The 71876-nt window shown below is 43.8% G+C and overlaps 1 protein-coding gene and 1 non-coding gene across 2 annotated transcripts; both read left to right on the top strand.

Annotated features, from left to right (window-relative positions):
• The first annotated feature begins 23506 nt into the window (after positions 1-23506).
• LOC129531883 (small nucleolar RNA U3) lies at positions 23507-23719 on the top strand. The gene has a single exon (XR_008677319.2). It is a non-coding gene; the product is annotated as a small nucleolar RNA U3 (small nucleolar RNA).
• Positions 23720-32113: 8394 nt separating this feature from the next.
• Positions 32114-62410, top strand: LOC129531435 (inactive serine/threonine-protein kinase TEX14-like). Its single transcript, XM_055377377.2, is given in 10 exon segments — positions 32114-32456; positions 33512-33648; positions 37703-37784; positions 39027-39157; positions 42195-42346; positions 44733-44923; positions 45367-45517; positions 48618-49408; positions 54622-54724; positions 62119-62410. Coding segments are annotated over 10 exon segments (2061 nt in total). The 5' UTR covers positions 32114-32159; the 3' UTR covers positions 62145-62410.
• The last annotated feature ends 9466 nt before the right edge of the window (positions 62411-71876 follow it).

Raw genomic sequence — 71876 nt, 5'->3', positions numbered from 1 at the left:
TCTGAAAAATAAGATACATATTTTAAAAGCAACTTTATTAAAACTCAGGGCTATTAAAGTATATATACAAATACAACACTAAAAAATAAAGTTACGTTTCCAAGCCGGGCTCAGTGGCTCATGCCTGTAATCCCAGCACTTTTTGAGGCCGAGGCGGGCGGATCACGAGTTCAGGAGATTGAGACCATCCTGGCTAACACGGTGAAACCCCACCTCTACTAAAAATACAAAAAATTAGCCGGGCTTGTAGCCTGCGCCTGCAGTCCCAGCTACTCTGGAGGCTGAGGCAGGAGAATGGCGTGAACCCGGGGGTCAGAGCTTGCAGTGAGCTGAGACCATGCCACTGCATTCCAGCCTGGGCAACAGAGCGAGACTCGGTCTCAAAAAAAAAAAAGCTTCTGCAAAGCAGAGGAAGCAATCAGTAGAATGAAAAAACAGGCCGGGCGCGGTGGCTCATGCCTGTACACCCAGCACTTTGGGAGGCTGAGGCGCGCGGATCATGAGGCCAGGAGATCAAGACCATCCTGGCTAACATGGTGAAACCCCATCTCTACTAAAAATACAAAAAAGTGTCCGGGCATGGTGGCAGGCGCCTGTAGTCCCAGCTACTCGGGAGGCCGAGTCAGGAAAATGGCATGAACCCAGGAGGCAGAGCTTGCAGTGAGCGAAGATCGTGCCACTGCACTCCAACCTGGGTGACAGACCGAGACTCTGCCTAAAAAAAATTAAATTAAATTAAAATTTAATAAAAATGAAACAACCCAGATAATGGAAGCAAGTATTTGCAAACCATGCATCAGGCAAGGGGTTCATACACAAAATATATAAAGAACTCAAAGTACTGAAAAGCAAACATACAAATGATCTTATTAAAAAAATCTACCCCAAACATTTGTCCCCCACCATTATTCCCCTACCTTCTTTTCCCCACGGCCTTTGGCCCCCTCCCTCTCACCACCCTTTTTCTTTCACCATCTGCCCCCCAACTTCTTCATCATTTTTTGCCCACCCTCATTTCACAAAGCTGCCTCTACTCTCCTGCTCAACACCCTTTTCCCCATGCATCTTCCCAAACCTTTTCCCCAGTTTCTTCCCACCGTCTTTTCCCCTTATCCCTGGCCAGCCTCTTTTTCCCCGTCCCGCTCTCATCACCCTCTTTTGCTCCTTTACTTAAGAAAAAACATTTTCTCCCATCTTTTCCCAAAACCTTCTCTCCACTCCTGCTGCTCAGTACCCTCTTTCCCCGTTTCATCCAACCAAAAACTTTCTTCATCGTCTTTCCCCCCGTTCCTCCTTGCCATTCTCTTTCCCTTCTCCATCTACCCAAAAACATTTCCCCCGTCTTTTCACAAGCCTTCTCCCCGTGCCTATTCACCTCTTTCCCCCTCCATCTACACACCCAAACTTTCCCCACCGCCTTTTCAAGTGCTCTTTTTTTACCTTTACCACTAGTGCTCTTTTTTCCCCTATCCTGCTTGCCACCCTCTTTTTTCCCCTCCATCTACCCCAAACTATTTTTCTGTTGTTTTCCCAGCCCCCATCCCTGCTACCTCTCGCCACCCTCTTCCGTCCTCCTGATCACCCTCTTTCCCCCCTCCAACTATTGAAACACTTTTCATCCACCATCTTTTCTTTCTTCACCGTCTTTCTTTTCTGCCACTGTCTTTTCACAAAACCTTGTCTTCCTCCTGCTGGCTACCCTCTTTTTCCTTCTCCCACTTGCTACCCTCTTTTGCTCAACCCAAAAACTTTTCTCCCCCACTGCATTTTCTCCCCACTGTCTTTTCACAAAACCTTCTCTCCCTACTGCTCCCCCCGTTTTCCCCCATCACCTCCCTCTCTTTCCTCTTCCCACTTGCCACCCTCTTTTCCCCATCCATGTACCCTTAAACTTTTTACCCACCGTCTTTCTGCAAAACTTTACTTCCCTCCCACTCCCCACCATGTTATTACACCTTCATCTACCCAAAAACTTTTTTCCCCACCATCTTTTCACCACCATCTTTTTCAACTCCTTCTCTGGCTAAGCTATCCTTTTTTCCCTTCGGCCCTAACTACCCTCTTTACTCCCCTCTACCTATCCCAAAAGTGTTTTCCTTCTCCTACCGCTTCAGCCGCGCTGCTATCTCTCCATCACTGCCAACAACCGCAGTGAGGCGAGCCGCGCTCCCACGGCTACAGCCTCCAGCATATGGCCACCGAATCCTGATTCCTAGTCCTCTCCGTTGGGCAGCCAGCAACTCGACACGAAGATACGGAAACCTGAAAAAACGTGATGGCGCTTCAGCATCATTTATATACTGCGGTAATGCCCACGGAGGTTCCTGGACTGCATGCCTTGATTGGATGAGAAAAAAACCTCCAGGCTTACTCTGATTGGACTTTATGATCATGTTCTGATTGGATGAGAGCAAGTCTTAACACAACCAATCACAGCATGAAAATAAAGTCCAATCAGAGTAGGCCTAGAGGTTTTTTTCTCGTCCAATCAGAACATGTAGTCCAGGAACTACATTTGCATAACCTCATATATAAAGCATGGTGAGGTGGCGTCAGGTCATTTCAGGCTCTTCTGTGTTGAGCGGAGGAGCAGGTCTGTGCCCAGCTTAGAGGACTGGAAGAGGCCGCAACCTTCCGCCTGCTGGAGGGTGGAGGATGGATGGAGCTTGGAGCCTGGAGCCTGGTTCACTACCTCGGTGCGGTTGGTGGTGGCGATAGAGCAGCAGGAGAGCGGTCGGCAGCAGGAGCTTCTCCTGCCAGGCTGGAGGACTAGAAGGAAGAGGCACTGCCACATGCTGGAGACTGGAACCTGTGCCACCATGGCTCGCCTCGCTGTGGTTGGTGGTGACGTCAGAGACTGCAGCTCAGCCACAGTGGTAGAAAAGTGATGGGGTAGGTGAGTTTTCCGGGCCTGCCTTGTGTGCCTCTGGGGGCAAGGGTTGGGTGTCCTGCTGGAGACTACCATGCCTGTGGCAGTGGGTCTGGTTGGGGACACTCTCCAGGGTTGCATTGCTGGTGGTGGGGCAGGTTGCCTGGCTATCTGGGGCTATACTGCCTGTGGTGGCAGGGCTGGTGGGGGGAGGCAGATTGTGTACACTGGCTTGTATTGCTGGTGGCTGGGGAAGGATTAGGGGTGCTATTTTCTGCTGCGCTGCCCACAGCAGGGAGTGGGTTGGGTGGAGTTATCCGGGGCTACAATGCTGGCGGGGGGGTGTGGTTTAGGGGCGTTGTTGGGTGCTACACTGTCTGTGACTGGAGGGGTGCACCATTAGGAGCTGAACTGCCTGTGGCTGGGTCAGATTTTGGACACTATTGGATGGTATGCTCCCTGAGGTGTGGGGGGAGTGCTTTTGTGGGGGGGTATTGGGGTTACATTGCCTGAAACTGTAGGGTGTGTTGGATGTGTTATCCGGGGGCTACACTGCTAGTGGCAGGGGGCAGATTAGGGGTGCCATGGGGGCTACACTGCCAGTGGCATTGGCGAACTGATGAGGTGGCAGCGGCAGTGACAGCAGTGGCCTCCTTCTTCTCGTAGCTTCCAAGTAAGGTATCGTTATCCTCTTCTCGGACTCCAGATTCTAGAAGGCGATTTTCTCCCGCTCGAGCTGGATTGCATGGTAGGGCCTCCACACCCACTGTGGTTTCCCAGCCTGCCCTCATGCTTTGTGTTGTGAAGACCACCTGGGACTACCGGGCAGGGAGTAGTAGGCACCATGGCGGAAGTGGGAGACAGGGCACTGTGGGTGGAGGTGTCAGGAATGGGGACCAGCCCTTTGGTGGGGAGGGCTGGCTGGGTCTGAGTTTCTCCTACGCAGGCTCCCAGAGGAGGGCAGCCTTGGTGGGCCCAGCAATTCCTGGCCAGCTGGACTTGGCCGGGGGCCGGTTTCGGTGAAGGCACTCACTCCCACCCCAGGCCCCAGTTCCTGGCCAGCTTTTGCCAGAAGGAGAGGTTGGACTTTGGAAGGTGGGTGTGAGTGCCTTCAATGAAACTGATCCCTGACACCCAGTCACCAGCATAATGAGGTGAGGCTCTAATGGTTCCAATCCCTGAGTCCCGTTTTGGGCTTTTCTGGCTTTGCTTGCCCAGCTGCTCCAAGCCACTCTGAAGGAGGAGAAGGAGTCGCCGCCTGTGGTACGGTCGAGCAGATGACGTGGCTCTGCAGTTTGCCTCATGCAGTTAGTGGTGGAGATGGAGACCACAGCTCGAATGGAGCAGTAGGAGGGCACCCACGGGGGCCTGCTGGTAGCAGCCTGGTAGGGTGGGCTGGTATGATGAGGGGGACTGGTTGTATTGGCATTGGCGCTAGTGGTGGTAGCAGTAGGAAGTCTGGGGGCCGGGAAGGGGAGTAGGAGCACTGCAGGGCCCATCCCGTTCTGGGGTGGGGAGGAACCTGTGGGTGCTGTAACGAAGGTCTCGGTGGCAGTGGTGGTGGTACACCTAGGGCAAAGAGGAGTCCTCCCCCTTCTCCTGCAATCTCTGGAGTGTGCCCTCCTCCTGCTGGTGCCTGAGCTAGGCATGAGTGGCAGCATTATCTCATTCTTAACAAAATTTAGTGACTATTTGTGTATCCTTTTGCTTGTTTTTTGTTGTGATACTCTTGGAGTTACGCAAATTTTATGAATCGAGGAGGGGATAAAAAGTATTATATGATAGACCTTCTGATTCCCACACCTGTTCTTCTTCCTTTCTTCCATTGTGTATTTTCTGCTCATTTTCTTCTTCCTCTTCATTTTCTTTTGCTACTGCTTCTATTTCATGTTTGTATTCTTGTTTCTCCTCCTGTTTTTGTATTCTTATGCCAAGCAATGGCCTTAACCAGCCAAAACTGAGTTAAAAATAAAATACTTGTCACTGTTGTGTTTTTTAAATAACTGATCCCTTACTATGTTTTAGAGATGAGGAAAAAAAATCAGTTGTATAATTAGTTACTTGAATAGCTATGCTTTCATAATTGTGTTAACCCATTTATGCCTAGTGTTCCATGCTAAGCATGTGGAAATTACTTACATCCTACTGTTAAATGTCATCGAAAAGGTCTGATTTTTCACTTATGCAAAAATTCAAAAAATTGCAACCTCTGGCATAAATGGACTAATGTGTTATTCAAGGAATCAAAAAATGAAGCATCATATAAAATATTGGTAACAAACAGCCATTTCATCTCTCTCACATTTTTTTCTGGAGCTATGCAAGAGTCACAGGGGTAATAAGTTCTAATTTATGAGATGATTGAGTGAACTATATTCCCTTCATTTTTTTTTCTGCCACCATTTTCAAGAGTATTGTCATCTGCATGAGCAAAGGGTTCATCACCACATCTTTGCAAGAGGAAAAAGAAGGGGGGAGAATCATGTGTATAATGTTGTAAGGCAAACATTCACAACCAAAAACAAGGTTTTATTAACTATCACCTTTAAAGACCTGCAGTGTTTAGCCTTCTTTGATTCCTAGTATTATTACCTTTGGTATGAACTCTTTTATTAAACTGATCACTCTAGAAGTTTATGCATTTTGTATCATTTTTTAAGCCAACAGAAATGTGTAATGCCTATAATTCTGACACTTCAGTTATTTTTAAGGCTATGAGCATGTAAGATACTGTTGGTATATGCAAGAATATGTATAAATACCACTAGGTAGCTTATTTTGAAGAGTTAGTATCTAAGTTTTTGTCCAGAGTAGATTGGTTGCAGTTTCTTAGGTGTGTTTCTTAATATATTGCCTCAAAGTTTTAAAGCATGTAGAAATTTGAATACAGTTTAACTTCATATAGTCCTTTGTTGATAGATTTAATATTTCTAAAGACTAAAGACATCACAGCTCCCTTTAAGGTTCAGTAATATTAATAAAATTTTAGAAATATAGGGTTAGAATCCAACAAATTCAGAGGAAAATTGTTAAATTATATAGCTGTAGAGCAGGAATGAAACCCAGGTTCTAAGCTCTAAGGGGGCCATGAGGTACCATACAGGTTCTTCAGTGACTGGGCATAGATTCAGCAAAATTATAGGATGGTTAAGAGAGTGAGCTGTGGAGCCCAGCTCTATGTAACATGAATTTTTAAACTGCATGGTGCCTCAGTTTATCCATCTTTACAGTGGGGACTGCAGTAAGTTTTTCTTTTTCTGCTCAGTTGTCTGTCATGTTGCGACTGTTCCCTAGTCTGTCTTGTTGCCACTCAGTGCCCACATGACAGGACCTAAGGTAATTTCTGACAGCCTGGGACTCCTTAAAGAAAAACAGAAGGTGCTACAAAACCTATTTTAGGAGAAACCTCTGTTGTCCTCATGGAACCCCAAGAACTTCAGGCAGATGGGTCTCTCTCAAAATCTAAAGCTCTCCTCTGTTTTGCTTTGTGTTATCTGACCTTTTAGGTTTGGGTGGGCATCAGAAATCAGTCACGGAGAGAGATCTAAAGAAAGTTGTGGATATGAAGATGTATTTATGGTAAGAAAAGTTGTGAAGGAAAGAAATGTTATATGAGAGAGGATCTTGTATGGCAAATTTTTGTCCTAAAGTAGAATGACTAATTATGAAAGAGGGAAGTACAGGAAAAGTCAGAAAGTTCATGTCATAGATAGTCTGTGGAAGTTGTGTTAGGGTTCATAAAATGAGAAAGAAAAACTTAGAACTGCTAGATCTTTTCCTGTCTAGAAGTGTTGTGTATATGATGGATATATAAAGGAGCCCTAATTACTTGGCTTAGAAGAAAAGGAAGTCTCTTAAATATTTTGTCAGAAAAATAGAATCTCTAATGCCTTTTATTTAACATGACTTCAGTAATCTTTGGGAAATAAAGACAGTGTTAAAATCATTTTTTAGTAGAGACAGCATTTCTCCGTATTGGTCAGGCTAGTCTCGAACTCCTGACCTCAGGTGATCCTCCCGCCTCGGCCTCCCAGAGTGCTGGGATTACAGGCATGAGCCACTGCACCCGGCCTACAAATAGGTTAAATCATTTTATAAATTAGCTGTTGTTTGTTTTGCCTACTTTCAGACTTCTGGATTTTTTTTTAAGTATGAAGGATTTCAATTGTTATATTAATATAAATGCTTAGATAAATAGCACAAACATGAAATTTTTTTTGACAGAGTCTCGCTCTGTTGCCCAGGCTGGAGTGCAGTGGCAGAATCTCAGCTCACTGCAACCTCCACTTCCCAGGTTCAAGCAATTCTCGTGCTCAGCCTCCCAAGTAGCTGGGATTACAGGCATATGCCACCATGCCTGGCTAATTTTTGTATTTTTAGAGACGGAGTTTCGTCATGTTGTCCAGGCTGATCTCGAACTCCTGGCCTCAAGTGATCTGCCCGCCTTGGTCTCCCAAAGTGTTGGGATTACAGGTGTGAGCCGTCGCACTTGGCCGACTGTATTCTTTATGAATTTTTTACATCAAAAAGCTCATTTGTAATATTTTCTGTATGTATTCATGCTATAAAATTGATTTTGTTTTATTTTAACGTTGTAAAAATAGAGATGGGGTCTGATTGTTTTGCCCAGCCTGGTCTTGAATTCTGGGCTCAAGTAATCCTCCCACCATGGCCTCCCAAAATGCTGGGATTACAGGCATGAGCCACCATGCCCAGCCTATAAAATTTATTGTAAAGGAAAAGGCATATTTTTATTAAGCTGATAATCTTTACATAAATACTGAAGCATGGCATATTTCTTTATTCTACTTGGGCTATTTTGTGTTGCATTAAGAAGAATTTTTTATTTGTTTTTTCTTCTTACTATGCTTGTTTCTGGAATACTCCTTTCCTCCCTTATCTTCCAAAGTCTACTACATCTAAATTTATCCTATTTTTTAAGGGTTTGATCACATATTACGTCATCCAGGAAGTGTCTCTCCTATTCCCTCTTCTCCAAAATGTATATTTTTTTTTCTGGAAACTCTTGATCCTTTGCCTCTAGACCATAAGCCCTTTGTAGGCATGTCTGTATCTGAGTTTTTAAATTTTGTTTTCCTCTTTTCTCACTCTTAGAATAACACCCTGTGCCAAGGGGTAGTAGACACTTGTTGAATGCATAAAAGAGCTTAGCAGCTAGAGTTAGTGTGGATTTTGTAGAAGGTGTCTGATACACATATGGCAGTTTGATGCTGAATAGTTTTTGGAAATTAAAAAACAGGTAGAAATTTCACCAATGTCAGTGACTAACATAGCTGTAATTAGTAAATTATCAAAATATTTCTTTTTTTTTCTTTTTTACAGAGAGAGTCTCTCTGTGTTGCCCAGGCTGGAGTGTGGTGGTGTGATCATAGTTCAATGCAGCGTCTGAGTCCTGGGCTCACACGGTCCTCCTGAGTAGCTGGGACTACAGGTGTGTGCCACCACACCTGGTCAATTTCTTTTATTTTGTAGAAACAGGGTCTCATTATGTTACCCAGGCTGACCTCAAATTGCTGGGCTCAAGTGATCCTCCCACCTTGGCCTCCTGAAGTGCTGGGATTATAGGTGTGGGCCACTGAGCCCAGTTAAAAGCATTAAAAAAGAAAAAAAAGTTCTGTTTATTGGGATTTGGGGGAGGAAGAGAAAGTAAATATGGGATTGGTTCATCCTAGACAGCACTCATAGTTCTAGATAATATTAGAAAGCAATAATGTTTTAATTTATATATGCAGGGAATTTCAGAGTAATTCCAATCCTAGGAAAAAAATTGGGAGTTATAAATATGGGAAGATTGGCCGACATGGTGGCTCACGCCTGTAATCCCAGCACTTTGGGAGGCCCAGGCAGGCAGATCATGAGGTCAAGAGATCAAGACCATTCTGGCCAACATTGTGAAACCCCGTCTCTACTAAAAATACAAAAAAAAAAAAAAAACTAGCTGTGCATGGTGGCACGTGCCTGTAGTCCCAGCTACTCAGGAGGCTGAGGCAGGAGAATCGCTTAAATCCGGGAGGCAGAGGTTGCAGTGAACCGATATTGTGCCACTGCACTCCAGCCTGGTGACAGAGTGAGACTCCATCTCAAAAAAAAAAAAAAAGAAATATGGAACAGTTGGTTGATTATAATAGAATTTAGGACTCCCTTTGAAAGAATAATATCAACTAGTTTTATATAAAAAAATTAAATTCCTAAGTAGATTAGTCAGGAGTAAAGGAAAAGTCAAGATTCCCAACTTATTTGGATTTCTTTCCCCCATTACAGTGTACTTGAGGAACAAAATTTGGGCTGTTTGGCTGTCTTTATTCTTTGTTATACACAAACAAACTGATATCAAAACCAAATATATTGAGGTTACATTTTTCTTTTCTTTCTTTTTTTTTTTTTTTTTTTTTTTTTCTGAGATGGAGTCTCGCTCTCACCCAGGCTGGAGTGCAGTTACATGGTCTTGACTTACTGCAAGCTCCACCTCCCAGGTTCACGCCATTCTCCTGCCTCAGCCTCCAGAGTAGCTGGGACTACAGGTGCCCACCACCATGCCCGACTAATTTTTTCTATTTTTAGTAGAGACAGGGTTTCACCATGTTAGCCAGGATGATCTCGATCTCCTGACCTCGTGATCTGCCTGCCTCGGCCTCCCAAAGTGCTGGGATTACGGGAGTGAGCCACAGCACCCGGCAAAGGTTACATTTTTCCAGCAAAATTTGATTCAGATTTATGATGAGAGTCACTTTTATGCTTATAGATTGCCCCTTTACCCCATATTTGGTTGAACTGACAGACATTCTTCTTGCCATTATCACTGTCATACACTGTTCACATTCAGAGTAATTTGTTTTAGGCAATTCATTTCCCTTGGCAATAACATGGAGATTAATGTAATTTTGAAAATGTTTAAGTAGTCATCATCATGACTTTGAGTTTCTGTTCAAAGATGTTTAACTTTGCCTTACTTTTAAGATTTTTAAATTCATTTTTAACTACAATAACTTTTATGTATTTGGAGGTATTTGGAATGAAATCAAAACGTGCTATCGAGGAGTTATAACCTAAAATATGCAGAACATAAATATACCTGATGTAGGAGTATATACATCCTGTTGAGGGGGGAGAAAGAAGTTACTTTATATTCACACAAAATCATTTTAATGCATGAAGGAGGATATGCTATTTTAAAATTTGATCTTTCACTAATTGTAAGTAATACATTATTTTTTATATATACTGAAATTCCTGGATGTAATCTACTGAGTTTGTTGCATATTCTTCCAGTTTTTTTTTCTGTGTTTGTATAATTTTCTAAATTATGGGATCATAATATACTATTCTTTTGTATACTACTGTTGCAAGTTTGTCTATTTATTTCAGAGTTACCTCTATCAATCATTAACAGCAACTTAATACCCCATTTCTAGTACATGAAAATACCATAATTTGCCAGGCACGGTGACTCACACCTGTTGTCCCACTACTTTGGGAGGCCGAGCTGGCTGGATCACCGGAGGTCAGGAGTTCAAGACCAGCCTGGCCAACATGGTGAAACCCCATCTCTACTAAAAATACAAAAAACAGCCAGGCATGGTGGCATGTGCCTGTAATCCCAGCTACTTGGGAGGCTGAGGCAGGAGAATCACTTGAAACTGGGAGATGGAGGTTGCAGTGAGCCATGCCACTGGACTCCAGCCTGGGTGACAGAGTGAGACTCTGTTTTAAACAAAAACAAGAAAATACCATAATTTGCTTAATCAACTTATGGTCACTGGATTTTTTTGTTGTTGCCAGAAAAAGAAAGCTGTAAACAATTGTGTGTGTGTATGCATATTTATGCACATGTACATATGTATATGTATTTTGTGTACTTGTACAAATAGCTTTGTAGGATAGATTCCTAGAAGTGGAGTTGCTGAAATCAAAAGATGTGAATAATGTAGATATGGATAGATATTTATACATTTTCCTTCCAAAAGGTTGTTGTACCAATTTGTAAAGCTACCAATAGTATTCACATATGCCCCATACCCTGGCTAATACTAGATATTACAGTTTAAAACATTTTGACAATTTAGGAACTGAAAAAATGTGATGGCCTTTTGTCAATCACTATTGAGGCTGAACATTTTTTAATATGGAGAAAGTTTTCTTTCTTTCTTTTTTTTTTTTTTTGAGATGGAGTGTTGGTCTTGTTGCCTGGGCTAGAGTGCATAGAGTGCAATGGCTTGATCTCAGCTCACCACAACCTCTGCATCCTGGGTTCAAGCAATTCACCTGCCTCATCCTCTCTAGTAGCTGGGATTATAGTCATGCACCACCACTCCCTGCTAATTTTATATTTTTAGTAGACAGGGGGTTTCTCCATGTTGGCCAGGCTGGTCTCAAACTCTCGACCTCAGGTGATCTGCCTGCCTTGGGCTCCCAAAGTGCTGGGATTACAGACCTGAGTCACCGCACTTGGCCTTTTTTTTTTTTTTTTAGACAGAGACTTGCTCTTGTTGCCCAGGCTGGAGTGCAGTGGCACGATCTCGGCTCACTGCGACCTCCGCCTCCCATGTTCAAGCAATTCTCCTGCCTCAGCCTCCCAAGTAGCTGGGATTACAGGCATCTGCCACCACGCCCAGCTAATTTATGTATTTAGTAGAGATGGGATTTCACCATGTTAGGCTGGTCTTGTACTCCTGACCCCAGGTGATCCACCCACCTCAGCCTCCCGAAGTGCTGGGATTACAGGTGTGCGTCACTGCGCCTGGCCGTATGTCTTTTATAAATTGCCTACTTTTGTTCTTTGTTTATTTTCTGGTGGGGTTACTGGTTTTTAATAGGTTAAAAGTTCTCTACATATTCACTTTTTTATTTCTTTCTTTTTCTTTTCTTTTTTTTCTTTCTTTTTTTTTTTTTTTTCTGAGACAGAGTTTTGCTCTTGTTGCCCAGGCTGGAGTGCAATGGTGTGATTTCAGCTCACCTCAACCTCTGCCTCCTGGGTTCAAGTGATTCTCCTGCCTCAGCCTCCTGAGTAGCTGGGATTACAGGCCTGCGCCACCATGCCTGGATAATTTTGTATTTTTACGAGACATGGGGTTTCTCCATGTTGGTCAGGCTGGTCTGAAACTCCTGACTTCAGGTGATCCGCCCACCTGGGCCTCCCAAAGTGTTGGGATTACAGGTGTGAGCCAATGCGTCTGGCCTTATTCACTTTTTTCGTACGTGTGCACATATCCCCCTAGCTATTCTTTTGTAATGTTATGTAGTCAGATAAATCCAAACCCAGCACTGTGCTGCTGTGAGACCTTGGGCACATTATTTAACCTCTGTACACCTTAATTTCCTTATTTGTACAATGGAGATAATGTAAATAGCATTAGGCATAACGGCTGGCACAAAGTAAGTAAATAATAAATGTTAGTTGTGACTGTTACTAATTTATTTATGTGACTTTTGTGTTTTGTGCTCTACTTAAGACTTTCCTTGCTCCAAAATGTAAAATATTCACCTAGCTACTAAACTAGAAAAACAAAGTGAGGAACATTATATGCCTCTATGTGTCTTTGCTTTAAAGATGAAAAACAATGTATACATTTTTGCTTGTATATCACAGGATATATGATACTTGGAAACATTGGTTGTCATAGTAAGAAGAATGAGTGAGAGGAAGACTTTTTAACTGCATGCATTTTTGTATTTTTAAAGCAAAGAAGTCCCCAGATTGTATTTAATACTTCAATGGTTTCTTTTTTTTCCTTTTCCTTCTCTTTTTAAAACTTGTAATTCTTTGATCCATCTGGAATTTATTTCTGGTATAAGAAGTGAGACATGTTTTGGGGGATAAAATTGTGTGTGAATTCTACCCCAACTAGCTAGTTGTGTCAGCACCATTCAGTGAATAATCTGTTTTTTGCCCCACTATTAGAATTGCAGCTTTTGTCATTTACTAAATGTGTTTGGGACTATTTCTGATTGGTCTTGTTATTTTGGTCTCTTGTGTATAACCATACACTTTAAATTACTATCATTTTATAATTTTAATACAGATGGGGTTAGTTACCTGTTCATTTCTCTTTTTTTTCAGACTTTGACAATTCTGGTCTATGTGTTCTTCTAGATGAACTTTAGAATCATTCTGTGACATTCAAAAAGAAATCATAGAGATTTTTATTGAATACTGAATATTGATTGGGAATACTGAAATTGGAGGTGAAGTTTGGGGAAATTGACATCTTTATGTACTTTCTGTCCTGTGTTCTAATAGATTTTTATGTGTCTCAGTAGATTTTCAAACTTTGCTTGAAATAAGTCCTGTACAAATAAGTCTTGTATATTTCTTGTTTATTTATTTTAAAAAACATCAGACCCATGAATGGGAGTTTGTTTGTTTATTTTATCCAACAAATATTATAGAGAATCAAACAGGTAGTTTTTATTCTAGTGAGAGAAGACAGAATATAATCAATAAAATGAAGTACGTGATCCATTTCAGAGTATCATAAACCTATAAAGGAACCAAAAGGGTGAGGTGATTGAGAGTAACTAATGGGAGCTTACCTTATATGTAGGGTGGTTGGAAAGACTCTTCTGAGATGACATTTGAACGGAGACCTTAAGTTTGAGGAGGAGCTAGCCACCTGAACTAGCCAGGAACAGCGTTCCTGGCAGAGAGTAAAGAAGGACAAAGGCCCAGCTAGGAAGGACCTGGCAGAGAAGGGCTCCTGAAGAAACTGAAAGGAAACTCATGTTGCTGGGGCCTAGTGAGCAATCTGGAAAGTAAGCAGGCCAAATCAAGTAGGGCCTTGGGTCATCGTAAGTAGTTTAGACTTTATATGCAGTGCGTAGGAAATCCTTGGGGAATCTGAAGCAGGAGAGTGACGTGTTCTGATTTAAGGTTTAAAAAGAACACTTGGCTTTTTGAGTTGAGAAAGTATTGAAGTGGGAAACCCAGTTAGGAGTTTTTGCAGCAAGAGGTAAGGATGGTGGTAGTTAGATGGAGAGGCCAGGGAAGCTTCAGAGTCTGTGTGTGTGTGTGTGTGTGTGTGTGTGGATGTTTGTGTGTGTGTGTGTGTGTGTGTGTGTGTGTGTGTGGATGTTTGTGTGTGTATGCGTGTGTAAGGAACAGCTAAACAACTTGCTGTTGGAGTGGGCGCTACTGAGAGCTAAGTCCTGCTAGCTGCTGCAGAGGCCGTGTAGAGCAGAACAGAGCTGATCTTTGCATTCACAGGCGTTTGGTAGTTCTGTTTGTTTCTAAGGTGTGTACCAACATAAAGTAGGCTAAGAGCGTTTGACTTTAAGATTTATGGAGCTCGGGGGTGTTGAGGGGGGTGTAGCAAAAAACAGAGTCTGTTAATAACCCTTGTTTTATATTGCTTAATATCCTATAGTCTCTGTTAGTGGGTCAAAGGGGAGGCAGCAGCAGATGATCTTTAAGGTATCTGTCTTTGAGTTAGAAAAACATAGCTTGAGGAAGTTATGTAGCTTCCCTATAGCCTTAGAGCTAATAGTGGAACCAGACTTTTAGGTGAGCTCATGCACACACCAAGTCTTAGCACACTGCCTAGTATATGTCTAGAGCTCAATAAATGGTAACTCTTTTAGTAATATCCACTTAGATATTGTTATATCTATTAATTCAGGCCAAATATCTACATTAAAATTTTTCTTATCTCAATTTCTTTGTTCTTCTTTTGTGTTAATCAAGGAGGGAATTGGCATGTAGTCATCCATTTTGCTTGTGAAATATATTTGTTCTTTTTTTGTTTGTTTGTGTGTTTTGAGATGAAATCTTGCTCTGTCATCCAGCCTGGAGTGCAGCGGTGCATTTTCGGCTCACTGCAACCTCTGCCTCCCAGGTTCACATGATTCTTGTGCTTCAGCTTCCTGAGTAGCTGGGATTACAGGTGTGCACCACCACGCCTGGCTAATTTTTTGTATTTTTTTTTGTTTTTTGAGATGGAGTCTCACCCTGCCACCCAGGCTGGAATGCAGTGGTGTGATCTCTGCTCACTGCAACCTCTGCCTCCTGGGTACAAGCGAATCTCCTGCCTCAGCCTCCCAAGTAGCTGGGATTACAGGTGCACACCACTACGACTGGCTAATTTTTGTATTTTTAGTAGAGATGGGGTTTCACATGTTGGTCAAGCTGGTCTTGAACTCTTGACCTCGTGATCCTCCCGCCTCAGCCTCCCAAAGTGCTGAGCCACCATGCCCAGCCATATTTTTTGTATTTTTAACAGAGACAAGGTTTCACCAGGTTGGCCAGACTGGTCTTGAACTCCTGACCACAAGTGATCCACCTTCTTCTGCTTCCCAAAGTGCTGGGATTAGAGACGTGAGTCACTGCACTTGGCTGGTTTTGAAATGTATTTTTCTTAGAAGTTGAGTGAGTGTTGTTCAGTTCAGAGAACTATTTCAATGTAGTGCCGACATACCACAGAGTTCTCAGTTGGATATTGTTACATTGTACTGCTGTCTTGGGACAGCACTTTATGTAGGGGTAAAGTAGCATCATTCTTCTTTCATTTAAGAATTATGTATTTATTATTATTTTTTGAGATAGAGTCTTGTTCTGTTGCTCAGGCTGGAGTGCAGCGGCACGATCTTGTCTCACTGCAACCTCTACCTCCTGAGTTCCAGTGATTCTTATGCTCAGCCTCCTGAGTGGCTGGGATTACAGACATGTGCCACCACGCCCAGTTAGTTTTTGTATTTTTAGCGTAGACGGGGTTTCGTCTTTTTGTCCAAGCTGGTCTCAAACTCCTGGCTTCTAGTGATCCACTTGCCTCGGCCTCCCAAAGTGCTGGGATTACAGGCATAAGCCACTGTGCCTGGCCAGAATTACTTACTGAATATGTGTACCCATAGATTTATCAAATAATTATATCCTTATTAAAATTTTTCTTTCAATATCATATTTTATAAGAGGTAGGATAGGTTAACTAAAAAGCTTTTTCTTTAGCATTCATTTGTTTCTCTCTCTTTAAGTAAGATGTCATGATGTCAAAAGAGGCTGCAAATAAAATACCTTGTCAGTGACATTCCCCCAGATTAGATCTTAAACAAAAGGCTGAGAAGCAGTAGCTCTTTTTCCCCCCAAAGGGAAGAATGCTTTAGTTTATTTTACAGAAGAAAATTCATTGCAGTATAGCACCACTCTGGTCTTGTACAAATTACAGAATTCACTTAGATAATTTCTAGTCTTTCCTCTCCTGGATGGTGGACTCTGTAATACATTTAGGAGGTCGGCTTTCTTTATCCCCAGGTTGGAGGATTTTAGGTGTCAGGATGCCCAGGGTGGTGGTCCTTCTTAGCCTTGTCTTAACTAACATACTTTTAGAATTGGTCTAGAGCTGGACGGCTTTGTGGGAACTGGAGTGACCTAATTTGCTTCAGTTTAATAACTAATATTTTAGCATTTAAATGTCATAGAGGCATTGCCCTATCCCATACTTTTGTATCAGGAGGTTTTATTATTTTATCAGTTAAAAATTGCATATTTTGTAGGATCCTTTTTCTGCTTTGGTGAAATGTAGGCTTCACCTCTATTGTGACGCTTGGTGGATTCATTCTTCCTCATCTGAAGTGGCATCTGCGGTCCTGTCACAGTGAAGTATATTTTTAGCATTTTTTTTTTTTTTGAGATGGAGTCTCACTCTGTTGTCAAGCTGGAGTGCAGTGGCATGATGCCAGCTCACTACAACCTCCGCTTCCCAGATTCAAGCGATTCCCCTGCCTCAGCCTCCTGAGTATCTGCGACTACAGGTGTGTGCCACCATGTCTGGCTAAATTTTTTTTGTATTTTAGTAGAGATGGAGTTTCACCATGTTGGCCAGGATGGTCTTGATTTCATGACCTTGTGATCCACCGGCCTTGGCCTCCCAAAGTGCTGGGATAACAGGCGTAAGCCACTGTGCCCGGCCTTTTTTAGCTTTTTTTCCAAGGTAGCCTAGGCCACCTTGAACACCGTTGCGTAACACATTTTGGTTATGCAAAGGTTGTGGGCCAAAAGCCAGGAGTTCCTGCTGAGAGGAAAAATTGCTTGTTTTTTGGCAGGATAGTATTTGAAATTTTGTTGTTGCAAGATTTTCCTGTTGAGTAAATATGTGTGTGTTTATTTAACATGAGAAGATTTAAAAAGGAACTTAAATAGATCAATTTCATTTTGCAATATTGTGTTACCTGTTGGCAATATGTAAGAGGCTAGTTCTGGGTTTATCTGTATAATTCAGTTAGAAGTGCTGTTGTCTTTTATGACAGTGATGTATAATTATTACTATATTATTCTCATCCTAAGACATTATATGTCGATATGTAAGAGATGAGGAAGTTGCTCATAAAATCTTGATCGGATTTCTTAAACAATTCATAGAATTTTTTTAGTTCATGAGTCAACCATGTAACTACCCTGAGTTAATGAGTTTTGGTGCTAAGAACTGAAATTATAATTTGATACTGCCACTTAAGGTGCTCCCTTCCCCTTCAGTCTGAACTTTAGATTCCTTCATTTCAGTGGGTTTCAAATGTAAAGTATTCTGCCGAGGTATCTTAGCGAGCCAGGACTGGAGTGAAAGGTGGAGGGAGGGATGGGGAAAGGCAGGGGGAGCCTGAAAAGATGAATCCTAGGTCTCCCATTCTCACTAGATCAGAATGTTTCTCCATTGTAGCTTTTGTACATTTAGCTTTCATTTAAGACTTCTGAGGAAAACATTCTGGTTAAAAAACAAGATCTGAGCACTGTTGCCGTGTATCTCGTGGATAAGTTTTGAGGAAGGAAGTTGTAGTGGTCTCCAGGCTGCAGTTCATGTGAGGACAGGCAGGGCTTGCTTTGACCTGTAAATTTGTATGCTGGTAGGGGCTAATTTCCTGATTTTGCTAGGTTTTGTTTTTTTTTTTTTTTTTTTCCTTCTGTATTGGGCGAATAGTACTTTTAAATAAAACTGACTTTTTTGTTTTTTTTTTTGAGATAATAAAGTTAAACTTCATTAAAGTCATACCACAAAACTAGGACAACAGGAAGGATTACTGAGATGAGGGAAAAATGGAGAAGTCACTTAACTTGTGACTTTGAGTGACATTGTTTGTAATTGTTGAACTCAGGATTCACCATAGCTGAAAGTTAAACAATGTGCATTAAAAAATTGTACCTCATGGGTTTCTAATCATTTAGGCCACTGTTAGAAAAAAATGGGATGACCCTGGGTTAAAATCTTTTTTTTTTTGCCTCTGCATTCCATTTATAGCTTTATTTATTTGGGATGTCTAAGTTGGGAGGAGAGCGCAGAGATAGATCACTTAAAGCATGTTTTAGGACAGCAGATCAGAATTAGTTGGAAAACTTTTACAAAATGCATGAACGTTCATATAGTGAAATACTCTTGTTTTTGGACAGAGTTTCATTCTTGTTGCCCAGGCTGGACTGCAATGGCATGATCTCAGCTCACCGCAACCTCTGCCTCCCGGGTTCAAGCGATTCTCCTTCCTCAGCCTCTCGAGTAACTGGGATTGCAGGCATGTGCCACCATGCGTGGCTAATTTTTGTATTTTTAGTAGAGACGGGGTTTCAGCATATTGGTCAGGCTGGTCTCGAACTCTCGACCTCAGGTGATCCACCTGCCTCAGCCTCCCAAGTAGCTGGGACTACAGGCACATGCCACCATGCCCCGCTAATTTGTGTAATTTTAGTAGAGACAGAGTTTCACCATATTGGTCAGGCTGGTCTCGAACTCCTGATCTCGGGTGCCTCCCAAAGTGCTGGGATGACAGGCATGAGCCACCATCCCCGGCCCCAAATACATATTTCACAATATCACAGAGACAGTGGTATAGTGCGTGGACTTTAGAACCAGACTAGTTTGTGACCTCTGGCAAATTGATCTCTCTCCATTTCTTCATCTACAAAACAGTGATAATAATAGTTTCTTCTTGTTGTACAGTTGTGAGGATTAAGTGAATTGAAAGAAAGGTGCCTGGCACACATTATTGTTAATATCAGATATTACCTCCTAGGAGGCCCACAGGTTAGGTGACTGACCCATCTGGAGGCCCTGGGCTTATGAGGGTGGTATTAGGATGTCAACATTTGAATCCAGGTCTTTTAACCTTTTTGGTCATTCTTTATACCATGTCATAGCTGCCTCTGGTCACTTCTTGTGGGACTGTTTTTAGTTACCTTTATAGCAGCCACAACATGGGTGCAATGCTGGCCTAAAATAATTATTTGTTGAATGAATAAGTGTTATTTTTTATTAGGAAGTCTCCAAAGGGCATGTTTGCTTAAGTTGTAGGGACAGAGGTTTTCACCTATTTTTCTTTCCTGCCACCTGTATCCCCTCAAGATTTGTTGCTCTGTGCCTTCCCCTAAGTGTTTTCTGATCCTTAAAGAAGCCCTTGGGGTGCGGAGGCTCACGCCTGTAATCCTAACACTTTGGGAGGCTGAGGTGGGTGGATCACCTGTGGTCGGGAGTTCAAGACCAGCCTGGGCAACATGGTGAAACTTGTCTCTACTAAAAATACAAAAATTAGCCAGGCATAGTGGCGGCTGCCTGTGATCCCAGCTACTGGGGAGGCTGAGGCAGGAGAATCGCTTGAACCTGCTGGAGGTTATGGTGAGGCTGGAGGTTATGGTGAGGCTGGAGGTTGTGGTGAGCCAAGATCACACCACTGCACTCCAGCCTGGGTGACAGAGACTCTGTCTCAAAAAAAAAAAAAAGAAAGAAAGAGAAGCCCTTGGTGGGCTGGGCACGGTGGCTCACGCCTGTAATCCCAGCACTTTTGGAGGCTGAGGCAGGTGGATCACTTGAGGTCAGGAGTTTGAGACCAGTCTGGCCAACATTGTGAAACCCCGTATCTATTACAAATACAAAAATTAGCTGGGCGTGGTGGTGCGTGCCTGTAATCGCAGCTACTCAGGAGGCTGAGCCGGAGAATCACTTGAACCTGGGAGGCAGAGGATGCAGTGGGCCAAGATCATGCCACTGTACTCCAGCATGGGCTACAGAGTGAGACTCTGTCTCAAAAAAAAAAAAAAAAAAAAAAAAAGAGAAGCCCTTGGAGGCCTTGGTTGATTTAATTTTTTGCCTCCTGAGCCCTGGGAGGGGCTTCCCTTGACTGTAATTTCTTCTTGTCCATAACTATAACTTCTTGTCAGCCTGCTTCCATTGACTGTAATTTCTTCTTGTCAATAACTGTAAATAGTTTGAGATTTGATAAATTAGACTGCTACATGTGTATGGATGAGATTATTGGGGTCATAGATGAATGATGGTTTATTACTCATAGCAACAGCAGTAGCCAGAATATCAGCATTTTTTCCTTTTAACTTTTTTTTTTTTGAGACAGAGTTTCACTTTGTCAACCCAGGCTGGAGTGCAATGTTGAGATCTCAGCTCACTGCAACTTCCACCTTCCAGGTTCCAGCAATTCTCCTCCCTCAGCCTCCCAAGTAGCTAGTATTACAGGCGCCTGCCACCACACCTGGCTACTTTTTGTAGTTTTAGTAAAGGCGGAGTTTTACCATGTTGGCCAGGCTGGTCTTGAACTCCTGACTTCAGGAGATCCAACTGCCTCGGCCTCCCAAAGTGCTGGGATTACAGATGTGAGCCATCACGCCTGGCTGGAGACATTATTTTTATTATACTGAATGGTAAGCATGTATTCACTTTGCTATGAATGTAGATACTATCTGCCTTCCAAACTTCATTATACCAATATCTTCAAAGAGGTGCCCTGAACAGGTTAGTGCCTTGTCCCCATGACATGTGTAACTCTGAGAGATCCATGCAGAATTGTCCTTTTACTGTTCTCTGCTGCTCTTCTCTACTCTTAGGCTGGCTTGTGTTTGGCAGATAAGTGAACAAGGCACTGAAGATAAGGGAGATACATTGGGCAGTTCCTACCTTCTAGTGTAGGAGAGACAGTCTGGTAGAGGACACAGACATACCACAAATATTTGTAACACAGCAAGTCCTGAGTAGTAAGACATGTGAACCCCTCTAGTACTGCTCTCACCATGAACACTGTTCCTTTTTCTTTCTTTTTTTTTTTTTATGTGAGACAGAGTCTCACTCTGTTGCCCAAGTTGGAGTGCAGTGGCACAATCTCAGCTCACTGCAACCTCCACCTCTCGGGTTCAAGCAGACCTCCTGCCTCAGCCTCCTGAGTAGCTGGCATTACAGGCATGAGCCACCAAGCCCGGCTAATTTTTGTACTTTTATTAGAGACAGGGTTTCACCATGTTGGCCAGGCTGGTCTTGAACTCTTGTCCTCAAGTGATCCACCCATCTCAGCTTCCCAAAGTGCTGGGATTACAGGCGTGAGCCTCCACACCCCACCCAATTTCTTCTTACTAGATGTCTCAGGCTTTGATACTGTTGACTGATCCTTCTTTTTGAAACTTTTAACCTTCCTTGTCACTGTGACCCATTTCTTCCAGGTTTTCCTCTAATCTCTGCCTACTTTTTGGCTTCTTTCCTTAGTTGCTTTTTTATTTTTTATTTTTCCTGAGACAGAGTCTTGCTCTGTCACCAGGCTAGAGTGCAGTGGCATGATCTCAGCTCACTGCAACCTCTGCCTCCCGGGTTCAAGTGATTCTCCTGCCTCAGCCTCCTGAGTAGCTGGGACTACAGGCGTGTGCCACCATGCCCAGCTAATTTTTGTACTTTTTAGTAGAGATGAGGTTTCACCATGTTGGCCAGGCAGGTCTCGATCTCCTGACCTTGTGATTCACCCGCCTTGGCCTCTCAAAGTGCTGGGATTACAGGCGTGAGCCACTGCGCCCGGCCCCTGGCTAATTTTTGTGTTTTTATAGTAGAGATGGGGTTTCTCCACATTGGCCAGGCTGGTCTCAAACTCCTGACCTCAAGTGATCTGCCTGGCCTCCCAGGGTGCTGGGATTACAGCTGTGAGCCACCATTCCCAGCCCTAGCTTGCCTCAAGATGGTAGTGGGCCTCAGGGTTCCAGCTTTAACCCTCTGCTGTTTGGGTAGTATGTTTGACTTATTTTCCCCTATGGCTTACAATTGGCCATTGTTAATGTCCTTTATCTTTTGCAGTTCTGTTCACTGGACATCTTTACTTGGATTTATTCATTATTAGGTGCTTGGGATATTGTGGGTACACAAAGCCATTCATATAGTCTGAAACTTAAAGTCTCATGCAGGTGGCAGGCATTAATCAAATGATCACATAGAAGAGGTGTTTGATCTGCTAAAGGAGGTCAGGGAAATATTTCCTGAGACAATGACATTTGGACCAATGTCTGAATGATGATGTTAAGTTGGGATTAGAGGTTGAGAGGAGAATCCCTGTCAGGGAGAACAGCCTGTCCAAAGGCCCTGTGGCAGAAAGGAGCATGGCGAGTATGAGGAACTGTAAGGCCAGAGTGTGGCTGGAGTGAGGGAGAATGAGACTTGAGAGATGGACTTGAGAGACGGACTCGAGAGAGGGGCCAGACCATACAGGGCCTTTTAAGTGTGAGAAATACACTTACCTTTCCAAACCCAAAGAGTGGGCTTAGAGGCACGAAGAACAGCGAAAGTAGACTTTTAATAGGGGTCTTACAAGATTGGGTGTCTGATATAATTTATCTCCTAGCATCCAAGTCCCTCCTCCAGTTCCTCATTGGTCGAGTGCTATGAGGTTACAATCTTTCCAGATGTCGCCTAAGTTTCATTACCCCCCTTATAAGGTTTTATACCCTGTCCCCTTCCCTGCTTTAATTTTCGATTCCCAATAAAGAAACTTTCTTCCCTTTTATGGGCTGACCCCTCCTCTACATTCTGTTCGTTTATCGTGACCTTCTAGGTGCGTGAGCTGTGCGGTTACGTTTGCAGGCCGGCTGCCAGTACTTAGATTTATTATGCCTTGAAAATGGACCATTTAAAGTATTTTCTCACATAAGTATGTAGAGTTTTGTCTGTACCTTAACAAATGGGAAACTACTGAAGCTTAAACCAGGGGAATATGTTGTCCTACTTGTTTAAACACAACAATGGCCGGGTGTGATGGCTCACTCCTGTAATCCCAGCATTTCAGAAGGCTGAGGTGGAAAGATCTCTTGAGCCCAGGAGTTCAAGGCCACCCTGGGCAACAGTGCGAAAACCAGAAAAAAATAAACACAGCAATGCCATGTAGAATAAAAACTCCCTGGTTTTTGGGGAAGAAATCCAAAATATTTAAGTGTGTGGAATTTTGATCACAGTATAAAATATAATAGGGCACGCTATGCAAATATCACAATCTGTGGCTTTGAATTATCGCTTTCCCTTCACTCTTTGGTTATTCTCGAAGGGCCTCCCTGCTTCCTATCATCGGTCCAAACCGGGCAGTTTCCCTGAAGGTTTCTGGCGCTCCGGCGCACTTTATAGTCGTCAGCGTTACGTGTTGAGGAAAATGGGGCGGGGTTAGAAAGGAGCTCCGAGTGATTGCATGTTTTGCTACCATATGTTAATTACCGTGATTGCCTAAAGTATCTTCGAAATTTTGAGGTTACTTTAAATGCTTTTTTCAAACTTTGGTAGTGGAAAGATCGTTTTTGGAAAAAACACATAGTAATATTTTCGAGAAGAAAATGTGCTCACGAAATACCATCAGCAAAATATGTGTGAGTTTCTTTCGCATCTGGAAGGCACATAAGCAGCCGTTAAGACTATACTTTCAGGGATCGTTTTTATAATATGTTATTGTAGAAGTTTTTATGAGCGTGTAGAGCTTTGGTTAAACCACAAAGAGGTAAATGTGTCATTTTCTGGAAAATCACTATCTCGTGGCCTTTTATTGTTGTTGTTGTTTGCTATTGATGGTCGTTCTTCTCTCCCTTTGGGGAAGGTAAGAGGGAAAGAGCGTGGTGTGAGTGGTTCTGGTTCTTTTTTCAGGTGTTAGTAGCAGATGATTGGCTAATGTTTGACTGTAAGGTTATGCCAGATGTGTTTTTTCGGTGTTTTGAGAGATGTGTATGTTTTAACTTAAGATTGTGCGAAGTGCTATTTTTGTGTTTTGAGAGATGCGGGATTGAGAGATGTGAGATATGTGCATTTTTGTTTTTGAGCCGGGGCTTTTTTTCTGTGGTCCTGGAGTGCAATGGCACAATTTCGGCTTATTGCAGCCTCTGCCACTTAAGCAGTCCTCATGCTTCAGTTTCTCAAGTAGCTGGGACTACAGGTACGCAGCCAGGCCCCGCTAGTTTTTGTATATTTAGTAGAGAGGAGATTTCGCCTTGTTGGCCGGGTTGGTCTCGAGCTCTTGGCCTCAAGTGATCTACCTGCCTCGGCTTCCCAAAGAGCTGGCATTACAGGCGTGAGCCACTGCGCCTCCAGACTTGGGGGATTTCAATTTTCGTATTTCTTGGTGATTTTTGGTCTTCTGGAGGACTAAATTTTTTTCTTGGTAGGTAAGTCATGTTTCCCTTTTCTATTTATTTTCCTGGTCATGTTACTACTTTGGCCTTTTTTTTCAGTCCCTTTTAATTATTCACAGACTCATTGTTTGATAATACTGGAAATTGGTCTGTTTTGTGTATTTTGTTTTCCCTTGTCGAATTAGTCTTTACACTTTAGTAAGATCTTTTAGGTGAGGACTTGTATTCCAGCGAGCTCTTTTTATGTTATAGCCTTCCTCCCAACACACACAGTATCTTTAGTCCCTCCGCCACCCTTTCCCATGATTGAGAACCATTTTAATCCATTTTATAATATGCCAGTGTGGTGAACTAAATGCTTCAATGCAACTTTCTGTAAATATTTTTGATGAATAAACACTGAGTTTGCCTTCCACTATATCTATGTGCGACTAATGAAGACCTTCTTTTGTACTTTTTTTAAAAAAGCTCACAGCAATATATGAAGGTACACTATAAAAATATTTAATTCCCCCACCCCCCACCCAGTTCCATCTCAGGAAATTTTCTGATATTTGCATTGATTCTGATATTTCCTTTGCAGGAACTTATGTTGATGCAGTAAACTCCTTGGGGCCAAACAGCACTTTTTGTTGCAGCGTTATTGGGCCTTAGGAAATTCGTTGATGTTCTGGTGGATTATGGATCAGATCCAAATCGGTAAGTACAATAATATTGATGTGTAGAAAATAGGGGTTGTGCTGTTAAGATGAGTTTGTTTAGAAACTAATTAGAAAAAAGGTTGGCCGGGTGCAGTGTCTCACACCTATAATCCCAGCACTTTGGGAGGCCAAGGCAGGCGGATCACGAGGTCAGGAGTTAGAGACTCGCCTGACCAACATGGTGAAACCCTGTCTCTACTGAAAATACAAAAAATTAGCCGGGCGTAGTGGCACATGCGTGTAATCCCAGCTACTTGGGAAGCTGAGACAGGAGAATCATTTGAACCCGGGAGGTGGAGGTTGCAATGAGTCGAGATCACGCCATTGTACCCCAGCCTGGGCAACAAGAGCAAGACTCAGTCTCAAAATAAAAAAATAAAAAAAAGGTGACTTTTGCCTGACTCTTATGGCTGTGGTTTAAAAGAATCAAAATTTAGGCCGGGCATGGTGGCTCACGCCTGTACTCCCCACACTTTGGGAGGCCGAGGTGGGAAGAGCAAAACTCCGTCAAAAAAAAAGGAAAAAAAACACTAAACACGAAAAGAATCGGAGTTTAATAGTTGGTCTAATTATTTTTTTATTTTATTTTTTTTCAGACGGAGTCTAGCTCTGTCACCCAGGCTGGAGTGCAGTGGTGTGATCTCGGCTCACTGCAAGCTCTGCCTCCCGAGTTCATGCCATTCTGCTGCCTCAGCCTCCTGAGTAGCTGGGACTACAGTCACCTGCCACCATGCCGGGCTAATTTTTTGTATTTTTAGTAGAGACGGGGTTTCATGATGCTAGCCAGGATGGTCTCAATCTCCTGACCTCATGATCTGCCCGCCTCGGCCTCCCAAAGTGCTGGGATTACAGGCATGAGCCACCGCGCCCAGCCAATAGTTGGTCTAAATTTTAATATGGAACAGTAACACAATGAATCAGTGACAGGCGAACATCTACTTTTTTTTTTTCCTGACACACGGTCTGGCTCTGTCACCCAGGCAGGATTTTGGCTCAATGCAGCCTCTGCCACCCTGCTTCAAGCAATTCTCCTGCCTCAGCCTCCCTAGTAGCTGGGATTACAAGTGGGCACCACCAGGCCTGGCTAATTTTTTGTATTTTTAGTAGAGACAGGGTTTTGCCATGTTGGCCAGGCTGGTCTCGAACTCCTGGCCTCCATTGACCTTGGCCTCCCACAGTGCTGGGATTACAGGTGTGAGCCACTGTACTTGGCTGAACATCTCTTTTTGTGAAGCACTTCGGCTTTTGCTAGGGCCTTCTCAAATATTAGCTTATTTGACACCTTGACAGAGAAGGGAGAGTCGGTGGTGAACATTTTTCAGTTCCCATTAAACAGAACCAGAAACTGGGGTTTTGGGCACTTAAGTGATTCAAGCTGATTTTCACAGGAATGCCAGAATATGAACAATCATAAAAGTCTTTCCCATCTTACTTAAGGAGGCTCTGTTTAATGTACCTACTTAAATTATTAATATTGGAAGCTTTTGTGCTTTTTTTTTTTCTTGTGATGGAGTCTTGCTCTGTCACCCAGGCTGGAGTGCAGTGTCACTACTACGGCTAACTGCAACCTCCACCTCCCGTGTTCAAGCGATTCTTCTGCCTCAGCCTTCCAAGTAGCTGGGATTACAGGCACGTGCCACCACACACGGCTAATTTTTGTATTTTTTTTTTTTTTTTGAGACAGAGTCTCACTCTGTTGCCCAGGCTGGAGTGCAGTGGCGCAATCTCGGCTCATTGCAATCTGCGCCTCCCGGGTTCAAGTGATTCTCCTGCCTCAGTCTCCCTAGTAGCTGGGACTACAAGCACGTGCCACCACACCCAGCTAATTTTTTATATTTTTAGTAGAGACGGGGTTTCACCGTGTTAGCTAGGATGGTCTCCATCTCCTGACCTCATGATCTGCCTGCCTTAGCCTCCCAAAGTGCTGGGATTACAGGCATGAGCCACTGCACCCGGCCTAATTTTTGTATTCTTAGTAGAGGCAGGGTTTCACTATGTTGGTCAGGCTGGTCTCGAACTCTTGACCTCATGGTCCGCCCGCCTCAGTCTGCCAAAGTGCTGGGATTACAGATGTGAGCCACCGTGCTGAGCAGCTTTTGTATTTTATGTATGTGTGTTGTGGAGGGATTGGTTATAAGATTGCTTAGGGGAAGAAAACTTGGAAGCTTAGAAAAGTATAAAGAAAAAAGCCAATCAGTATGAGAATTAAGTAACCAGAGGTAACTTAAAACAATGAACATTTTGTTGTGTTTCCTTCCAGAATTTTTCTAGACTCACACACGCTCTACTGGCTCTACCGTATTGTTTAATTTCAAAGCCCGGAAAGAAAGGGGTCAGCCAGATGCAGTAGCTCACACCTGTAATCCCAGCAATTTGGGAGGTGAGGTGGGAGGATTGCTTGAGCCCAGGAGTTTGAGACTAGCCTGGGCAACAGAGACCCTGTCTATACCAAAAAAAAAAAAAAAAAGGTGGCATGGGGGCTGGCTCACCTGATGTTTGCATATACCCATGTTGTAGGGAGGCCATATTGGGACAGTCTGCAGTTCTTCAGCAAAAATGCAACATTTTCTTTTTTCTTCAGTTTTTCCCTCACTGCAACCTCCGCCTCCCAGGTGCAAGCGATTCTCCTGCCTCATCCTCCCGAGTAGCTGGGATTACAGGTGCCCACCACCACAGCTGGCTAATTTTGTATTTTTAGTAGAGATGCGGTTTCACCTTGTTGGCCAGGCTGATCTCAAACTCCTGACCTCAGGTGATCCACCAGCCTCCGCCTTCCAAAGTGCTGAGATTACAGGCATGAGCCACCATGCCTGGCCATTTCCCACTTCTTTCCATTACTGGAACAAGGTGTATAAACATCGCCTTGAGTGATATAGTCATGACCATCATCACTTTCATATTCTGTATGACAGTATAATTCCGTTCAGTAAACATAAACCATTTTTTAAAAGCCTGTATAAAAAATACAGATAAAAATTGAAACATTTTATAGTCATCTGCATTTACAACTGCTTTGTCCAGGCTTAAAGCTGATTTCTTTAAAGATCAAACCATTCAAACCTTTAACTTTTAAGATCAGGGAATTGAGACTAGCCCATAATATGGTACATAGTATTAATGACACAGCTGAGATCAGGAAGGAGCCCAGCTTCTGAAGACCTCAGAGTTTAAAGAAGTTCCCTTTTTCAAGTGTCCAGGAAGGACACTTGTAATGCCAGGCAATGTCAGGAAGGAAGTGGAAAGGGACAAGAACAAGAGAGGATGGCAAACCCCTATGGCTTTGTATTTTGTGGTTGGGAACATTTTCATGTGACTTAAAAAATATCTGATGATTGGCTGCATAGAGGTACCAGGAATAAAAGTTTTTAAAAAATTTTTATCTGATCAAGGTGAAGGGGAATTTCTGGGAGGAGGCTTTATTCCTTTTTTTGTTTTTGATGAAGTCTCGCTCTGTTTTCCAGGTGGAGTGCAGTGGTTCGATTTTGACTCACTGCAACCTCTGCTTCCTGGGTTCAAGAGATTCTCCTGCCTCACCCTCCCGAGTACCTGGTACTACAGGCATTCACTGCCACCACACCTGACTAATTTTTGTATTTTTAGTTTTGCCATGTTGTCCAGGCTGGTCTTGAATTCCTGACCTCAGGTGATCCATCTGCCTCAGCCTCTCAAAGTGCTGGGATTTTAGGTGTGAGCCACCACACCCAGCCAGGAAGCTTCTTTTTTTTTTTTTTTTGAGATGGAGTCTCACCCTGTCACCCAGGCTGGAGTGCAGTGGTACAGTCTTGGCTCACTGCAGCCTCTGCCTACTGGGTTCCAGCAATTCTCCTGCCTCAGCCTTCCAGGTAGCTGGGATTACAGGCACACACCACTATGCCCGGCTAATGTGTGTATTTTTAGTAGAGACGGGGTTTCACCATGTTGGCTAGGCTGGTCTCGAACTCCTGACCCCAGATGGTCCACCTGCCTTGGCCTCCCGATGTGCTAAGATTACAGGCGTGAGCCACCGCACCCAGACAGGAGGCTTTATTCCTATACGCTCAGTGGAAACGCTGTGATGGACTGGACCTATTGAAGTCACAAATCAGATGCCTACTGGACCAAGTAACTGGGTTTAGGTTTTCTCTGAGGTGGGTCAGGGATCTATTGCTGTTGGGCAGGAAAGGGGGCCAGGAAAGGGAGCCAGGAAAGCCAGATCTTCTGAATTTCCAAGAGCCAGAAATCCCAGTTTTTAATTTGAAATCTCCCAAATGTTGCCAGGCGCAGTGGCTCAGGCCTGTAATCCCAGCACTTTGGAAGTCCAGGGTGGGTGGATCATGAGGTCAGGAGATCGAGACCATCCTTGTCAACATGGTGAAACGCCGTCTCTACTAAAAATACACACACAAAAAAAATTAGCCAGCCGTGGTGGTGGGCGCCTGTAGTCCCAGCTACTCAGGAGGCTCAGGCAAGAGAATCTCTTCAACCCAGGAGGCGGAGGTTGCAGTGAGCCGAGATTGCGCCACTGCACTCCAGCCTGGGTGACAGACAGAGACTATCTCTCAAAATAAATAAACAAATAAATGAAATCTCCCAAATGTTAAATATTGCCAACTATTTCAATTTCTTTGAACACTGTGTGTACCAAATAAAATAAACTTCTGAGTTGGCTAGGCAGAGACTCCAGTTTTTAGGCTTTACAATAAATAAATATGATAGTACACATTTTGATACCAGGTGGACCTGGATTCTCTTGTAAGCTTAGCTGGGTATAAATCATTATTCCTTTCCTCCTTAGCATTCATGACAAATGAGAAATAATATCATCTCTCTCCTAACCCAGCTTTCTTACTGTTTGTGGGAGGAATGATTAGAAGATGGTAAGACAGGCTGGGCACAGTGGCTCATGCCTGTAATCCCAGCACTTTGGGAGGCTGAGGCGGGCAGATCACCTGAGGTCAGGAATTTGAGACCAGCCTGGCCAACATAATGAAACCTCGTCTCTACTAAAAACACAAAAGTTACCTGAGCATGGTGGCAGGTGCCTGTAATTCCAGCTACTCAGGAGGCTGAGGCAGGAGAATCTCTTGAACAGGAGAGGTGGAGGTTGCAGTGAGCCAAGATTGCGCCATTGCACTGCAGCCTGGGGGACAAGAGCGAGACTTCATCTCAAAAAAAGAAACCCCCCTCCCCCCAAAAAAAACAAGATGATAAGACATTATACAAAGCTGTTTTTGCAGCAAGGAGGATATTGTGGTTCCCATGATGCAGTGTGCTGGACTGCTTCTCTGCCCAACAGTGGGAGAGAGCCTACAGTGAGAACCAATGGGATCAGTGGTTCCTATATGCCTGGGTGCAGGCCAGCCTCATTAGTATCACCAGGGGAATTTGAAAAACAAAACAAAACCAAACCACATTCCTGGGTCCTGTGCTTGCAGATTTTGTTTCAGTCAGTGTAAGGTGTAGTCTGGGAATCTGTGCTTTTGACAGATATCCCAGTGGATTATTAACTAAATTATGATACACCCATTCATTGGCATACTATGTAGCTGTTAACAAGAATGGAGATGGCTTGTAGTTTCTCACTTGATCTTAGCCAAAAGGCCAAGAAGCGATGGCTTGTAGTTTCTCATATGGAAATTTCTCCAAGATAGATTCTTAAATGAAAATATGTAGGCTGGGTGCAGTGGGTCACTCTTGTAATCCCAGCACTTTGGGAGGCTGAGGTGGGTAGATCACCTGAGGTCAGGAGTTCGAGACCAGCCTGGTCAACATGGTGAAACCCTGTCTCCACTAAAAATACAAAAATTAACTGGGCATGTGTGGTGGGCACCTATAATCCCAGCTACTCAGGAGGCTGAGGCAGATGAACCACTTGAGCCCGGGAGGTGGAGGTTGCAGTGAGCTGAGATCACGCCATTGTACTCTAGCCTGGGTGACAAGAGCAAAACTCTGTCTCAAAAAAAAAAAAAAAGAAAAGAAAAGAAAAGAAAATATTTAGATACAGAGGAGTTTGTATAGTGTATTCAGAGTCTCACTCTGTCTTCCAGGCTGGAGTGCAGTGGCATGATCTCGGCTCACTGCAAGCTCTGCCTCCCGGGTTTTATGCCATTACGCCATTCTCAGGCCTCTGCCTCCCCAGTAGCTGGGACTACAGGTATGCACCACCTACGCCCGGCTAATTTTTTTGTATTTTTAGTGGACACAGGGTTTCACCGCGTTAGCCAGGATGGCCTCGATCTCCTGACCTCGTGATCCGCCCGCCTCGGCCTCCCAAAGTGCTAGGATTATAGGCGTGAGCCACCACACTCGGCCTGTATAGTGTATTCTTCTTTATACTTGTATATACATAAAACATTTCCAGAAGGATACAAAAACTTGTAATAGTAATTGCATCTTGGTAAGAGAACTGGGTGTCTGGAGTTGGATGACTTTTTTCTTATCTTCTCTTCATCATCCTTTTCTTTTCTTTCTCCTCCTCCCCCTCCCCCTCCCCTTCCCTCCCCCTTCTCCTCTTCTTCTTCTTCTCCTTCTTCTCTTTCTTCTCCTTCTCCTTCTTCTCCTCCCCCTTCTCCTCTTCTTCTTCTTCTTCTTCTTCTCTTTCTTCTCCTTCTCCTCCTCCTCCTTCTCCTCCTTCTTCTCCTTCTCCTTCTTCTTTCTTCTTCTATTTTTTTCCCTTCCTCCTCCTCCTATTTGTGTTTCTTTTTCAGCTAAAGAGAGAAAGTTCCCTGGTGATTCTGATGTGTAGCCAGGTTGGGAAACTAAGGCTATACATCATATCCTCACCATATTCTGGACACATTAAAGGCTGTCCGTTCATGCCTCAGACAGTTGACTGGCTTAGTTGAAATTTTTCTGAGGTGAAATTTTTCTGAGGTGTAGATCCTTGACTGCATTGCTGATGCCAAGGTATTGTGCTCTACCACAGGATTTTTTGGGGGGGCTGTGGGGAGACATTCTCAAACGAGAGAGGTGGCGCCTTGTTAGGCTGTGCTTGACTAGCCTGATCCCAGGACACTGCAGATGTGAAGACATTGTTTCCAGGCAGCCAATATCAGGGTGCTGGGGAAAGAAAATTGGATTTGGAACCAGATCTATGCCTGGGAATGAACCTCAGCTTTGCCGTTTTGTTTTTTCATCTGTAAATTGGGAAACGATACTTCCTTGAAGGGTTGAGTGCAAAAGGGAAAAAAAGGGATTGTGTATGTGTGTGTGTGTGTGTGTGTGCAGAAAGTTCCTGTGGGCACAGACAGGGGCCTCACAAATGATGTTGTTATATTCCTCATCACCAAGGTTGCCTTGTAGAATGGGAGCCCTGTGTTGCACACTGAGCCCCACTCCATGGAATGCAGGAGCATTGCCATGGACATCCATTGTACCCATCTCCCTCCCCAGCCGCTGCTTTGATGGGAGCACCCCTGTCCATGCAGCAGCATTTTCAGGCAATCAGTGGATCCTTAGCAAACTGCTGCATGCAGGAGGTGACCTGCGACTCCACGATGAGAGGGGTCAAAACCCGAAGACTTGGGCTTTGACAGCAGGAAAGGAGCGTAGCACCCAGGTAAGGGTGGGTCCCACTCTGTAGCCATGCCCACTAGAAGAGCACTGGGCTGAGAGTCAGGCTCTCAGTGGTCAGCACAGAGCGTACAGTGGCCTTAGTGTTGGTACTGGAGTCTCAGCCTTGGATCGAAGCATATTAGCCAGCTGCGAAACTTCCGGCAGGTCTAGTGAACCTTCCTACTCATCCATTCGATGGGAAAGGCAAACAACTGTAATTTTGTCTGACCCATTTAACTAGCACTTACCATGACTCAGATGTTGTTTTAAATGTTTTTTATATATTAACTCAATCTTCACAACAACCTCTCAGTTAAGTACTATTATTTTCCTTATTGTACAGGTGGGGAAGCTGAGGCCCACTGACATTAAGTAACTTTGCTCGGCAGGTGGGAATTTTTTTCTTTTGGGAAGGAGTCTTGCCCAGGCTGGAGTGCAGTGGCACCAGCTCAGCTCACTGCAACCTCCCACTCCTGGGTTCAAGCAATTCTCCTGCTTCAGCCTCCTGAGTAGCACGGATTACAGGCATGCACCACCACACTCAGCTAACTTTTGTATTTTCAGTAAAGACGGGGTTTCTCCATGTTGGCCAGGCTGGTCTCGAACTCCTGACTCAGGTGATTTGCCCACCTTGGCCTCCCAAAGTGCTGGAATTACAGGCATGAGCCACCACACCCAGCTGGTGTGATGTGTTTTAATGAAAACTAAATAACATAAGTGTAAAACTCAGAGGGCAGGTACAGTGCCAGGCCCCTCTGTGTGCAGTCTCCTTCCTGGGGCTCCTGCTTATTAAAGCTGTTGGGCCTTGGACCAGCAAATTTTACTCCTCTTGGCCTTGGTTTCCTCATCTGTTGAAGGAGAGAGTTGGAGGAAATTGTTGCCCTAAATCCTCTCCCTGAAAACATTCCATACCTTTAGAAAATCACCTGGGCCCTTTCCTTTTGAGAGGTTTTTCTGTTGGGGGCTCTCAGCTCCTCGGACCACTTATCTTCATACCCAAGCTTCCATTCCATTGAAAACTGGTGCACCCGCAGTGGGCATCTCTGCAATGTTTTGCAGGTAGTGGAGTTCATGCAGTGCTGTGCCTCACACATGCAGGCCATCATCCAGGGCCTCTCTTATGACCTCCTGAAGAAGATAGACTCCCCGCAGCAGCTTGTCTACAGCCCGCCCTGGTGTGGGGGCCTCGTGCAGGGGTGAGTACTCCCTCGAGCAGAGTGGGATAGTCTCCATCACCCAGCCTTCCTTGTGGGAGCCCTGCAGCATGGGTTGCCTCAGCTCCTCCACATCAGTGCCCTCTGGCATGTGGCCCATCCAAACGGGTGTGCTTGGAAAGAAAAGGCTTGGCCCTGTTGAAGGAAGGCCAGAGGATCCCCTTTGCCCCTCTCTCCCCTCTCCCTGAGAAGGTGTGAGAGGAATGAGTGTGGGCTCCGGTGGAAACCACCCTGTGGTTAGCAGAAGGGGAACATCTCAGGTCTGAGAAGCCCAGCAGAAAACCCTTACCCAGCAGGACACCTGGCTGGCTTTTTTGTCATCTCCTGAACCATAGAAAGAGTGTTCCTTTATTACTAAGGTTGCAAAAGACCACAAATGCTTAACTTATGGTTTCTTGGGCTATTTTCAGCTGATATGAGAGACTTGCTGCCAGCTGGTTGGGCAGCCCCTCTTCTCCCATCACAGCTGCAGGAGGTGGGCTCCATGCTTCTCTCCATGCTCAGGATTAAGCTTGAAAGGGAGGAGTGTCATTTTAACTTCTCTGGGATTTGTTGACTTAGGGTGTGTATGTAGAGAATCCTTCCCATTTGGCTTTCCTCTGATGGCATCTCTTTCTGTAAGCAGGGTAGCTGGGCTCACCACACTTTTGCAGGCTTCCTTGTCCTGTCATTCATGCACTTTGAGTCCTGGCTTTCCTCTGATGATTGGATGCTGCTGGCTTCTCAGGCGAGATGAGTTCATGATCCCGTTAACTCCTAACTGCTGTGCTGCCTGCCACTCTGGCCAGTTTTGGCTCTTTACTCAGCATCCAGAATGACCTTTTAAAAATGGAAATCAGGTGGCTGGGTACAGTGGCTCACACCTGTAATCACTTTTGGAGGTTGAGGTGGGTGGATCACCTGAGGTCAGGAGTTCGAGACCAGCCTGGCCAACATGGTGAAACCCCTGTCTCTACTAAAAATACAAAAATTAGCTGGGTGTGGTGGCATGCACCTGTAATTCCAGCTACTCAGGAGGCTGAGGCAGGCGAATCACTTGAACCCAGGAGGCGGAGGTTGCAGTGAGCCGAGATTGCACCACTGCACTCCAGCCTGGGTGACAGAGCAACACGCCATCTCAAAAAAAAAAAAAAAAAAAAAAAAGTAGCCAAGTGTGTTGGTGTGCTCCTCATAGTTCCAGCTACTCTGGAGGCTGAGGTGAGAGGATCACTTGAATCTGGGAGGTGGAGGTTACAGCAAGCCAAGATCATGCAACTGCACTCCAGACTGGGTGACAGAGTGAGATCTTGTCTCAAAAAATAAAAATAAAGTAATCAAATAAAAATAAAATAATGGAAATCAGGTTGTACCACTCTGCTAAAACTCCTTAAGGACCTTCCCCATGGCTATTAGAATAGGTTTAGAAATCCCTTATCTGGCCTTGGAGGCCCTGCCTCATCCAAGCCCTCCCCCTTCATCTCCTGCCTCTGCCCCTGGAGCTTGTATGGAGACCCCTCCTTCAGAGTTTAGAGAATTGTCATAGTTTGCAGTTATTTTATTTGTATATGTTCTTCTCCAGTTTTCCAATTAAATTGTGAATTCCAAGAGCACAGGGGCTGTGTCTGTCCTATTCATTGCTACTAACCCTTAGCTGCTTGGTGCATGGTAGGGCTCTGTACAAGGAGAGGAGGCTCATGAGTGAGCCTGAAAGGAAAACCCAAGTGTAAGTGTGGATGAGCTTTTACAATCTTAGTTACTCATCTAGATACAGCATCTAGTTTAGAATTAGAGGAAACATTCTTACGGGGTTAATGGAATGCTTACATGGAAATACACTCCTCTTCCCCCACTTTTTTTTTTTTTTTTTTTTTTTGAAACTGAGTCTTCTCTGTCGCCCAGGCAGGAGTCCGTGCAATCTCAGCTCACCACAACCTCTGTCTCCTGGGTTCAAGCAATTCTCCTGCCTCAGCCTCCTTAGTAGCTGGGATTAATATAAAATTAGCACACCTGGCTAATTTTATATTTTTAGTAGAGATGGGGTTTCACCATGGCCAGGCTGGTCTGGAATTCCTAACCTCAGGTGATCCGCCTGCCTCTGCCTCCTGAAATGCTGGGATTACAGGCGTGAGCCACCGTGCCTGCCCCCCCCCTTCTCTTAATGTAAAAAACCACACAAATTCTTGAAATTAGAGTTAGCCTCTGAGATTTGTGAGTGGTGCCATGTCAGATAAGATTCCTCACATGTGTGTTTGCACAGAGCTTGGACTGGAGAAAGAAGAAAAGCACTGAGTTGAGGACCAATGGCTGCAGATGACTAGAGTTAGTTTTTTTCTCCCCTTAACCCAGCCGAGTTTAGTTATATAGACATGTGCTGAGAAATTTAGGTAAGAGAGCAGGAAATGTTGGTCTGAACTGCAGTTGTTGTCCAGGTCACTGTTTGAGAACGCTCGGCTCTTTTGCTTAGAAAGAACTCTCCCCTCCAAAGAGCCACGTACTGCCCAGAGGCCACAGAGTGGAAGGCAGGAGGCCTCATCACTGGTAACCCCCAGTTCCACTGCTGCTGGAGGCTGACACCCTCACTGTCAGCACAAGGTCTGTTCCCCTGGGCAAGAAACGGTCCACTGTCTCCTAGATCTTTTGAGGCCTAAGCACATAAGCCTTATTTTAAGAAGAGACTGATGATTTGGTGTTGAAAAGTGGCCTTTTTCTTATGGTCTGTTTACTCAAGTGAGAGTGACCATATAGCTTATTATCTGTTGGCTGTTTCGAGAGTGTAAAGGAAACTATCAATAATGGTGCTAAGATACCAGGTGTAAATTGGGATGCTCAGTTTATCTCAGTCTAAACTTCAGAGTCTTCTCCTCAATAGCATAGCAAGTTAAAGCAGAGATGGGACAGCTTGGCACTGATGAGTTGCTGAGGAAATAGAAAAGAAGTAAAGCACTTACATCTGTTCTCTAATAGTGGCATGTGGGGCCTCACAGACCTGAGGTAGGGCTGGCCCTGAATATGCACCATCTCTTAGCTCCTTTGCCATTTGCCAAGAAAAGGAAAGTGTCTCTGGTGGTGGTAGGATGTTTTTTCCTTCAGTCTGAGCTGAAAGTACCCAACTGGCAAGCATTAACTGAGCATCTACTGCATGGCACCATGCCAGGTTCTGGGAGCCAAAGAAATACGAGGCATCACCCCTTCTTCCAAGACACCTTCAGTGAAGGGGGACCCTGATGCACAGGTGGTAGTTTGAGTGTGGAATGTGGGAAGAACAGTGGCTGGAAGGAGCAACATCAGTGTCTGGTCACTGCTGCATTTTATGACCTCAGGCCAGCAAGTTTCCTTTTCCTGGGCTTCATTTTTTTGCCTGTATAATGAAAAAACTGGACAAGATGTGCTTATGATTATTTCCAACTCTGACCATCTGTATTTGTTATCTATTGCTGCATAATGAATCACCCCCCAAACTTAGCAGCCTCAAACAATAACATTTTTATCTCACACAATTTCTGTGGGTCAGGAATCAGGGAATGGTTCAACTAGGTTGTTCTGGCTCAGAGTTTCTAATGAAGTTGCAGTTAAGATGTTAGGGCTGTATTCATCTGAAGGCTTGACTGAAGATGGACAATTCAGTTCCAAGATGGCTCGTTTACATGGCTGACAAATTGGTGCTGGGCATTGAGCCTCCCCCTAGGGCTGCTTGAATGTCCTTGTATCATGGCAGCTGGCAGAGTAAATGATCCAAGAGAGATCAGGGCCGAAGCCTTGGTAGATTTAGCCTCAAAGTGACAGACTATCACTGTTTTGCACTGTTAACAGTCAAAAATGAGTTAACAGGTCAGCCCCATGTGACCTGTGAGGGGCTACACAAGGTTATGCATACCGGTAAGTGACAATCATAGAGGCCCTCTCAGAGGCTGGCTATTACATCATCTCTAGTTTTGTAACAGAAAGTCTAGCAGTAAAGACAAAATCAACTACACCTTCTGAAAACTTGGTTCAGCATTATTATTCTGGATATGAGTGGTTAATTCTGAGTTTTTTTTCCTCTTTTAAATATTTCTAGAAACCCTAATGGCTCTCCTAACTGACTGCTTAAAGCTGGAGTCATTTCTGCTCAAAATATCTACAGCTTTGTTTTTGGGAAGGTAAGAGGTTGCCAGTGACAGCCAGTGTTTGCAGGACTAACTGGAGAATCATCGGGCCCATCTCCCACCTTTGTCCAACTCCTGCCTCCTTATCCTCACCAAAGTGTTGTTCTTTTCTTTTTTGCCCCTATTGAGGGAAAGGTATCTCTTAGTGTTCCTGTCTTACTAACAAATTTGTGAAAACCCCAGAGAATTCACTTGGATGACCCTGGGCTACACTTGAGTTTAGAAAATGATCTTTTAATTAATTAATTTTTAGTTTTTAATTTTTAATTATTATTTTTTTGAGACAGAGTCTGGCTCTGTTGCCCAGGCTGGAGTGCAGTGGCACGATCTAGGCTCACTGCTGCGACGTCTGCCTACTGGGTTCAAGCAATTCTGATGCCTCAGCCTTCCAAGTAGCTGGGATCACAGATGTGTGCCACCATGCCTGGTTACTTGTATTTTTAGTAGAGATGGGATTTTGCCATGTTGCCCAGGCTGGTCTCTATCTTCTGGACTCAATCAGTCCACCCGCCTTGACTTCTCAAAGTGCTGGGATTACAGTCTTGAGCCAACTCACCCAGCCCTACCCTCCGTTCTGTTTGTTGTGCTGAGGCAGCCTGGTGGGGAGGGAGAGGAGGAATATCAGATTTGGCCAGACACAATCCTGGGTGCTGTGGGGGCCACAATGGGCTTCTCAGTCCCAGCGATGGCACTGGAGGCATCTGACTTCTTTCCATGAGCCTCAGTTTCTTCAGGGAAAAGAACAAAAGGGAAATAATAAAACCTTGAAAGGTTTTTAGAAAGATTAAAGATAATATAAAGAGTTGTGGTGAGGCCTGGTGGCTCACGCCTATAATCTTAGCACTTTCGGAGACCAAGGTGGGTGGATAACTTGAGTCCAGGACTTTGACACCAGCCAACATGGCAAAAGCCCGTCTCTATTAAAAAAAAAAAAATTAGCCAGGTGTGGTGGTGCATGCTTGTAATCCCGGCTACTTGGGAGGGTGGGGTGGGAGGATTGCTTGAGCCCGGGAGGTCCAGGCTGCAGTGAGCCAAGATCATGTCATATGCTCCAGCCTGAGTGACAGTGATACCCTGTCTCAAAAAAAAAAAAAAAAAAAAAAGGCCCAGTGCATAGGGGTATTCAGAAAGTTGATAAATAGCAGCTATCATTCTTTTAGCTGGCTGATAAGATTCTGGATGTATTCTGCTTTTCCTCTCTTCTTCCCATAATTTGAGGCTATGCCTTGGTTTCAGTTTTATCTTACTGGGGCGACACAGATGGCCTATCTAGGATCTCTTCCGGTCGTTGGAGAAAAGGAAGTGATTCGAGCTGCTGATGAGCCCACCTTCTCTTTCTTCAGCAGCCCCTACATGGTCATGACCAAGTAAGCGGGGGCTGGCCAGTTTGAGGTCTGATTCAGTTTCAGGGGAAGAGAGGGCTGCATGTGACTTCCTTAAGTGTGGGGAGTTTCTACTCAAACACAGGGAACACCTAAGAACATCTGTCTAAATCAGGGTTTCTCAGCCAGAGCACTATTACCATTTTTGGCCAGATGATCCTTTGTTGTTGGGAGTAGTCCTGTGCATTGTAGAATGTTTAGAAGTCTCTGGTCTCTACCCACTAGTGCCAGTTGCAGTCCCTTACAGCCCCCACAGCTGTGACAACCAAACTGTCTTACAGACATTGCCATAGGTCTCTGGGGGAGAACCACTGCTCTGAAAGATTACTCATTACAATACTTTAATGTCTCTGCTCGCTAAAGAATTAGAGGCAGCTTGGTAGTGACTATCTTGCCTCTGATACAGGTCAAGGTTAATGAGGCCCCTATAGAAGCTGTTTTATTGCTGCTGCCTTTGCCCAAGTCTTCACCATCTCTCACCTGGAGTGGTCTCCTAACTGGCTTCCCATTCTCTGGACCACCCCTCCCCTACCCATTCCCCACATTGCCAGTACCATTGTGTTTTTTTTTTTTTTTTTTTTGAGACGGAGTCTCGCTCTGTCGCCCAGGCTGGAGTGCAGTGGCGCGATCTCGGCTCACTGCAAGCTCTGCCTCCTGGGTTCTCGCCGTTCTCCTGCCTCAGCCTCCCAAGTAGCCAGGACTACAGGTGCCCGCCACCACACCCGGCTAATTTTTTGTATTTTTAGTAGAGATGGGGTTTCACCATGTTAGCCAGGATGATCTCGAACTCCTGACCTTGTGATCCACCTGCCTCAGCCTCCCAAAGTGCTGGGAATACAGGCGTGAGCCACTGCACCCAGCCAATTTTTGTATTTTTTATAGAGATAAGGTCACGTCATGTTGCCCAGGCTGGACTTGAACTCCTGGACTCATGCGATCTGCCCGACTTGGCCTCCCAAAGTGCTTGGATTACAAGTGTGAGCCACCACACCCAGCTTTCTTTTCTGTGGGTGGGGGACACAGGATCTGCCTCTTTTGCCCAGGCGATAGTACAGTGGCTCACTACAACCTCAATCTCCTGGGCTCAGACAGTACTCCTGCCTTGGCCTCCCAAAGTACTGGGATTACAGGCATGAGCCACTACAGCTGGCCGGTAAATGTTTCTTAAATGATTGGATGATCTAGTTGAAGGAAAAACTTGAAATGGTTCAGAGAAGGGTTGACCTCTCTGGCTATGTGTTCAGGAGCAGTGGAACCTAGAGGATGTGCACTTTTGTCAGTGATGGATTGCCATCTGCTGTTGAGAGAAAGGTACCGCAGTTTCTTCTCCTTTTGCTCACCGATAGAAATGTGAATCCTAGCCTGAAATGGAGCTTTGGAGATGGCCCAGCCCAATGCTGTCCTTATATAGTTGAGGAAACTGAGGCACCCAGGAGTGAAGCAATGGTGTGAAGTTACCCAATTGATTGGTTAGAGACACAGTTGGGGCTAAACCAGATGGTAGAAGATGTCTCCAGGATACAGGGGCAGGATGGATAGGAGGTTGACAGGAACACCAGCCAGGAGACCACGAGACAGGGCGTAGTGGTGACCATGAAGCCAAAATGGGAGGGAATAACGTGAAATGCATGGAGTTGCTGGGGTCAACAACTGGCCAAGTGAGGGGGTAGGAGGTAACCAAGGGTCTGTGAATGTCTGGGAATGACCTCAGGATGGAACTTCAGGTAGAAGTATCGGAAATGTTAGTCAGCAAGCCATTGCAGGTGTAACAACATACCCTTCTTTGAAAACTGATAACATGAGTTGATTATTCACCAACCCAAAATAGTCTTCAGTCCCACATTTATTTTTGGTAACACTCTACTAGGGCATATCAGTTTGTTGAATGTCATTGTCAAGGATAGCATTCCATCTCTTGGCACAAGTCAGTGCTGAGTTTACCCTGAGGACTCTTGCTGGGCCAGAAGACATTTAGGATGCTCTGACTTAGCTCTTAAGGAGTCTGGTTGGGGAGAGTTATTTAAGCATATGAGTAAACCCTTGAGTGCTAAACTGAGAGGACATATTCCCAAAAGGGCAGGAGTTCAGAAAAGAAATAATCATGAGGAGTTGGGGAAGTCCCAGATGGCTTTGATAAAGCATATGGGGGTTCAGAGGGCTCTTGAAAGAGTTTACGTTCATTTATTCAACAGCAAGCATCAAGGCCCTGGTGTAAGCCCAGAAGTACAGTGATATAAAGGCAAATGAGTTGCCTACTCTCATGGAGCTGACTCTCTAGAATGGAGGGGAGACAGATAATAAACTAAGTGAACACAAATTCAGATAATAAGTGCTCTGAAACCAATAAAACAGGACTACTTTAGATTAGGCAGTCAGGGAGGGCCTCCTTGAGGAAGTGACTTTCAGACAAATATCTCAGTGACAAAAAGTAGCTAGTCATTCTAGGATCTGTGGGCAGGGCGTGCCTGCCAGAAGCTGCCAGTGCAAAGACTTGAAGAACATGAGGTATGTTGGAGGATCTGAAAGAAGGGCCCTGTGACTTGAGTGGAGTGGGGGAGCAGTAGAGTTGCCAGATGAAGTGGTGGAGAGGGCCCGGGTGGAATAGTAAGGAATTGCAGGTGTTGGAACAGCTCTGAAGCAGTGTGGACTAGCTCATTGTCTAGCTAGGTTTCCAGGAACTCAAAAGAGGTTGTCAGCCTTCAGAGGCAAAGTTTTCACAAATGTAGTATGTTGATTAAAAGACCCATGAGCCTGGCCAACATGGCAAAACCTCATCTCTACTAAAATACAAAAATTAGCTGGGCCTGGTGACACACACCTGTAATCCTAGCTACTTGGGAGGCTGAGGCAGGAGAATCGCTTGAACCCGGGAGGTGGCAGAGGTTGCAGTGAGCTGAGATCACGCTGCTGCTCTGCAGCCTGGGTGACAGGGCAAGACTCTGAATGAATGAATGAATGAATGAATGAATGAATAAAAGACCCTTTAAGGCATGAGCCCTGACTTGTGAGTTTCCTTCCGTAGCAAGGACAGAGGTGTACAGAGGGACCTGACTCGAGTGCCCCTTCCTACGCAGCTATACAACGGGGCCGCACCAGAAGTGATCTTACAGAAGGCAGCCACAGTGAAATCAGACATCTACAGCTTTTCTATGATCATGCAGGAGATTTTAACAGGTAGATCAAGATCATTAATGGTTGACCAAAGTCCCTATTCTTAGGTTGCATTTTTCTCCCCCCACAGGAGTTACTGACTTTTATGAAAATAGAAGACTTATTAAAAAGAGACTTCTTGGCTGGGAGCAGTGGCTCACGCCTGTAATCCCAGCACTTTGGGAGGCTGAGGTGGGTGGATCACCTGAAGTCAGGAGTTCAAGACCAGCCTGGCCAAAATGGTGAAACCCTGTCTCTACTAAAAATACAAAAATTAGCTGGGTGTGGTGGCACGTGCCTGTAGTCCCAGCTACTTGGGAGGCTGAGGCAGGAGAATCGCTTGGACCCAGGAGGGCGAGGTTGCAGTGAGCTGAGATAGCGCCACTGCACTCCAGCCTGGGTGACAGAGTGAGACTCTGTCTCAAAAGAAAAAAAAAAAAAGACTCAGCAAAGCCCATCCATCTGCTTGTCAGTGATGATGCATTTAATCCAAACTAAAAAAAAAAAAAAATTATTATTTTTATTATTTTTATTTTTTATTTTTTTGAGACAGAGTCTTGCTCTGACACCCAGGCTGGAGTGCAGTGGCTCGATCTCAGTTTACTGCAACCTCTGCCTCCCAGGTCCAAGCAATTCTTCTGCCTCAGCCTCCCGAGTAGCTGGGACTACAGGTGCACAACACCACGCCCAACTAATTTTTGTATTTTTAGTAGAGACTGGGTTTCACCATGTTGGCCAGGCTGGTCTCAATCACTTGACCTTGTGATCCACCCACCTTGGCCTCCCGAAGTGCTGGGATTACAGGTGTGAGCCACCACGCCCGGCCGAAGCAAACTTTTTAAACTGAATATTGGTATCAGTACTTATGATCTATGTGCGGTATCCCTTGAGAACTTGTAAATTAGGGGGAAAGACTAGCCTCTGAGAAGTAAACTATGAAACACACCCTGTGTCCATTAGATGTATAAACAGTGTCACTTGAAAGAAATGGATGTACTTCCAAATCCACTGCTCTGATGTGGAGAAAGTAGTCACATATCTGAAGATGGAAGGAATCCTTCAAGAGAAAGACATACACACACACAAACACACACACACACACACACAGTAAAATCACATTCATTAAAGGCTGCTTTTTTTTTTTTTTTTTTTTGACAAAGTCTCACTCTGTTGCCCAGGCTGAAGTGCAGTGGTGGGATCTTGGCTCACTGCAACTTCTGCCTCCCGGGTTCAAGCAATTCTCCTGCCTCAGCCTCCCAAGTAACTGGGACTACAGGCGTGTGCCACCATGCCCGGCTATTTTTTTCTATTTTTAGTACAGATGGGGTTTCACTGTGTTAGCCAGGATGGTCTGGATCTCCTGACCTCGTGATCCACCCACCTCAGCCTCCTAAAGTGCTGGGATTACAGGCGTGAGCCAACGCACAAGACTTTTTTTTTTTTTTTTTAAGATGGAGTCTTACTCTGTTGCCCAGGCTTGAGTGCAGTGGCGCGATCTCGGCTCACTGCAGCCTCTGCCTCCTGGGTTCAAGTGATTCTCCTGCCTCGGCCTCTCAAAGTAGCTGAGATTACATGTGCTCGCCACCACACCCAGCTAATTTTTGTATTTTTAGTAGAGATGGGATTTCACTGTGTTGGCCAGGCTGGTTTCAACTTCTGACCTCAGGTGATCCATCCACCTCGGCCTCCCAAAGTGCTAGGATTACAGGCGTGAGCCACTGCGCCCAGCCAAGGGCTGCTTTTTTATGGTGTTTGCAGTCCCAGAGGCAAAATGACAATATACGTGAGATGAATATTGGGCTCCCCTGCCAGCGGGGAGCCCATGTGTACATGTTGCTGACACTATTGTTTCCTATCTCTGTGGCAGTGATCTCCCTGGTAAATGGGCAAAGTGGCTTCTCACTTATGAATTGGCCTTCCAGGTAGTTTTTTTTGTTTGTTTTTTGTTTTCTGTTTTTGTTGCTAGGCTGGAGTTCAGTGGTGCAATCTCAGCTCACTACAACCTCTGCCTCCTGGGTTCAAGCGATTCTCCTGCCTCAGCCTCCTGAGTGGCTGGGATTGCAGGTGTGCGCCACCACGCCTGGCTAATTTTTGTATTTTTAGTAGAGGGGATTTCACCATGTTGGCCAGGACGGTCTCGATCTCTTGACCTTGTGATCCACCTGCCTCAGCCTCCCAAAGTGCTGGGATTACAGGTGTGAGCCACCGCGCCCGACCCTTCTGGGTAGTTTTTCTAGAGAGAAATTAATATATAAGGAAATGAATTGTTTCTAAAGTACAGTGGATTAGAAAAAAAAATAAAGGAGTTAAGTGACTTGCCTAAGGTTACCCAGCTTCATCTGATTTCTTTTCCCCCCACTCCACTCTCTGGTTTCCTAATTTACTCTTTTGTATGACTTTTTCCTTACAGATGACATACCCTGGAATGGCTTAGATGACTCAGTTGTTAAAAAAGCCTTAGTCTTGGGGAATTATTTAGAAGCTGATGTCAGGCTTCCGAAACCTTACTGTGATATTGTTAAGTCAGGCATCCACGTCAAGCAGAAAGACCGAACTATGAACCTTCAAGATATCCGGTATATTCTGAAGAATGACTTAAAGGCAAGCCCTGAAGTTGTTGGGAGTTTATTTCTGCTTACCTAACTCAGGAGTGTAGGGAGTTAGAGACAAGATGAAGCTAGAGACCAAGTTGTAAGAAATTTTGGAAATCCTCGTTTTATTACACCATTTCTGTGTTCTTGAGAATAGCCTAACTGCTTAACTTGGTGAAAGCAGCATGGAATTGAGGAGGGGAGCTAGGGAGGTTCAACACATATACATAGTAGGGGCACATTGTAGGCACTTAGTGGAGATTCAGTGAATGGTAGCTATTATTATTGCTTTTAAGGTATTGGCAATAACAATAAACTAGTTAATTAGGACTAAAGTCAGTCTACCCAACAGGAATAAGAGGGAGTTTATCAGATACATAGATGGTTTCTAAAGCACCAGTGACATTCAGGATGACTGAGACTATGTCCTTGACAATATTTCCTGTGTTACAGGATTTTACTGGAGCCCAGAGAACTCAACCAACCGAGAGCCCCAGAGTGCAGAGATACGGACTCCATCCTGATGTCAATGTCTATCTAGGACTGACTTCAGAACACCCCAGAGAGACCCCTGACATGGAAATCATAGAGCTAAAGGAAATGGGTATGTTACCTTAATTCACAGATTGTGTTACTTTGACACAAATGTGTTCTGAGAGTCACATGAGCTGCAACTAATTGAGTCCTCTAAACTGTAGATGTAACTTGTTTGTTTTGTGAGATAAAGTCTAGCTCTATTTCCCAGACTGGAGTACAGTGGCATGATCTCAGCTCACTGCAACCTCCACTTCCTGGGTTCAAGCGATTCTCATGCCTCAGCCTCCTGAGTAGCTGGGAATACAGGCATGTGCCACCATGCTGGGCTAATTTTTTTTTTTTTGAGATGGAATCTTGCTCTGTTGCCCAGACTGGAGTGCAATGGTGTGGTCTTGGCTCATTGCAACCTCTGCCTCCCGGGTTCAAGCAATTCTCCTGCCTCAGCCTCCTGAGAAGCTGGGATGACAGGTGCATGCCACCACGCCCGGCTAAATTTTGTATTTTTAGTAGAGACGGGGTTTCTCCATGTTGGCCAGGCTGGTCTCGAACTCCTGACCTCAGGTGATCTGCCTGCCTCAGCCTCCCAAAGTGCTAGGATTACAGATGTGAGCCACTGCGCCCGGCCTAATTTTTGTATTTTTAGTAGGGACGGGGTTTTGCCATATTGGCCAGGCTGGTCTTGAACTCCTGGCCTCAAGTGATCTGCTTGTCTTGGCCTCCCAAAGTGCTAGGATTACAAGCATGAGCCACTGTGCCTGGCCACTGTAGTTACAGCTTATACTGGGAAAAGATGAATGCCTTAGGAAAAAAATCAAGATCCTTAAAATTATTAAGGTAAACTTTTGGGGATCCATATATATACCTAGCGTGGATCTAGAACTAAGTCATAATAATTGAGTTTATTTCTAGCATGATTACTCTTAAGAATTTATCTAATTGTTTCACAAATAAAAACACTCATTATGGAGAATTTGGAATAGTTTAAAGAAGAAAATTACCATTTTTTTTAAGAGAGAGGATCTTACTCTGTTGCCCAGACTGGAGTATGAGGCACAATTATACCTTACTGCAGCCTCCAATTCCTGGGCTCAAGGCTCTCGAGTACACAGGACTACAGGTACATGCCATCATATCCTGCTAATTTTTTTTAAGTTTTTTTTTCTTTTTCTTTTTTTTTTTTTTCATGAGACATGGTTTTACTCTGTTTCTGAGGCTGGAGTGCAGTGGTGCAATCATAGCTCACTGCAGCCTCAATCTCCCAGGCTCAAGTAATCCTCCTGCCTTGGCCTCCCAAGTAGCTGGGACTACAAGTGTGTACTACCACACCTAGCTAATTCTTTTAATTTTTTTTTGTTGTTGTTGAGATGGAGTCTCACTCTGTCACCAGGCTGGAGTGCAGTGGCACGATCTCGGCTCATTGCAACCTCCGCCTCCCTGGTTTAAGCAATTCTCCTGACTCAGCCTCCCAAGTAGCTGGGATTACAGACACACACAACCATGCCCAGCTAATTGTTTGTATTTTTAGTAGAGACGGGGTTTCACCATGTTAGCCAGGATGGTCTCGACCTCCTGACCTCGTGATCCACCCGCCTCAGCCTCCCAAAGTGCTGGGATTACAGGCGTGAGCCACTGTGCCCAGCCTTATTTTTAAAATTTTTGGTAGAGACAAGGTCTCACGATGTTGCCCAGGCTGGTCTTGAACTCCTGAACTCAAGCAGTCCTCCCACCTGGTCCTCCCAAAGTGCTGGGATTGCAGTCATGAGCCACCACACCTGGCCTAAAAAAGTTTTTTTTAGAGATGACGTCTCATTATGTTGCTCAGGTTGGTCTTGAACTCCTGGCCTCAAGCAGTCCTCCCACTTTAGCCTCCCAAAGCACTTGGATTACAGGTATAAGCCACTTTGTCCAACCAGTTTTACTACATTTTAGTACATTTGAAAACCTTAGAATTTAGAACTGGAAAGGACCTTGCAGTCATCAGGCTTAATGCCTTCATATTACAGATGAGAAAACTAAGGTTCAGAGAAGTTGTAACCTGCTCAGGATCACAGAGAACTTGTTATAGAACTGGAACCCAGGCCTTCCAATTCCAGGCAAATGACCATTCACTCTGACTCTCCTTCAGCAGTGCTGGAGGCCTCCAGAGTGGCCCTGTAACCTCATTACTTTGACAGCTTCATCCCATTCTCTGTAAGCTGTACACCTGTAAACCAGGGGTGGTGGGTGGCCAATCCTAGCATAATTTTTTTAGTTTTTTCATTACTCCCATAATGTAATGGCTCCTTGGGTGGTATCTAGGCTCCTTTTTTTTTTTGAGACAGTTTCACTCTTTTTGCCCAGACTGGAGGGCAATGGTGCAATCTCGGCTTGCTGCAACCTCTGTCTCCCAGGTTCAAGCGATTCTCCTGCCTCAGCCTCCCAAGTAGCTGAGACTACAGGCATGTACCACCATGCCTGGCTAATTTTTTGTATTTAGTAGAGATGGGGTTTCACCATGTTGGTCAGGCTGGTCTCGAACTCCTGACCTCAAGTGATCCACCCGCCCTGGCCTCCCAAAGTGTTGGGATTACAGACGTGAACCACTACGCCCGGCCCTAGGCTACTTTTATCAGATGCTCACCAAGAGTATAACTTTAACTGAGAAATAGTCAAACTCTTTTGTGTGAAAAGAAGGCTATGAATGTGGTCCTTAAGATTCAGGGGAGCTGGGCATGGTGGCTCACACCTGTAATCCCAGCACTTTGGGAGAGTGAGACGGGAGGATTAAAGCCAGGAGTTTGAGAGCAACCCGGGCAACATAGCAAGACCCCATCTCTATAAAACAAAAGAAAACAAGATTCAGGGGCCTGTAATTTGCATGTGCTGACAGTTATGCATGTTTGGACACACAATAAAGCTTAGAATATTTCCTCCATGGCTAGACCCCCGCCCTGACAACAATTTCTGCCTCATTCCATGTCAAAATAGGAGCTTTCCCCTAGGGCACACATACTCCCTCACCCTTTGTGAGTGTATCCTCTAGTCTTCCACAACTGGGAAGGGGGTGGGAAAATAAAAAGCTTTTTTTTTTTTTTTTTGACAGTCTTTGCCTCTTGAACAAGCCAAGGCTGCTTAGCTGCCAAATATGTTCATTTTAATGAGTTGCATTTTGCTGTTTTTTTCAATAGGCAGTCAACCTCTTTCACCAAGGGTTCACTCTTTATTCACTGAGGAGACACTAGATCCTCAGGCCCCAGATGCATGTCTGATGGCCAGGGAGACTCAGAATCAAGATGCTCCTTGCCCTGCTCCATTTATGGCAGAAGAGGCCAGCAGCCCCAGCACAGGTCAGCCAAGCCTCTGCAGTTTCAAAATCAACGAGATCTACTCAGGCTGCTTGATTTTGGAAGATGACATAGAAGAGCCTCCAGGAGCTGCTTCATCTTTGGAGGTAGACGGACCTAACCAGGTAGGTGAACTGAAATCCATGGAAGAAGAGCTGGATAAGATGGAAAGAGAGGCGTGTTGTTTTTGCAGTGAGGATGAGAGCTCTTCAAAAGCTGAGACAGAGTACTCTTTTGAGGACTGGGACTGGCAAAATGGTTCACTCAGTTCAGTCAGCCTTCCTGAGTCAACCATAGAAGCCAAGAGCAATTTGAACAACATGTCCATGACTGAGGAGTATCTCATCAGTAAGTGTGTGCTGGATCTGAAGATTATGCAGACAATAATGCATGAGAATGATGATAGGCTGAGGATTATCGAGCAGATATTAGATGAAGTTGAGATGAAACAGAAGGAGCAGGAAGAGCGCATGTCTTTATGGGCCACTTCAAGAGAGTTTACAAATGCCTACAAGTTACCTCTGGCCGTGGGCCCTCCATCTTTAAACTATATTCCTCCTGTCCTACAGCTTTCAGGGGGTCAGCAGCCAGACACCAGTGGCAACTACCCAACCCTACCAAGATTTCCAAGAATGGTAAGAGACTTTCAAGGGGGACATTTTGGCAAAAGATCCAGGAAAAGAAATTGTTGTGGCTGGAAACTTTCACCCAAGTCTCCAAAGTAAACACTGGGGATCAGTCAGAGATGAGCCATTAGGTAACCTAAGTGGGAGGAAGGGGAAGCCTAAGCAGGACCCCAGGGCTGGGTTTGACGTTGCCCCTAACCTATGTGGAGGGACTGACATATATATGCAACCGACTCATAGCAAGGTGCTCTTAGCTTTGGGAAATCAGTCCTCCATGGTGGAATTCCAAGGTAGATACTCTCTGTCTCCCAGTTCAGACCCAACACACAGGCCATGTCCTTCTCTGTAAATTCGTATGTATCAAACTGAACCATATTAAATTGCTGTTTTATTAGTTAAAATGGTCAAGTATTGGCAATTTTGCATGGCTCAACTTACTGAATAAAGTATCTTGGATAGGTATTAATCTCCATTCTAAGCTGCTATTCATTCATTCACTCATTCAGCAAACATCTATAGAGCCAGAGGCTATCTAGACTCCGGGTTTTTTTTGTTGTTGTTGTTTGTTTTTTTGAGACAGAGTTTTGCTCTTGTTGCCCAGGCTGGAGTGCAATGGTGTGATCTTTGGCTCACCACAACCTCCACCTCTGGGGTTCAAGTGATTCTCCTGCCTCAGCCTCCCAAGTAGGTAGGATTACAGTCATGTGCCACCACGCTTGGCTAATTTTGTATTTTTAATAGAGATGGGGTTTCTTCATGTTGGTCACCACTGGTCTCCAACTCCTGACCTCAGGTGATCTGCCCACCTTGGCCTCCCAAAGTGTTGGGATTACAAGCATGAGCCACCTCGCCTGGCCTAGACTCTGGGTTCTGATGATGAATAAGCCACAAACTCTGCCCATAAGTAGCTCAGATAACAGCTGGGGACTGAGGGACCTGGTGGGTCAAAGAAAACCCCTCGGAGGAGGTGAGCAGACACCATGGGAGCTGGCTAGGAGGTATAGCTTTCAGAGAGGTTCTTCCGTGAGTTTCCTTAAGGACAGGGCTGATGGTGACCAGTACGTAGAAGGAACTCAATAAATGGTCAGTGAAGGAATGAGGGGATGAATGAATTAATGAATTTGAACAAGTTCACACTCAAGAGAGCTGGCTGCCTCTTGAATTTTAGAATTTTAGAGTTGGGAGATCCCTTAGACATGGATTAGCCCTGTCAATTTACAGAGTGTGAAGCTCAAGCCCCGCGATGTAAACTTCCTGAGGCCCAGCGATGTCAAGATGCGGGTGGGGTGGGAGAGGTCTGCCTCATTGGAAGGCGGATGTTATTACTGATATTATTTAGAATAGCTGGCCCATGGTGATAAAAAGCAGGCCAACTTTTACTGGGTTTTGTTACTGTTTTAAAATTCTCTGCTTAACAGTTATTCTCTTTTCTATTTTTTAGTTTATTTTATTTATTTTGAGTTAGGGTCTCACTCTGTTGCCCAGGCCGGAGTACAGTGGCAGGATCTCTGCTCACTGCAAACTCTGCCTCCCAGGTTCAAGCGATTCTCCTGCCTCAGCCTCCCGAGTAGCTGGGACTACAGTCATGTGCCACCATGCCTGGCTAATTTTTTGTATTTTTAGTAGAGACAGGGTTTCACCATGTTGGCACGGCTGGTCTTGAACTCCTGACCATAGGTGATCCACCTGCCTCCACTTCCCAAAGTGCTAGGATTACAGGCGTGAGCCACCGTGCCTGGCCATATCGGCCTTTTATTGCCTATACAGGGCGGATAGCTCTCCCTGCCACCCTTCAACTTGCTGTGCTACAACCAAGGGCCAAGTTGGTTAGGGGCAGGTCTCCTGACTCCTGGTCTGTTGTTCTTTCATTGTACAATACTGAATCTTAGTGAGGCTTCAGTCCTCACTTAGAACATTTGGAAAAGCATTGGCATTTATTTTTGCTGGAGTGAAGTGGCACTGTCATGGCTCACTGCAGCCTCAATCTTCTGGACTCAAGCGATCCTTCCGCCACAGACCCCTGAGTAGGTGGGACTACAGGCTGGGACTGCAGGCTGTACCAGCACACCCGGCTAATTTTGTGAATTGTAGAGATGGGGTCTCAGCACGCCCGGCTGGTATTTATTTCTTTATCTTTTTTTTTTTCCATAGAGATGGGGTTTCACTATGTTGCCCGGGCTGCTCTCAAACTCTTGAGCTCAAGCAATCCACCCGCCTTGGCCTCCCAAAGTGTTGGGATTACAGGCAAGAGCCACCATGCCCAGCTGTCATTTGTTTTTATATAAAGAGAAGACACAGCCATGTGCAGTGGTTTATACCTGTAATTCCAGCACTTTGGGAGGCCAAGGCAGGTTAATCACTTGAGCCCAGGAGTTCGAGACCAGCCTGGGCAACATAGCGAAACCCTGTTCCTACAAAAGATATCAAAATTAGCTGGGCATGGTGGTATGTGCCTGTAGTCCCAGCTACTTGGGAGGCTGAAGTGGGAGGATCACCGGAGCTCAGGAAGTTGAGATTACAGTGAGGTGAAATCATGTGACGGCACTCTAGCACAGGCAACAGAGTGAGACCCTGTCTCAAAAACAAACAAAAAAGCACAAAGAATTTACTTATATCCTAATATTTCTGTTTCCACAGAAAATTAGAGTTTGCTAGAAAACTGTTAGAAATCACTTTTTTTTTTTTTAATTTTTAAAGACAGAATCTTGCTCTGTCACCCAGGCTGGAGTGCAGTGGCACCATCTCAGCTCACTGCAACCTCCGCCTCCCGGGTTCAAGCGATTCTTCTGCCTCAGCCTCCCGAGTAGCTGGGATTACAAGTGTGCACCACCATGCCCGGCTAATTTTTGTATTTTTAGTAGAGATGGGGCTTTACCATATTGGCCAGGCTGGTCTCAAACTCCTGACCTTGTGATCCACCCGCCTCGGCCTCCCAAAGTGTTGGGATTACAGGTGTCCGCCACCGCACCCAGCCTGAAATAACTTTTATATATTATATTTTGTTATCTATTGCTGCATAGCAACAACAACAAAGCCCAAAACCTAATGGCTTAAAATAACAATAGTTTATTATTTCTCACAATTCTGTGGGTCAGGAGTTTGACAGGTTCACCTGAGTGGATCTTCTGTTCCACATGGCCATTGGCTAGCATCACTCACTTGTTTGCAGTCAGCTGGAGATTGGACTGGGCAAGAAGGTCCAAGAAGCCTCTACTTACATGTCTGGTACCTTGAGCTCCTCCAGGTGGCCTCTCTTTGCACTTGACTTGTCATTCAATAGATAGTCTCACCCAAGCTTCTCTACAGCATAGCAGCTGACTTTGCAAGTGAAAGCTAAAACTACCTGACCTCTTAAAACTTAGTCCTGACCCTAGGATCGTATCACTTTCACTGCTCTCTGTTGATCGAAGAAATTCACGAGGCCAGCCCAGATTCACTGGGTGGGGAAATAGATTCTAGCTCCTTATAGGAGGCGTGGCAGGGTGGACAGGAGGGAATTGATGGCTGCCACTGCTGGAAACCATCTACTAGTACATAGGATATAGAACAATGATACCATATTTATTTTTTCCTTAAAAACGTAACCGTCTTTTTCTAGCATCAGGGAAAAAGCCGTCTCCATCTAAATGCATTTTTCAGACAACTGAAGTTTATTTCTTTAATTTCTTAGTTCTTAAAATTTTAATTATATTGAATGAAAACATTACAAACTTCATGATATTCTAAATATCTATTTTGATTATATTCTAAACATATTCTAACCTTTTCTTGGTGACAGTGGTATTTTTCTGAACACCTGTTATGGTGAAGCATCATGATATAGGGCTGTCTTAGGCTTCTGCTAAGGAGTGTTTGCCCATACAAAGGCCTCTGGATCTTATACTTCAGGGAGCATGTAGTAATTTTTTTGTGCCTCCTTCTCACTTTTACACATCTTGCTCCCATCTCAAACTCCATATTTGTTGCCTTAATTTGCTGTAGGCTAGGAAATATAATTAACTAAGTTTGTTAAAATTATGTTAAAATTGGGATAAGTAGAGCTGATGGTCTCTTGAATAAAGAGCATAGACTTTCATTTGTTTTACTTTTGCTGTTTCCTAAGTATTGTAACCTTTATTGTATTGTTTTATTTTCATAGCATCCCCAGTGGTAGGTATTATCATTCTCATTTTATGGATAAGTACAAGGTCTTATTTTATGGATAAGTACAAGATTCTCTTAGCGTCAGGGTGCAGTGTCTCACACCTGTAATCCCTGCACTTTGGGAGGTCAAGGACGGTGGATCATTTGAGGTCAGGGGTTCGTGACCAGCCTTGCCAACATGGTGAAACCGCGTCTCTACTAGAAATATAAAAAATTAGCTGAGTGGTACTGGTGTGCACCTGTAATCCCAGCTACTCAGGAGGCTGAGTCACGAGAATCTCTTGAGCCTGCAAAGCAGAGGTTGCAGTGAGCCAAGACCAGGCTACTGCACTCCAGTCTGGGCAAAAGAGTGAGGCACTGTCTCAAAAAAAAAAAAGAAAGAAAAGAAAAAGATTCTCTTAGGTTAGTCGAAAAGCACTTAGACTAGAACCCAAGGGCCTTAACTCCTGCCACAAAGATCTGCTGTCTTCATATTCATATAGGAGGGGGAAAATGCTCAGGAAAGTGGATTTTTTTTTAATTTCTATCTTGTCTGCTTATTCTCCACTTGTATCCTGTCTGGGCTAGGTTCCTGGAGGCCAACATTTCTGGGTAAAGACCTCCAGATAAGCTGGGCACAGGGGCTCACGCCTATCATCCCAGCACTTTGTGAGGCCGAGGTGGGTGGATCACAAAATCAAGATATCGAGACCATCCTGGCCAACATGGTGAAACCCTGTCTCTACTAACAATACAAAAATTAGCTGGGTGTGGTGGTGTGCACCTGTAGTCCCAGCTACTCAGGAGGCTGAGGCAGGAGAATCTATTGAACCCGAGAGGTGGAGGTTGCAGTGAGCCAGGATCTTGCCACTGCACTCCAGCCTGGCAACAGAGCCAGACTCTGTCTCAAAATAAAAACAAAACAAAAAACGACCTCCAGATAAAAGATGGGTTAGCAGATAGGAAAGATGCAAAGGGAAATCCTGGTAGGTCTGGTTATTTCTATACATTTAGCAAGAATGGCTTTGAAAATAGTGTGACAGTGAAGAGAATGGGAATGCTCTCATCAAAGCTCTGAAACATGTTTATTGCTTTTTAAGCTGCTGACTCTTTCTGACCCTGGAAAACAGAACACAGATGAACAATTTCAGTGCACTCAAGGAGCCAAGGACAGTTTGGAAACAAGCAGGATCCAAAATACCAGTAGGTGGTTCAACATTTTGTTGTTCTTAATGTCACTATGTCACACAGACTTCTGTGTGTCTCTGAGGCCACTCAGTGATCTTCTTATGTCTAGTGACAAAAGGACTGTGAGTGATGAAGAAGAGTAATGCAGATTGGCAGGTTCTCCCACTGAGTGAGTAGGAAGAGCAGTGTCATGGGAACTTGAGGAGACATCAAAGCCCAAGTGGCTGGCAGGTTAATCAGACAGAACTCATCAGTTGTTAGAAGCAAAGCATCTTGCCTTTCCACAACTGCCCAGATAGTTTTTCTTATAAAAACAAACACCAGTTATTCCACTTACCAGTGCTTCAGAAACTAAACTAATTGGAAACCAAGGTTGTTTAAAGTAAGTGTCACTGATTCCAGAGAGAGAGTTGAACAATGTCACTATGACCTTGGGGTGTGTGATTTCCAGCCAGTTGAATGAAATGAATTGACTTTAGCACAAATTACTGGAAGAAGAGTGTGTGTATGTTTGTATATATATTCATACACATATATGTATATATAATATATTCATACATATATGTATATGTATCATGCATACATAGGTATATATGTATTCATGCATATATATGCATATACACATATATTGGTGCATATGTATACATACATACATATATTCATACATACACACACACTCTGAGTTTTAAAGAACTTAAGTAAAACAGGCCGAGTGTGGTGGGTCACGCCTGTAATCCTAGCACTTTGGGAGGCCAAGGTGGGCGGATCATTTGAGGTCAGGAGTTCGAGAGCAGCCTGGCCAACATGGTGAAACCCCGTCTCTACTAAAAATACATAAATTAGCCGGGTGTGGTGGTGGGCACCTGTAATCCCAACTACTCGGGAGGTGGAAGCTCAATAATAGCTTGAACAGCCGGGCACGGTGGCTCACACTTGTAATCCCAGCGCTTTGGGAGGCCAAGGCAGGCAGATCACGAGGTCAGGAGATCGAGACCATCCTGGCTAACATGGTGACACCCCGTCTCTACTAAAAATACAAAAAATTAGCCGGGCATGGTGGCGGGCACCTATAGTCTCAGCTACTCGGGAGGCTGAGGCAGGAAAATGGCATGAACCCAGGAAGCAGAGCTTGCAGTGAGAGGAGATCGTGCCACTGCACTCCAACCTGGGTGGCAGAGCAAGACTCCGTCTCAAAAAAAAAAAAAAAAGTATCGCTTCAGCCCAGGAGGCAGAAGTTGCAGTGAGCTGAGATGGCACCACTGCACTCCAGCCTTGGCAACAGAGTGAGATTCTGACTCAAAAAATAAATAAATAAATAAATAAATAAATAAATAAAGAACAAACTTAAGTAAAACCAATTTATTTGGTGTGTGGGAATTAGTTTTTAATTTTTAAAAAATTTATTAAATTTTTTTAGTTTAAATTTAGTTAGGTATTATAAGTAAGGGAATTACTAAAAGGGCAATAACTTTTTTTCTTTCGTTTTTTTTTTTTTTTTTTTGAGATGGAGTTTCACTCTTGTTGCCCAGGCTAGATAGAGTGCAGTGGCGTGATCTCGACTCACTGCAACCTCCACCTCCCGGGTTCAAGCCATCCTCCTGTCTCAGCCTCCTGGGTAGCTGAGATTACAGGTGCCCACCACCATGCCCAGCTAATTTTTTGTATTTTTAGTAGAGATGGGGTTTCACCTTGTTGGCCAGGCTGGTCTTGAACTCCTGACCTCAGGTGATCCACCCACCTCAGCCTCCCAAACTACTGGGATTACAGGTGTGAGTCACCATGCCCAGCCAATATATGTTTTTCAAGGCAGACTAGTATATCAGTTTTAGTTTTTTTTTTTTTTTTTTTTTTTTCCTATGGATAAAAGGTAGCACTAATCCACAACTTTGAAATCAGTTCTCCTGGGAAAAAAACACTTTATATTCCTCCCCCTAGTGGTGATTGAGACTAATGATGAGTTTGCTGTTTGTTTCATGTTGGCAAATATGTACATAAGGGAGAATGAACGAAAATGTCCAGACATTTTATTTATTTATTTTTTATATTTTTGAAATGGAGTTTCGCCCTTGTTCCCCAGGCTGGAGTGCAATGGCGCGTTATTGGCTCACTGCAACCTCCACCTCCCAGGTTCAAGCGATTCTCCTGCCTCATCCTCCCAAGTAGCTGGGATTACACACATGCACCACCAGGCCCGGCTAATTTTGTATTTTTAGTAGAGACGGGGTTTCTCCATATTGGTCAGGCTGGTCTCGAACTCCTGACCTCAGGTGATCCATCCGCCTCAGCCTCCCAAAGTGATGGGATTACAGGCGTGAGCCACTGTGCCCGGCCCCATCTAATTTTTTGTACTTTTAGTAGGCACAAGTTTTCGCTATGTTGGCCAGGCTGGTCTCGAACTCCTGGCCTCAAGTGATCTGCCTGCCTAACATATTCTAGTATTTTTCCCAGTGTCTTTTTGTTTCAATTTTTCTTTTTTTTAAAGCATACTGAAGTTTAAAATGTTTTTACTGCCATCAAATCTTTTTTCTATAATGTTTATTAACCTTTATGCCTGATTGCCCGTTCTTCCCTGATATCAGATAAATAAGTACCCACACATTTTCTTTGAGTTTTCATGCAATGAAGAGTAATTTAAAAGATAATAAACGTATCTACAATTTATTTTCAAATAGTTCAGCCAAAATGAAGTTTTGTACACATACACAGACACACACAGAAAGCAAATATGTTAAAATGTTAACTACTGGTGAATCCAGATGAAGGATAAATGAGTGTCCATTATACTGTTTCTTCAACTTTTTTTTTTTTTTTTTTTTGAGACGGAGTCTCGCTCTGTCGCCCAGGCTGGAGTGCAGTGGTGCAATCTCGGCTCACTGCAAGCTCCGCCTCCCGGGTTCACGCCATTCTCCTGCCTCAGCCTCCCGAGTAGCTGGGACTACAGGCGCCCGCCACTGCGCCCAGCTAATTTTTTGTATTTTTAGTAGAGATGGGGTTTCACCGTGGTCTCGATCTCCTGACCTCGTGATCCGCCCACCTCGGCCTCCCAAAGTGCTGGGATTACAGGCGTGAGCCACCGCGCCCGGCCTGTTTCTTCAACTTTTAAGTGAATTTGAAATTTTTCAAAATAGTAAGTTGGATGGGGAAAAATTCTTTGCCATAAGCTAGAAATTAGCTAAGTTTCTAGTTGTTTTGTGACCCACCTTATCATGTGAAACATCTTTATCCTACAGTAGTCTGTGGAGTTTATAAGAAATGTTCTGCTGCATTAAAAAAAAAGAAATTTAAAAATATAGCGAATAAAGGTCATCTTCCATGGCTGAATACATTACCACAAATGTAATTTACAGAATTTCGTTTTTTAGCAGAAAAGTGTCTTAAAAACTCATTCATTAAAATGAGATGTGTTGAGTTGTAGTGTGACCCATGTCCACGTTATAGTTGAGAAACTGGATGTTCAGAAAAATTAAGTGACCTAGGTAGTACCTCCTGAGTTGGAATTAACCCAGGACCCCTGACTCTAGTCCTGCTTTTTTTCCTCTAAAGTGTAAACCATGACTACTACTACTAACTAACACTTCTCTTTCCATCTCCCTCTCCCCATTCTCTCCCAACTGCCTAGCTCCAGAAGTAAGGATTTAAAAAGAACTAGCATTTGTTAGATTTTTTTTTAAATGTTAAGCCTAGGTATATCATTTATAGAAGAATTAAATAAGCTTGAAAGAAAAAATTACCTGCAGTTTTACCAGTTAAAAGTTATTAACATTTTCATGTTGATTCTTCCCTATTTGTGTGTGTATTATTTTAATTTTAATTAATTTTATTTTATGGGTTTTTTGTTTTTTTTTTTGCTGCTGCTCCTTGTGGAACAGGGCTAACCCGTAGGCAGTGTGTCCAGAGTCAGCCCGTATGAATATTTTAATGTTCTCACTTTGTACATTCTGTTTAACTTTACTTTTGCTTAAATATGTGCTTAGCTTTTTGTGCCAATAAGTTTATAACTGTATTGTTAGTGGCTACTTAGTATTCCACATATGAAAAAATAAAGTTCACTGATTAAAGTTATTTATATAACTTTATTTAAATATAGTTATTTATTTACTTATTTATTTCATGCCTGTAATCCCAGCAGTTTGGGAGGCCGAGGCAGGCAGATGACCAGAGGTCAGGAGTTTGAGATCAGCCTGGCCAACATCGTGAAACCCCGTCTCTACTAAAAATACGAAAATTAGCCACGCGTGGTGGCAGGCGCCTGTAATCCCAGCTACTCTCAGGAGGCTGAGGCAAGAGAATCGCATGTACCTGGGAGGCAGAGGTTGCAGTGAGCTGAGATTGCGCATTGGACTCCAGCCTGGGGGACAAGAGCAAGACTTCATCTCAAAAAATAAAAAATAAAAATAAAAATAAATAAAGGTACCCACTCCTTCTGTATCCTTTGTATCCTTGCTGACACCACGTTTATTGTTTAAAAAAAGATTGTTAATTTGATGAATGTTTTTAACTTATTATTTTTTAGTAAAATTTAACTTTTTTTATTTGTTTATTGGTTATTTTTCCTGTTTTGTAAATTGTTTTTTCATATATGTTGCCCATTTTTCTGTTGGTTTATTTTATATTGAGTTGTTAGAGTGCATGTTTTGCAAATGGTTTTCCTATTTAATCATTTGTCATTTTAATTTGTTATTACTGTTTTGATAAGCAGAAGATTGTGTTTTTGCATGTGTTTTTTTTTTTTTTTTGAGATGGAGTCTTCCTCTGTCACCCAGGTTGGAGTGCAGTGGTGCCATCTCTGCTCACCGCAACCTCCGCCTCCCGGGTTCAAGCCATTCTCCTGCCTCAGCCTCCCGAGTAACTGGGATTACAGGCCTGCACCACAACACCTGGCTGATTTTTGTATTTTTAGTAGAGATGGGGTTTCACCATGTTGGCCAGGCTGGTCTCGAACTCCTCACCTCAAGTGATCTGCCTGCCTCAGCCTCCCAAAATGCTGGGATTACAGGTGTGAGCCATCGTGCCCAGCAGAAGATTGTTTTTTATTTTGTCCATCAATCTCTCTTTTTTGAAAACTAATGTCTTTTATATCTTTTGCTTTTGGCCTTCCTGAACCCAAGATAATGTGAATTTTTTTTTTTTAACTGGAGGCTTTTTGTGATTTGCTAATAAGCCTCTTATAAATGTTTGCTATTACTTGGCTTTTTTTGTGTGTAAGATGTGAGGTAAGAATCTAACTCTTTTTCTTCAGGATTGGTATCTTGCTGTTTCAACCCAAGATTGTAAGCTTCATGAAGGGACATATCTTGTCTGTTTTGATCCACCACCCTATTCCTGTTATATAAGTAGGCACTTGAGGATTTGGTTTCTTATTAAATATTTAATATTTAGAAAGGAAGTCAGTGGAAAATATTCATTTGTAATATTAATTCTTTGGGCATGCATCAGAATCACCTGAGGAGCACTTTTGAAGTCTGCTGAATCAAAATGTAATCTCTTTTGCTATTTTGTATGTTTCTGTAACACAAATTTACTCATATGCATATAGTGGGAAAATGATATTAATGTATCATGAAAGTCCTGGTGGTTCACCAAAGATCTTTCTTTATGCATTAACATTTCTAAGTTCTCAGGAGTTCACTGTCTCATAATGAAAGAAAAAGGCTTCACAACACATGAAGACTTAAAAATATTTGAACATTCTGCATTTAGTTTTCATTTAGTGCAAGTGGTAACTGCTTTAGTGAATTTAAGAACTGTTGTGCTTTTCACAGTGTTAGTGAAGATTCAAGCATTGAAAAGACAATGTGAAGACAAATTTTCTTGTATGTTTTTAACGTTGATAAAGGAGGGAGGGGGAGAAAAAGAGGTTGATATAGATGGTTATATGCCAAATCTGACTTTTTTTTAATTTTTTTTTGAGACGGAGTCTCGCTCTGTCACCCATGCTGGAGTGCAGTAGTACAATCTCAGCTCACTGCCACTTCTCCCTCCTGGGTTCAAGCCATTCTCCTGCCTCAGCCTCCCAAGTAGCTGGGACTACAGGTGCCCACCACCACGCCCAGCCAATTTTTGAATTTTTTAGTAGAGACGGGGTTTCACCATGTTGGTCAGGCTGACCTTGTGATATGCCCGCCTTGGCATCCCAAAGTGCTGGGATTACAGGCATGAGCCACCATGCCCAGCCACTGATATTTTATTTAGATGAAACATACTGGTTTATTTTGGAAGCCAATGACCTCACGTATTTACATCTTAAGAGAGGCATCAGAAACTGTAGGGCTTAAAGCTGCCAAAGATTGACTGTATGCCAGATGCAAAGGATACTGGAGCTTTAACTCTATTAAATCTATTAGAATTATAATTGCTTTTATTGGTGTTTTCCTTACAGAATTGTACAGGTTTTAGGGTATAGCCATAATCTTATTTTCCCAGAAGGCCTCTCAGATTCAGTGCATACTATTACAGAATATGAGGCTTTTCATCAGTGTATATTAGCTGAAATATCTGTACTACGGTGTTTTGAAGCAACTGTCCAGTTATTTCCTGTATGCATTCTTGGCTCAGAACTATTGACTTTTCACAGTTCCTTAATCATTATTTAATACATTTTAGGGTTCTGTAATCCTGTGAACCACCCTCATTGTAGGTTTCTCATAGTCTAAGTAAAATTAGTACTCTACAATTTATCTGTTTTATAATATTGCTTATATCTTTACAGCAGACTGGAAATTAATAGGGTGTGTGTGGATGTGTGTTGGAAGGTAGTGGATTTTGGGTGAAGGGGCTTTCATTCTGCTACAGCTCTGCTGATTTGGAGGCACAATGGGATGTTTTTGGCTAAGGAAATGTTGTGTATGCTGTAGTGTGGGCTTTATGGAAGTACGCCCAGAGATAGTAGCAGCTGAAGTTCCTAGGTCACTTCTCTGACTCGTGTACCTCAGTTTTGGTTTGGAAAGCCTGAAAACTTTTGATAGGAACACTTGGCCATGTTATAGTTGTTAAGTTGGGTGGACACACAGGTTTTACCTGGAATACTATTTCCCAGCCAGTGGTTCAGACCATTTGAAGAGCCATTGCAACGAAATGGCTGAGAAGTTGGTATCTTCCTTTGTTATGATTGCATTATTTACCTATAAATTCTCTATAATTTCAGTATTGTTACACTAGAGGCTGATCAACACTAACTCACCTGACTTTGTATAGCTTTTAGACTCTTCAAAATAGTACATGGTATATCTAAACTATAAAAGTGAGGTGAGAATTTGCATATATGTAAATATGAAAGTTACTACTAAAGGTTTCATTAGACACATATTACACATGGCTCTGCTGTGGTTTAAAACTGACTTTTTCATTTAAGGCAGTCTGGACTCTATTAGTGAGAAATGAATTGTTTTTCTTGGTTTTATTCTCTAAAGGATCCAGCATTCGGAGGCAAACATGAAGCTCCATCCTCTCCAATTTCGGGGCAACCATGTGGAGATGAACAAAATGCTTTACCTTCAAAACTTTCAAATGAAGAGTTAATACAGAGTATGGATCGTGTAGATTGAAAAATTGCAAAAGTAGAACAGCAGATCCTTAAACTGAAAAAGAAACAAGTAAAAGTCTTTGCCTAATATATTCTAAGAATGTATGTTTTTCTCCGTACAGAAGATATTTTTGAGTTTTCCATATTTTGAAACTTTACATAAAAGGAATCATGCCTTACATATTCTGACTTGCTGTTTTGTGCTACTATTGTGGTTTTCTTACATTCATTCATTTTCCTTGCTGCAGTGTCTGATTATATGATTGTAGAGAGTGAAATTTGTTTTTCCATTCTATTTTTGATTTTTTTTTTGATAATCCATACAATGGTTCTGGTTTTTGGTTCACATGTAGAGATTTTCCAGGATATGTGCCCAGGATTGGCAGTGCTTGGCCCAAGATTATGCACAGTGAACTATTTAATAGATGATACCAAATTTGCTAAGAAGTAACACCATTTTACATTCCCACTGGCAGCTTATGTGGGTACTGGTTTGTGCACATTCTTGCCTTTACTTGATATCATTTTTTCAGTTGCATATAAAATAGTCTTGTGTGGTTTGGAAGGAGGCTGAGCTTATTTTCATTTGTTTATGGGTTATTTGGGTTCCTTATGTGCATTGTTCAAGTCTTTTGTCTATAGTCTCCTATTTCATCATTGAAACTTTTAGGATTTCCTGAAGTCCCTTGTCAGATATGTGTATAGAAGATTTGCCTAGTTTGAGGCCTGTCACTTCACTTTTAGCCCAGTATCCACTCTCAGTGTACACTAAGTGCATTTTTTTTCCACATTTCGAGTCTCACTCTGTCACCCAGGCTGGAGTGCAGTGGTGTGATGTTGGCTCACCGCAACCTCTGCCTCCCAGGTTCAAGCCTCCTGAGTAGCTGGGACTGTAGGCGCTTTAAGTGTTTTTAATGTATTCATAAAGTTGTACAGCTATCACAACTCTCTAACTCTAGAACATGTTTATCATTTCAAAAAGAAACTCCATACTTACTAGCAGTTACTCCCCATTTCCCCCTTTTCCCAGCCCCTGGCAACCACTAGTCTATTCTCTGTCTCTATGGACTAGCATATGCCAAATATCAGAAAAAGCAGAATCATATGTGACCTTTTGTGTTGGCTTCATTTATTTAGCATGTTGTCCTGATTCATCCATGTTGTATCTTGTGTCAGCACTTAATTGCTTTCTATGCCTGAATCCCATTGCATGAGTATACTATATTTTGTTTATCCATTCATTAGTTGATGGATATTTGAGTAGTGTTCATTTTTTGACTATGATTAATAATGTACTGTGATGAGATTCATGTGCTCGTTTTTGTGTGGACGTATTTTTACAATTTTCTTTATATATCTAGGAGTGGGAATATGGTAAATCTATGTTTAAATTTTTGAAAAACTTCAAAACTGTTTTCCAAAGTCTCTCTACCATTTTATATTATTACCAGCAGCGTATGGAGGTTCCATTTTTTCCTACCTCCTTGCCAACATCTGTTATTTTCCTTTTTTAAAAAAATATAGCCATACTTGTAGATGTGAAGTGGTATCTAGTTGTAGTTTTCATTTGCATATCCTTAATGACTAATGATGTTGAGCATCTTTTCATGTGCTGATTGGCCATTTGTATATCTTTTTAGAGAAATGTTCATTTAGATTGTTTACTCATTTAATTGGGTTGTCTTTTTGTTATTCTAAGAATTCTTTATATATTCTGGACATTATTTCCTCATCAGATGTATGACTTAATAGATATTTTCTCTCATTCTGTGGGTTCTTTTCACTTTCCTGATAGTACCCTTTGATGTACAAAAGTTTTGAATTTTGTTAAAGTCCAGTTTGTTTTTTCCTTTTGTCACTCTTGCATTTGGTGTTGTATCTAAGACCCATTGCCTAATTCACGGTCACAGATTTATAACTATGTTTTCTTCTACAAATTTTATAGTTTTACCCCTTATATTTGGGTTTTTGATCCTGATAGTGTTTTTTTTGGTGAATAGAATTTGTTTAGGTTTTATATGAAAACCCACTGGGGCTATTAAGGTAGTTTTACTATATTATCTTTAGAAGTTTTATGGTTTTCCTTCTCATCTTATTCTTAATCCACTGGAAACTACATGTTGTATAGTCAGTGTTCATTTATATTTACTCACATATTTGTCTTCTTACGTACTCACTATTTCTTCTCGCAACTCAAGTCTTCCATCTAGGGGAAGACCCTTCTACTGAAGAACGTCTCTTAGAATTTCCTTTAGTGAAGGTCTCTTAGTTAGCAAATTCAGTATTTGTTTGGCTTATATTACTTAAATATTGTCTTTTATTTGGCCTGTTTATTAAAATATATATTAATTTCCTATGTGATTATTTTTTCTTAGTACATTGTCTTCCTGCTTCCATTTTTAAGACATTAGCTCTTGGTCTAAATCCATATTCTTTCATGGATAATGTGAATTTTCTCTCTGGTTGTTTTCAATATATTCTTTTCTTCAGGGTTCCATTATTTTTATGATGATACATTTAGGTGTCTTTTTTTTTCCTTTTAAATCTGTCCAACTTGAGCTTCATGAATATGAAGGGTGGAGTTTTTCATCACTTTGAGAAAATTCCAAGCCACTATCTTTTTTACAAAACCTTTCTAACAGTTTATTGTTCTACTTATGAAATCCTGTTAGTTGTAATATCTTGTCACTCTTGTCTTCCATGTCTCTTGTTTTTTTCTTACTTTTTTACTTCTTTGGGCTTCATTCTTAGCAATTTCTTCAGCCTGTCTTCCAGTTTACATTTTCCTTTTCAATTATATGTAACCTGCTGTCAAATCTGTCTTCAATTTCAGCAATTATGTTTTATTTCTGGAATTTCTATTTGTCTCCTTCTCAAATCTGCCTGGTCATTTTTTAAAATTTTTTTTTGCTTTCATTGAGTTGTATTAAATTTTTGTTATATGCCCAACAATTCTGATTAAGTCTTTATTGGTTTGGATTTGCTGAGTCTCTTTTCTTTTTTCTTTTGTCTTTATTTTCCTTACTTGTACAATGGTAATAATCTAGTGATAACACCAACTAAATCACATGATTATTTTATGAATTGAGATAATGAATATATTGCATAATATGTGGTACATAGTAAATGTACATGCAATCCATTATAATAATTAGAAAGAATGAAATATAATGTATGATTATTATGAAATATACCAGAGCCACAAATTTTATTGAGCGATATAAAAGACAACTAGAGAAAACAAAGAAATATGCCATAGCTGGATGGAAACAGTAATAATAATGTTGTGTGCTCATCTTGGACTAAATCATGTCTCATATAATTTCAATAAAATTCCAATTAAATGTATTTTTAGAACATGGCAAATATATTGTAAAGTTAATGTAAAAGAACAAACAGGGCCAGGCTCAGTGGCTCAACCTGTAATCCCAGCACTTTGGGAGGCTGAAGCGGGCATATCACAAGGTCAGGAGATCCTGACCATCCTGGCTAACATGGTGAAACCCCATCTCTACTATAATACAAAAAATTAGCCAGGCATTGTTGCAGGCGCCTGTAGTCCCCGCTACTCAGGAGTCTGAGGCAGGAGAATGGTGTGAACCCAGGAGGAGGAGCTCCTGGTGAGTGGAGATCACGCCACTGCACTCAAGCTTGGGCGACAGAGCGAGATTCCATCTCAAAAATAAAATAAAATAAAATATAAACAGAAAAAGAATTTGTGTCTTGTTTCCTCATTAATGTTGGTTGAAAGCATGTTGGCACTTGTCTTTGACTTGTGTTTTATTAACATCGATTGGCATATTAAAAGTCCCTCTGAGCTTACCTTCTCTAAAATAATATAAGATAAAGGGCCTGTGGGAAGGACTATGAGGCAGAGGGGCTGGTGTGAGCACATGCTGGGCAGGAGGAAAGAGGTAATGACCAGGACCAGGGAAATCCCCAAACCCAGCAAGTCAGGGAGCCAAATGAAAGCCTTTCATCCTGTATCGGCCACCTAACCCCATTGACACTCCAAGTGAACATTCTCTTTTAGAGATACTCATTGTCCTGTTTCTTCTGTAATCTTGTAAAGGAATCTGATTTCTCCCGTTAGCCTTTCACAGGACTAAAATTTCACATTAGAATGCTATTCTTTAGAAGGCATCTTCTTAGATTAGGCTGCAAGGAGATTGAGGAAGTTACTGTCAGTCACTTATACCCCACAGGGACATTAATTCACCAGAGCTTTGGTGGGGGGAGTAGAGGAGCTCATTACAAGCAGGTCTGGATGCTGCACAGAGTGTAAAGGGGGCAGAAGGATCCAGGACACCTAGGCCTGGAGATAGTGCCAATGCTGGGAGGTACCGTTATTATCCCCATTTTACAGAGGAGGAAACAGACACAGGCAGGTAATGTGATCAAGACCATGCTGCCCCGCAGTACAGGAGCCAGGATCTAAACCCAGGCAGCCTGCCTTGCCATCAGAGCTCTCACCCATAACCCCGTGCTGCAGTTAAGCAGGATTGCCCTGTGGCCAGGTGCACAGCTTCTGGGTTCACGTTCCAGCTTCTCTACCATTTCCAGCTATGTGATCTTGGGCAAGTTACTTGTCTGTGCTCAGTGTCCTCTGCATAGTGGGTGTAGCAACACGTGCCTCATGGAGTCCCTTAAGTGAGTTAATAGCTGTAACATGCTTAGAATGGTGCCATGTGCATCATCACCATCCACTGTATATGGGCCATCATGCCTGAATCCCAGATGGACACATATCCTTGAAGGGTCTAAAATCTAGGATCCTGAAATGCCTGGCAGTGGGATCCTGAAATCCTCTAGCAGCATTTTAACATATTTTGGCTGCAGAATTCTACCCTGCTTCCCGGGACTAGAAGGTGTGGGATCAGTTTCTTACTCAGTTCAGCCCCAAAGTAGGCAAAGAAGGTTTTGTCACAGGCTTGCCTGGGGGCCAGACCCTGTAACCTCCCCTTGTCCCTCCCTTGCATGCTTCCTCACCCATATTCACACATGAACTCCAGGCCTTCTGGGCCCCAAGGGAAGGAGAGAGGGTGGGGAGTGGGTTCACTGGTCCACCGAAGCATGCTGCCTCCAGCCCTGCTGCACTGGTGGGTCCAGGGAATGGGCCTGGAGCTGAAGGGGTCTTGCCCTCCCTTTAACTTTAAGCCTTGATTTGCAGTGATCCAAGGGCTTCATCTCTTCCTGTGAGCCTGTCTGGATGTTTATGCTGGATGGCATGGGCCCCTTCTTTCAGGGGTGCACAGGCCAGGGCCTGGCCAGCAGCCATGGTGGGTGAGGAGACTTTGGCAGATGAGAAGACCTTCTGCTTCAGCTTCAATGTATGGGTCTTCTCCTGGCTCTCAGTACATTCCTCCTGAGTCATGATGGGCTCCGGTTCAATGAAACCTTCTGTGTCAGCATCATGGTGTCCAGGGGTTTAATCTGGGGCATGTGCCAGTGCTATCCCAAGGTATGTAGTTGTGGGGGTGAGTGGAGCCAGAAGGGCTGGATCTTATTCCTCTCTTCCATGTGTCAGCCCCATCCTTCAATCATCTTGTTATTTTCATTTTGACTCCCTGTTTTATTCTGTATTCTCTTCTGAGCACCCTTCTATTCATTTATCCATTCATCCATCTATTCATCCATCCATTCATCCCAGCATCAATCAGTTAATCCATGCATCCATCCATTTATTTGTCCAACCACCCATCCATCTATCTATCCATCATTTAGCATAAGGATTGATCAGAAGCCTCCTGGTTCTGGAGCCATAGACTAGACACCATGGGGAGACATGATGAAAAATAACATGATTTGTGTGCTTGAAACAAAAGCTAATGAGTGCTTACCACCTGCCTGGCAGTCCTGAATTCAGGGTGCAGTTCTCCCCTCATCCTGAGCTTTTTGGTACCTTCTATAGTTTCATTTTGTAGTAGAGAATGCTGAGCCTCATAAAGTGGGGACACACAGCTGCGTAGTGGAGTTTGGATTGGAGCTCAGATGTATGTGACTTAGGCATCAGCCTCTGCCTTGAGTCCTCCACTCCAGGGTCTCAGAGCTGCTGAGCATTCTGGGGTTGGTCCGCTCTAACCTTGGTGGCATGCATTGAGCAACTCTCCATATTTTGGAGTCTTAATGTATTCCTAGCCTTAGTGATGGCAAGGACCCTGCTTTGGGAGACCTGGGTTCTAGTTCCAGCCCTGTCCCAAACTTTCTGTGTGATCTTTGTCTTTCTGAGTCCAGTATTTGAATCTGCATAATAGGACACAAGCACCAATTTTCACAGCCTCCTAGGGGTATTACAGAGGTCAGACAACAGAAGAGATATATGAATATTTGTAGACTGTAGAGTGTTTTATTTAGATGAAGGGCTGTCAGGTCCTGACAACCCTCTGGAATGAACATGTCAGAAGTTGTAAACCTTCAATGTCCAGAGAGGTGGAGTGACTCTTCCAAGGTCACATAGCTAGTCAGAGACAGACCTAGGGGGAAAAAATGAGAGAAACATGGATTCTAACTTGGGCTCTGTCTCTAACTACCTGGGAGACTGCTCAAGCCCCTTCCCTCTCTAGGCCTCAGTTTCCTTGTTTTTACAATATGTGAGACAGGATGAGGGGATGGATGGGGAGAATATCTGGGGGCCCTGCTAGAACTCACCTCTAGGGCCCAGGCTTGGGAATCCTCAGAACCCCCATATTGTCCTCTACACCTGGGTGGCTGTGCTCAAGGACTCAGGAAGGGGGAACTCTTGCAGCCCTGGTCTCCCTAGCCCTTCCCCTTCTGTGGGCCCACCCTGGGCTGTCAGCGTGTTAGGTGCTGGAATGGTCTCAGCTGGTTTGTAGTCATTTCCGAGGCAGTTTATGGTAACCTCACCTCTGTCCATGCCGTGTCCTGAGCAGAGGTCCCGGGGAGAAGTCCTGGGGGCCAGAGCCACCCATGTCACCACTAGCCATGGTAGTCCTCTTCCCTGTGAGGAGGCTGCACCCTGGAAGATGGCATCAGGTGGAACGGAGCATCTGTCCTGACCTCCCCGTTAAGCAGAGGTGGCTCTGGGACTGTGGGCAGAGATACTGGAGTGGCAGTGGGAAGCGAAGTGGAGGAGGAAATATTGCTGGGTACTAATGAGTCAGAGTTGATAGACTCATGCCTTCATGTGCTGTGGAGGAGGCAGTGTGGTGGGGTGCAGATGGCATATGTTTTGGTGACCTACAGGCTTACTTTCAAATAGCTGTTACCTCATGTTCCACGTCTGTGACCTTGGCAAGTAGAGCTCCTCAACCCCGAACCTTGCACAGCTGAGTGGGAGAAACCAGAGGGGTCTTGTGTTGTCAGGGACCTGGTATCATGCCTGGCACAGAGCACATGCAAAATCTTCATTCTCAAGATTGGCATTTGTGGCTCTGGGGGATACACAGAGAGGTCTGTGTATGTATGGGCAGGTACATGTGGATAGGTGTGGGTCTGTGTGTGTGTGAGTGCATGTTTCAGGGACACAGGCTATCAAAACCAGCACAAGGTAACTCCAATAAGGGAAGGGAAGAAAGCGCATGGTAAACCAGGAAGACACTCTAGAGATGAGGCTTCCTGCACCCCACATGGCCTCTTGGTGCCTGTGCCATTGTAGCCTTCAGTGCTCATGCTTGTCCTACCCTCAGGATCCTGCCCTGGATGTCAGTGCCTGGCTTGTGGAAAGCGTCAGTAAATGGGGAAACATAAATATAAGGGAATATAACTAGCTAATTAGGGTAATTAAGTGAGGAGTAGCCATTTCCAACATGAATTAAGCTGTCCCTGATTATTAGGGACTGGAGGTCTAGTGAGAGAGACAATTTGCAGCATGATGGGGAGGAAGTAGGATTCACAGAGAGGGTGAGCTTGGCTTTGTAGGTTAAGTAGAAATTCACCAGGCAGAGAAGATGTGGGAAGACGCTCCAGGCAGAAGAGCAACAGGATCAAAGCCATGTGGTGAAAGAACAAGGCAAGTGGGTCAGCAATGCTACTAGAGGGGGAGGGGAACAAGTCAAGGTGGAAATGGAGGGGCCTCAGCTCCTCAGTGCCTGGGGTGTCATGCTAAGGGATTTGGATCTTACCCTTTAGTCAAAGGGACAAGGGAGGGACATGACCAGGTTTGCAGTTTGAGAAAATTATCAGGCTGATATCTGGAAAGAGGATGGTCTGGGGCAGCAAGACCGGTGGGAGGCTTCTCTGCTCAGGTGAGAGATGGTGGTCATCTGGATTGGGCAGAATTTGAACCCAAGGCTGTAGGAACTGAGAAGACAGTTCCAGTTTACCATATGAGGAATACCTGCTGTGGCTGGCAGGGCACCAGCACTTCTACCCAGATTATCTCACTAAAATTCTTTAAAGTAGACCTGGTCAGCTCCGGAAGCCACCTGGGCCTCAGGCATGAGAGAGGAGGAGGAATTGGGGCAAATCTAGTGGGTGGGTGCAGTTGGAGATGCTGAGCCTATTAGCAAAGATGGGACAGGAAAGTGGGGAGCAGGGAAAGGAGTGGCAGGGAGAGTGAGGCCTTTCCCTGCCTGGCTGCAGCCTTTACCCATGAGCCTCCCGTTCCTCATTCCTGACAGATCTGCTGGACCCAGGACCAGGTCCCTGGTTGGTGTTGAAGGTTCTGTCTCCTCTGTGGGCTTCCCTTCCTCTGCTTCTTCCTTCTGAGGATTGCTCAATGTTCTGCCTAAACACAAATCTGACTGCATACTCTCCTGCTGATAAATCTTCAAGGATGCCTCTGATTCTGGGCAAAGCCTGAGCTTCTTAGTTTTATGTTCTGGGGGTCTCCATTGTTTGATATCCCCTCCCCAGCTTCAACTCTGCCTGTTCTTCCTCATCAAAGTACCTGTATTTTAATATGCTACCTCCTTCCTTTTCCTCCAAGATTTTCATAATTGTGGTTGTGATGATGATGACGATGACGGTGATGGTGAAGGTGGTGATAATGATAGTGATAGTTATGTTGAGGATGATGGTGAGGATAGCGACGGTGATAATGTTGGTGATGGTGAAGAAGGTGATGGTGAAGGTGGTGATAATGATAGTGATAGTTATGCTGAGGATGATGATGATGATGATGAGAATGGTGAAGGTGAGCATGGTGATGGTGATGGTAAAGATGGTGGTGATGAGGTGATAATGATGGTGATGGTCAGGATGGTGATGGTGAAAATGGTGGTGGTGATAATGATGATGGTGATGGTGAGGATGGTGATGGTGAAGGTGGTGATTATACTGTGATAGTTATGGTGAGGATGCTGCTGCTGATGCTGGTGAGAATGGTGAGGATGAGACTGATGATGATAATGAGGATGGTGATGGTGAGTATGGAGATGGTGATGGTGCACCCCTTGATCTGGCAATTCGACATCTAAGAATTGTTCATTTCTTCTAGGATTTTTTTTTGAGTCAAGACTTCCCTATGTTGCCCAGGCTGGCCACGAACTACTGGCCACGAGTGATCCTCCCACTTTGGCCTCCTGAGTAGCTGTGATTACAGGCATGAACCGTGGTGCCTGGCTTTACCCTAGGAAATTATCCTGAGGAAATAATCAGACAAGTGTGCCAAGTGGTACTTAGAGAAGGATATTTATTGTTGCATTGATTATAGTAGGTAAGATATGGGAAGAATGTAAATGTCCA

This window comes from Gorilla gorilla, chromosome 12, assembly GCF_029281585.2.
Source record: "Gorilla gorilla gorilla isolate KB3781 chromosome 12, NHGRI_mGorGor1-v2.1_pri, whole genome shotgun sequence".
Taxonomy (NCBI): Eukaryota; Metazoa; Chordata; class Mammalia; order Primates; family Hominidae; genus Gorilla; species Gorilla gorilla.
Note: the sequence above shows the minus strand (reverse complement) of the source record. Positions and strands in the feature narration are given on the sequence as shown.